A 58,972-nucleotide genomic window follows, 5' to 3' on the forward strand; every position below is an offset into this window, starting at 1 on the left:
AGAAATGCCACGGGGGCAAAACACGCCCCCAGCAGTTTGGCAGACACCCATCAGGCCAGGACACTGCTTCTCGGCAGCTTCTCTTTGCCTTCTGCCACACCGGCTCCTGCAAAGCCATGCTTTGGTTCAGTTTGAAACCCAGCCTGATGCATGGCGTTGCCTGGTGTCTTTGCCGTGCGGTTTGTTCAAGATACCCTGACAACTTGAATCCTCTCGCCGCATTTTCCGATCACTCTTCGTCCAAGCAGACCGAGGTCGAGCACTGTCCCATTAAGCACGGTGGAGCAATGCATTTATTATGTTACGTACCAGCAAATTGACCCCTTTTTTTCACTTTTCTTAGTTCGTGACTTTGCCCAGCATCTCTCCTTCATAGGAAAGAGAGAAAACAAGAAATAATCTTGCAGTTTTGATTACAGTTCTTTTTAGATGAGGAGACAGGTGGCATCTGCAGCACTGTGGAGTGATCCCAGCACTATCACAAGTACTGGGCTTAAAAATGTGACTTTTTCTAGGAAGTTTGTTCCAAGCCTGGCTGAAAAGGACGACGATAAAATGCATACAAATTGTCCTCTTCAACTTCTTTATTGCACGCTGTTCCACTGTTTTTATGCAGAAAAGTTTTCTGCAGGTTAAGGTTCTCTTGCGAAGCAGAGAGCATTCTTGGTCTGCCCAGCAATGCACGTACTCGACTATAAATACGAGAAATGTCTCATTAGCTTCAGGGAGGTGATCTGCTAGACCTGAGGTAGTCTAACCAAAGGAATACAGCTGTTGCAAAAGCTTAAAAATTGTGTTTTCCAATAATCACTGGCCACTGTGTATTAGGAGTCCTCCTTTTTATGTTGTTTTTCTAAGGAATTAAGTAATTCCTTATATGCCAATGTCGATATTTTTGTCCCTCACCAAAACTTTGGAATGAGCTGATCTCTTTTGGACAGACAAAGGGACAGAGGTCTTAAAGTTATTAATTTCCTATGAATTTGGGAAAAATAAATAGAAGGGCGGCAGCATGCCAGTATGTCTGTAGCATAGGCACAGCTGCATCATCTGAAACCAGAAAATTTACCTGGCATTATGGAATTGTTCACATTATTCCATCAGGAGCTATTCAGAATATTAATACCCCAATCATCAGGGAAATTTTGACTTGGAGTTTATATTTTACTAAACCTTGAGACACAGAGCCAGGAGAAACCAAGCTCCTAGAAATGTCTTTTTTTTTTTTTTTTTTTTTTAATGTTTGAAGTCCTTATGCATGTTTTTGATCCTCCTTTCAATTCAATTCCTGATTTTTTTAAACCAACATACTAAAGTTCCTAGCAGATTTTTTTTTTTTTTGGGGGGGGGGGGTGTCTTGCAATAGTTTAATTTTTCAGTCTTCTGGAAAGGTTTACATTTTACTTTTCTGATCACAGTGTAAATACCTCTGAAATTAAATAGTCATCATATAATTCAGTCCTGTCTGCGGAAACCTGACAAAAGAGCCTTTTCCTTTAACAGAAATAAGAGTGACTGTCATGCTGTAATAGCTTAAAATACATCGGAGATAATGTTTTTAAAGAATAAGAAGGATGTGTTCTAATGACCAGTGATGGCTCTAAAGTATTGCGAGAGCTCGGTTCAAAGCCCCTTGAAATGAGTAACAGTCCTTCTGCTGACATTATTAATCTTTGCATCGGGCTCATTAATGTATTGCAGATATTATATCCCTAGCTGCCAAAAAGCTGAAAAAATTAGAATGTAGTCATAAAAATAGACATCAAATACATTTCTCTTCTGGGAATTAATACAGAAGCGAAGTATTTCTACTACTATTCAGTAGTGCTTTATTACAGAGGTTTTCTTACTGTTTTTAAAGGAATTAACGGGGCAAGCAGTTCACCATCCAAGTGGTGGACTTGGCAGTGTTAGGTTAATGGTTGGACTGGGTGATCTTAAAGGTCTTTTCCAACCTAAACGATTCTAGGATTCTAGGATTCTGTGATCTCATCCAGAACTCTTGCCTCCAGAAGGGCCAGTAGCTAATGCCATGGAGACTGGGACGTGCTGGGATTGCTGTGACTGCTCACCCTGGCCCTGAGCGTCGGTGCTTTCCGGGATGTGCTGCGCTCATGGAGAGGAGGAAGGGCGGGAGGGGAAACGGAGATATTCAGGCAAGGCTTGCCCGCCTTCAGCTTCTCTGTGATTAATTACAGATCGATACTTCGTGCTCTCCGGCTTTTATAGCTCATTAACATCAAGCGGTGTCAAGATATAAATTTGTTATATTGCTGGCCAAGAACTAGAGGATGTCTAGAAGCGGACACCCGTAAACGTTCACCGGGGGATAGAAAGGAGACGCGGTTTCGTCGACCGATTTGAATCCTAGGTGGAAAAATAGTACTTCGGTTCTTTACCTGCGGATCTCAAAGTGCCGTACAGAAGGATGCGTGCGTGTGGGCATGTGCCTGCAGATCTGTGAGGGGAGGAGGGAGACCGGGACTGCCGCTTCGGTCCTGCCTGGAGCGGGAGGACGCCAGTCATACGGCAGCAGGCGCTTGGCTTTTCCCAGCCCCCGGGATCCTTTCCAGGTTGCCTACCCACCCGAGCACCCCTTCTCCACCGGGAACGTGTTATTAAATGCCCTCGGAGGGCGAGAATGCAACGTCAGCTCCCGGCGCCGGCTCCGGGGAGCCCCGGCTCTGTCTCTTTAAGAAAGGCAGCGAGTCGCGATGCTGCCGGTTGCGTTGCTAAACCCCCCGGAGTCCAGTTAAGAAACGGGCAGCTGTCTCTTTAAGTGTGATTTCCTTCTATTGTATGTGAATCGTGAGCAGGAAAAAGGAAATGAAACCGGAGAGCCGGGGCTGAGCCGCGGAGCCCTAACAGGAGCGGCGATGCCGAGCTCCCCGCTCGCTGCCCGCCCGCCCGGTTACGGAGCGCGGCCGGAGCCGCCCGGGCAGCCGGCCTGAGCGCCGCCGGGCCGGGGCAGCGGGGCAGCGGGGCAGCGGTGGCAGCCCAGGGAGCCCAGGGAGCCCAGGGAGCCCAGGGAGCCCAGGCAGCCCAGGGAGCCCAGGGAGCCCAGGCAGCCCAGGCAGCCCAGGCAGCCCAGGCAGCCCAGGGAGCCCAGGCAGCCCAGGGAGCCCAGGCAGCCCAGGGAGCCCAGGCAGCCCAGGGAGCCCAGGCAGCCCAGGGAGCCCAGGGAGCCCAGGCAGCCCAGGGAGCCCAGGCAGCCCAGGCAGCCCAGGGAGCCCAGGGAGCCCAGGGAGCCCAGGGAGCCCAGGCAGCCCAGGGAGCCCAGGCAGCCCAGGCAGCCCAGGGAGCCCAGGGAGCCCAGGGAGCCCAGGCAGCCCAGGCAGCCCAGGCAGCCCAGGCAGCCGCCTGCCGCCCCCCTGCCGAGCCGCGGCCGCGGCCCCGGGCGCTGCCCCGCCGGCCGGCGCGCAGGAGGAGCGCGGCGGCGATGGGAGGTCAGCCCGCGGGGCGGGCGGCGGCGGCGGCGGCGGCCGGAGCCCGGCGGCAGAGCCCCGGCCCCAGCCCGCCTTTCTCTCCCCCCCCCCCCTTTGGTGTTGCAGGAGGAAATCCTGTGAATGTCATTGGGGGGCGGAGGGGGAGCGCGGCTGGCGAGAAGGCTTCGAGAGCAGACAGCCTCTGCGGGGGCGGCGGGGGCAGATCCCACCACAGGAGCGCTACAAAGGAGCCAGCCCTGCCAATGTCATCGGCCATCGAGAGGAAAAGCCTCGATCCTTCCGAGTAAGTGCTCGCTATTCCCTCCCGCCTGCCCCCCACCCCCCCTCCCCGGCCACTCGTCCTCCCCACCGCCGCCCCCGGCATTGTGTGCCCGGCAGCCCCTTCCCGGCGGCGGGGAGGGGGCTCGCAGCAGCCCCCGCCGCTCCGTTCCCCCCCCGCTCCCCTCCCCGCCCCGCCGGGCCGCGCCGAGCCGCAGCGGGGGCCGCGGGCACCCAGCACCGGCGGCCGCGCTGCCCCGGCCCCCGCCTCCCCTGCTGCGGGCCCCGGCCCCGGGGGGCTGGCGGTGGGGTGCGGGCTCCTGAGAGCCCCCCGCGCTGCGGGGAAGAGCAGCCGGGAGCGGGCGGCGGGGGCTGAGAGGCTGCACACCCCCCCCTGCCCGGGGAAGGGCATTTTCCACCCCTTCATCCCAGCCGGGGGGGCCGGGCACGGCTCGGGGAGAGGGAGAGCATCCCGCTTTCCCGATCTGAAGGCGTTTCTCGTTCGGAGGGACCCTCTCCGCCCCGGCTCTGATCCGCCCGACTCGCTGCAGCCGGCTGTAGTGAGAGGTCAGAGCTGTTATCTGCGGGTGCCCAACTTCCACATTTTCATAATGCAACTTTCAAGAGCTTGTATAAACTGCTTTGGTGGGGGCAGGGTGTTCTGCAAAGGGCACGTAGGAAGGACTGATGGACGGGATGCAGAAGATGAGCATTTCCCCCCCTGGTTTCCCACTCGGGGAAGGGACGGGCTCCCGTGTCCCGCTCCAGGCTTGGGGCTGTGCTCCGCAGCTGCCCCGTCCCTCCTGCCCACAGGCATCCCGTTGGCGAGGCACGGGAACTCAGCGCAAACCCAGAGTCACTTCGGCCCTGTACGCGCTATTAACTGCAGTTATGCTTGTCTGGAATCATGATAAGAGAGAAGAAAAGAAAAAAAATTATAATATCTCTATTTTCAGATAACGCTTAAAACATCGCTCTTAGTAAACTTGAGTCATTCGTGGCTTGTTTCCTGTGAGATACTAAAAGTGCCATTGCTTGAAGCCCGGAGTGAACACATGGGAACTGCTTCTTTTGGGGATTAAATGATTCGTTCCGTGTCACAGATGCTGTTTTACATGTTACAATTTCTCTTATTTTATACCGCTTTTTAAGAAATGACCATCTGGGTATACGATGTCCAGGTTTCAACTGCAAAGTTCTAGTAATCTTTATTTATTTACCTACCTTGTGTTCTAGTGACTTAAGTGCTGGCTTAGAAAGCTGTGGACATCAAAAAGCTGATGCCTAAACCAGCAGTTCTGTTCTGCGTAAACATCCGCCAGGCTGTTCCGGAGTTCAGGGCTTTCAGAGGGACCTGGCTTGTGATTCCTGAATGCCCCTAAGATGAAATATTTTGGGGTACATCTGAAGTTTCAAATAATGGATAATAAAGGAGGATAATGGGCATTTCCTTCTGTTGGAAAGCTCTCAGAACTTGTCAGTGTGGAGCCCACACGTTAAGAAAGGGAGTATGGGGCCCGAAAGAATAAACTTGGAAAAAGTAGGGCCCAATCACATACCGAGTTCCTCATTATTTTAACGAAAACTCACAGGACGGAGAGCTGGTAGGAGCGGGATGTGATGACACAACGTGCAGGGTGCAGCAGTTTAAACTTAGAAGAGTGAAAACCAGAACAGAATACAATCAGATAATATCCTAGGGCTCAGCGTGCCTAAATAAAAACTGCAGAATCGGTTTCTCAGCACAGAAGTTTGTGACCGGTGGTCGTTTCTCCCTGCTGAAGACAGTAATTTTTGCCCAGGAAACTGCTGAGCCAGTAAATAAGCAGTAGTAATATGATTTTTTCCTGTTGCCTGCTGGAAAGTGGGAGCAGCCTGATCCTTCTGCATCAGCGTGGGTCTCCTCTGCCCCCCCAGCCCAGGGGAGGACAGAGCAGCGACAGAACCAGCGCTGAGGGGCTCCGTGCTAGAGCGAGAACCCAGTAACGTACGCAAAAATTTGGGGCTCCACGCTTACCACATATTGAGCGCCTCGCTCGTGATCCAGCGAAGCATAAAGGTGCAAACAGAGGCCTTCCTTGCCGCTAGCCACGGGTTTTAAATGAAGCAAGGGCTTAAAGGATTGATCCAATAGGATTTTTTTATTAACTTCCCTGGGGTTTGGATGAGGACCTCAGCGGCAGCACCAGGTCACTGCAAACCTTGCAGAACTGAGCTCAGGCACCTCGCTTTTAATTTTTTTGCCCCCCGCTTTTATTTTTTGGCAGAACTTGTAAAATTACACAAAAAGGCAAAGAAGAGAATTCCTTAAGACAGTAGCTTTGAAGAAAATTCTTCCTTTATCCCCAGGTATTACCAGCACCATCCTAGATTTCAGAGCTTTTTAAAAAGGGAAAAAAATACAACGCATGAATAGTCAGTGCTAATATCACAGTAAAGATTTGTGCCTCCCTTCACGCAGGGATGTGTAAATCCCAAATAATTGTTTGAGCTATGTTGGCATAGACCCATCCCAGGGGATTCATGTCCTTAGCTGAAGGCAAAACAAGAAGTCCTGCAGTAACATCAGGTAAAATTCTGCCTCTATTAAAAACAGCAGCAAAACTTAAACCAGTTGGGCAACAGCCGCCTCTGTAGTATTTATTCGTTTCATGCCCTTCAGAGAAATGACGTCCCCAGACTTAGTCTTCAAATTTACGTTTCCCAACGGAAAGTTGACTGCATGTAAAACCCCTCGGGTGCCTTTTCTAGTCCTTTAGCCCTTGGTGAGACAGAAATTCCCTTTGCTTCCAGCAGCACTAACAGTCAAAGCTTGCACGCTCCGGTTTACAATACGGGCTCATGTATTTTGGGGTTCAGGCACAGATGCTTTGTGGTACTGCCGAGGTTCTTCAGTAAGTTAGAGGTAAATCCAAAGGTGGTCTGTGTTCATTAGGTCACTTGGAGTTATTTATAGGTTAAATCTTAAAAATCTTCTTGGGAAAAAAAAAAAGAATTTTTTGATGGAAAGGAAGGCATTGCTATGTGTTGTGGACAAACCAGAATTATTTGAAAATGTGAAGAATATAGTAAGACTTCGGGCTTGTTCGCATCCCTCAGTCTGCACAGACATAACCAGCATTTCTGTGAAACGGTGAATCCGGGCAGCTTTTGGATTATACTTTTGAAAAAGGGCAATCTTTAATTATGGAAGAATCGTGTTATAGGAAAGGTATTTCTTTTACAAGAACTGCATGGATTGAGAAACATGACTGCGCAATTCATGTTCTGTCCGGTAGAAGAAAAATGATGTATCTACACAGACACCAAGGTACTAGTAAAGTAGTAGATGCCTCTACAGTAATGAATACACACGGGTGATACAGAGATTGTCATGTTTATGCATTATTCTTTGAAGAAAATAAGAAATTTTTTGCATATGCTTATTAACTCTACATTTTCAGCTGTTCTTTTTTTTCAAAGCAGAAGAAGAGTGAAGTCCTGCTCCCTCTGATGTCAAAAGTGGATAAATCTGGGAGAAAAAATGAGGGTTGAATCCCTGCTCTAACTTGACCAGCCTTGTGTTTTGTCTTTCCTTCTCCTCCTTCTCATGTGAATGCTTTCCGAGTACATTTTCCTTCTCCAATCATTCCTTCATTCCCTCAGGGAGCCTGTGGATGAAGTCCTCCAAATTCCCCCTTCGCTGCTGACATGCGGCGGCTGCCAGCAGAACATCGGGGACCGCTATTTCCTGAAAGCCATCGACCAGTATTGGCACGAAGACTGCCTCAGCTGCGACCTGTGCGGGTGCAGGCTCGGAGAGGTGGGGAGACGGTTGTATTACAAACTGGGCAGAAAGCTCTGCAGAAGGGACTATCTCAGGTACACAACCCGCTCGTCCTACCCTCGCTCCCCTTCTTTCTATCATTTCAGCTTTGCTTTGTCATTTGAATTAGTACGGCCAGCGAGCAAAGATCCATAAAGAATTCATTTTTGATTACTCTTAAACGTAAAGGCTGACAGCAGTCGCAGTTGTAACGCGGCACCGTTTGCAAGCTCGGGTTGACAGTGTGGGCTCATATATTTTGGGGGTTCACGCACAGATGCTTTATGGTACTGCTGGGCTTCTTCAGCAAGTTATAGGTAAATCCAGAGCTTATCTGTGTTGATTAGGTCACTTAGAGTTGCTTATAGGTAAATCTTAAAAATCGTGTTGGGGGAAAAAAGCATTTTTTAATGAAAATGAAAGCATTGCTACATGTTGTGGACTAAAGAGAATTACCTGAAAATGTGAAGAACATAGTAAGAACTCCTGGGGCCTTGGGGTTGTTGGCATCCATCAGCCTGCACAGACATAACCTGATAGCTCCGGGCGAACCGCGCAGCGTCAGCGTGGGATTCTGGCAAGTAGAAATTGGGAAAAGGTGATGAATTTCAGCAAGCTCCCCCTGAGCTGACAATGAACCGGTTCCCCTGAATGGTTTTAAGAAGTTCTGCGCTTCTCCAAGCATTGCCTTGGAGCTGAAAGGTATATAAAACCAGGTGCCAAGATCGGCGACTGATGAAATATCATTTAGTTCTCTCATTTAAGAACACGGTATCCAAGGTAACTGAATTCAGTTCATTTTCCTGATGCAGTGATATCGGCTGTAGAGGAGATGCTTGATCCCACTAGCCAGCAGGGCTGCTGTACCTGCTTGGTGTGCGAAGCCACTGCCTTTTATACGCCGATCGATTCCCTGTCTTTTTCTGCATCGCTGGTAAAGTTATCTGGGACACTTCAAGCAGAAAGATGCAATGTGCTCTATGTTTATTGCAAAGCTACAGCCAGTACAGGAAAGTTTGATTGCACTGATTTTTGGATCCAGTGGATTTTTAGCGTTCTTAAGCCTGGTCCTAAACAGACAAGAATTTACCTGGTTTGCTGAATCAGATCCTACAAATATACTCGGTACAGGCATCTTCATTAACAGCTCTCTGCCTCCCTGTTTTGCCAAAATTTTTAAGTAGAACAATTAAACTGAGATTAATATATTTCACAGAAATTGATAATAAAGGATCTTGATATTCTTTATATTCTACTCTACCCTTAATGGGTTTAGTGGTGGACTTGGTAGTGTTAGGTTAATGGTTGGACTGGATGATCTTAAAAGTCTTTTCCAACCTAAACGATTCTATGATTCTTGATTACAATTAAAGTGTATTGCTCTTCGCTGTGCTGGTTGTGTACCATTTCCTCTAATGGATCCCTAACGTTACAGGAGGTCTGTGGAACAGAATAGTGGCATTTGATATTTTTTCAGCTACCTTACTGCAGGCTAATTTACCTGCCAGGAAAAACTAAACCAAAATCTCAGTGCAGTTCCCAAGAACGGTGTCCCTGAGCTTTACCGATGGGAAGTTTGCTAAGCAGAAATAAGAGCTGAGTTCTGCTAATGGGGTGGCTTGTAAGTGCTCCACATACACAATGGTCCAGCAGTGATCCTGTGTCAGTTACACTTTCCAAATACTTTTCATCTCAAAACGGGAGAAATGGAAAGTATGGCAATACAATTAATGTATTTTCTTGCAGTGAAAGTCAACGTTTTTATTTATTTAGTAATGCAACATAGAATATCTTCCCTCATTAATGAAAAATTTGGCAACCTTTGTGTAGCCGTTATTACTTTTGCTGGGCAGAAGTAAACACTGACATCTCCTGGTAGATGCAAGAAATGACATCTGTTCCCCTTAAAGACCTCTCTTAAATTAGTGGGCATCCTTTTTCCAGTTCAGAAGGTGATGTGAAGCAGGCACAGCATATGTAAGAGAAGTGTAGGAGGTGGAAAAACTCTTTCCAGAATTAGTATGGAAACTTAGAAGTCAACCTCAATAGGTGTATACTTTGTGAACAAGTAAGAATAAAAAAGTATGTTTCTGCTTATTTATTAATGATTTGAATTACAAACTCTGTAGCTGGCAGGCTGTATGAAAGACTGGCGTTCACACATAGCTGAGTACGTCGCACTGCTCCAGGTGAATTCCCCTCTGCTGTGAGGGGAATACATATCTAGTGCATTCATTAGAGGCTCCTTTTAATAGACCATACCATCGTGATCTCAGCAGGGGTTTTCAATACGGGTGAAAGAGCAGTCCAGATCATAAAATTGTTTGGGCCAGCAGAAGTATCTAGAAGGTCTTAGCATGTATCCATCTGAAACCCAGCAGGAGTGGCTTCATGGATATAGAAATGTTTGGGTTTGAAAGAATCTCCAACATGGAGGCAAAGACAAGAGACAGGGGAGTCTTAGCCCATGGCTTGTGTCAACTCCTTTCTGTAAACTACAATAGCAACAGCTGAAGATAGGCAAAATTTATCAACAGAAAGGTAATTTCTATCAATCATGGAAGTGGAAGTATTAGCATGGCACAACTTTATGCTATGATCTGGGGAACCTTTGCTCCTCCTGGAGCTGCTCAGCAATTCAGGATAAGGTCACTGATCAGAAAAGTCAATTGTATGGGAAACAGGTGAGGAGCTTGGACTGTCTACTTCAATTTTTGGTGTTGCAAAGTTTAGATTTGCTTGGCATCTTTCCATGTGACCTGTATCTAACCTGGCAATACTGTGACTAACGGATCAAGGCGCTGATGTTGCGTTCCTGTTTTGATTTGGTTTTTCGCATCTCCCCAGCAAAGGAACTCTGCTTACTTCTCTGCTGTTGTTGTTTTAGGCTCTTTGGCCAAGATGGCCTCTGCGCCTCCTGCGACAAGCGAATCCGGGCTTACGAGATGACCATGCGGGTGAAGGACAAAGTGTATCACCTTGAATGCTTCAAATGTGCTGCCTGCCAGAAACATTTCTGTGTTGGGGACAGATACCTCCTCATCAACTCAGACATAGTATGTGAACAGGACATCTACGAGTGGACTAAGATAAATGGAATGATCTAGCAAAGACATGCCTCATAGTCTATAAAAGACATCTCATGGGTGACACCGATGCATAGCTGCAGTGAGGACATCATCACTTGAGCTATGGGCTTTGTCTAAAATGGGGGGAAAATACCAGAGAGTCGGGTCTTTGCAGGCAGTGCTACGTAGAATCTAAACTACACATAGGTGAAGAAGGGAGACCGAAGCAATAGTAGATAGACTGACTTCTGTTAACAAAGGCATATGGACAATAACTGACATCAGCCATGTAGGCGAGAGCTGGGGAACAAACACAACATGATGAGGAATTCTCCTAACTGGAAAAAGAGTAGGGACTTCTGTAAAGAGATGTTATGACTTTGTCACCTGCAGACTAGGATTGTGCAATTGAATTTTCTTTTCGTCTTGTTTTAGTTACTGAGTTTAGATGACAGCTCCTAATGTAGACATGAGGAAGAATACTGGAAGAAAAAGGCCATCACTTACGTGGTCATTCTATACGGCCTTACACTTTGGGTAGGAGAGAAAGCGGGAAGAGGGTGGGGGTTATTTTTGCATGGATTTTTTTTTTTTCTTTGAGAATGAACAGTGCATCCTCTCGTCCCAAACTCTTCTTTAAAAAAATCCTGCTGAATAGTTGTTTTCAGGCACTGCTGTTTCAAGATGAGATGTTCCACAGATCATTTCTATACAAATATAAATCTAAAGAGTTGTTCAACTATTTTATTAACTTAGAATATATCAATAAAATATTTGTTGTGTGTAGTAAGACTCTGCAGCTTTAATAAAAATAACAGAAGATTTGAGTGTTGTTATTTCTTTTTTTTGGAGTTGGGCTGGATTTTTTTGTTTGTATTATTTATTTTCTTTTTTGTAGCAGGGTTTCTATACTTTGTCTACGGCTGATGCCTGCTGGATCCACTTAAGGTTGCGTTTCAAAGCAGTAATGTGAGAACACTGAGGTCTCAGTAAGCCTTGTAGAGTTCTTCATGCTAAGGAGAAATTAGATAGTGTTGTAGGAGAAATCAGATAGTGGTGTGTGACACTGAGTCTCTTTGGTGTTTATGAGGATGTTTTGAGGCTGGTGGCCCATACAGAAATACATTTGGGTGTTACTTCACAATAAAGACAGAGCCTATCTGATCTCAGAGGAGACCATGTAAGATTAGGGTCTCCTAGAAAGATAGCTCATCCTGATTTTGCTCTGGATTATTGAATCCAGTATAATATCACCAGAGCCAATCAATCAGCTCTGGGGCCCTCAGCACAAGAAGGACATGGACCTGCTGGAGCGGGTCCAGAGGAGGGCCACAAAAATGATCCAAGGACTGGAGCACCTCTCCTATGAGGCCAGGCTGAGAGAGTTGGGGTTGTTCAGCCTGGAGAAGAGAAGGCTCTGGGGAGACCTTATTGCGGCCTACCAGTACTTAAAGGGGGCCTATAGAAAAGATGGGGACAATCTTTTTAACAAGGCCTGTTGTGACAGGACAAGGAGTAATGGTTTTAAACTAAAGGAGGGTAGATTTAGACTGGATATAAGGAAGAAATTTTTTACAATGAGGGTGGTCAAGCACTGGCACAGGTTGCCCGGAGAGGCAGTGGAGGCCCCATCCCTGGAAATGTTCAAGGCCAGGTTGGACGGGGCTCTGAGCACCCTGGTCTGGTTAAAGCTGTCCCTGCTCACTGCAGGGGTTGGGCTGGGTGGCCTCTAAAGGTCCCTTCCAACCCAAAGCATTCTACGATTCTATGAATACTTGCTAGTATTTAGAAAGAATTAAGTTCAGAGCCTTTCAAGAAAAGACTGTTGTCACTTGCTTCCTAAGCAAAAGGAAGTTTCTTAGCATTGTGGTACTACTAAGAGCCTGAGAAGTATGCCTGGTCAGGCAAAAGCGGACATTGGCTCTCTTACTCCCACAGAGACAAGTAGTGGGTGTTCAGGCAAGCAGGGAGTGACCTCCACATGAAGCCTTTCCAGCTTGCAGGAAGGTCCAATGAGCTTTGTGTGAGCTTGCCTTCAGACCCCTCTGCTTAACACCAACCCGTAGACCCATTCTCTGTGAGTTTGCCTAGTCCCTTTTTTTTTTGACTCTTTGGCCTCCATGAAGTCTCAAAGCAACAATTTTCACAGTTTAATTCTATGCTGTGTTTATTTCAAAACCTGTTGCCTGATAACTTCATTGGTTGACCACCATATTGTGAGAGATAATGAATAGCCATTTCCTATCACCTTTTTTTCCCACTATTGTTTACTTTAAAGACCTATATCATATTCCCTCCAACTTATTTTTTCTGAGATGAATAGTCCAAGTTCCTTCTTGCGTGAAAGCTGTTTCACATCTTTGATAATCTCTGTTTCTCATCTCTGTATGTTTTCTGGTTCTACATTATCCTTTTTGAGAGTGTCACTAGAACTGCATGTTGTGTTCAAATGTACTAAAAAAATAAAGCTTTTAACACACCTGAACGAGTCTGACAGTCCACTCAGAAGACAGTTGGCTTATCCATTCACCCCATCGGTACTAACATGTAAGGAAAGGCATCTAAGCATATGGATATCTATTTCTCTGACTATTTTCAATAAACTTGTCACCTAAAGGATCTCTCATCCAAGCGGCAGTACTGACCAATGACAATATTTTGCATTTTACAATGGATATTCCGAGACTGATTTTTTCTTTTCTTGCTTTTGTTGTCACAACTAGCGTTGGGGACAAAACCTTTAAATTTTACTACCTGTGAAGTTGGAAACTATGCAGAGGACATAATGAGATCATGCTTGAAAAGTATAGGTTGAAGGCTCTGTGATTTAGCTCTTCTCAAGTGATATGCTGACCTCTGGAGGCCATAGGTAGCTGGTATAATTTTAATTCTTAGCCTAAAATGTATCCCTGCCAGCACAGGCAAGAAAGCTACGTACCCAAGGAAACCATAGCTATCATCTCTCTTCACCCTCAGTGGCTCCTTGCAAATATTCTGACCAGCTAGAAATGAAGTCGCAGTGTCCCTGTTAGTTTCCACAGCTTGGTGGATGTAACCAGGATGCTAATGCAGGGTGGAGGTGCCCGACCGTTCTTCAGGTCGGTGCGTGGGATCACATACGGTGAGCTGCGCATCACCAGACAAGGTAGTACCAACAGCTTCGTGGCAGATGCCTTTAAAGCCTTCCAGGCCATCGTGCCCTGCCATGTCATTGCAATGTCCCTCTCAGAGCCCCTCTTCTTTCGCCCCCTCTCCCCAGAAACCCACACCTTGATAGCACTATTGTATGAGCAAGGCAGAGTAGTGCTTACGGCTTCATGAACATCTACTAATTCATGGCAAGAAAATTTTGCAGATGATGGCACTCAGCTATAAAGCTGATTTTTCGGTAGTCACACGCTAATGACGGAGATGAACGGGTATCAAAGGGGGTGTCGTACACTGGGGAGACTGGGACTCCGCTCCATCCCACGGCACTGCCAGCTGAAGGGTCTCTGACCGAAGACCACGCGTTTCAGATCACAAATACCCGTCTGCCGATAGGCCTGACTGCGAGGGGCAGTGGGAGACAAAATGAGCTTCCCTTGGAGAAAGTAAACCACAATATTGACTTTTCAGAATTGCTATGAAGAGGTTTGGAGCCACATCCTGATCTCATACAGCACGATGGTGTAACTGACTCTAAAATAACTGCAATCACAGAGTTACACCAGCATAACGATAGCATCGATGTGGTCAGAATCGACGGGTATCATTGCAGGTAAGAGTTTTGACACTTGTTCCCTAAGCCCTTTCCAGTGTAATTTTTTAGCCATACTCAGGCATGCTGCAGAGCTGATTTCCATGATTCCAGATCACAGGGAGGCTTGACTGAAAATTTAGCGTAAGGGACCTCGTTAACATCTGGGTTGAGATGAGGTAAGAGTGTCAATAGTTCAGGGAGGCTTTGTGGTTTTGCACTAATGAGAGCAAGATCTGTGTTTTGTTCCCACCTCAGAAAGTTATTTCCTGTGTGACTTTTGGCAAGGTGGTTAAATAGTCTGCTCCTCTGTTGCCCACTTGTAAAATGGAGATACTATCACTTATTCTGTAAAATATCATTTAAAACTTCCTAATGGAAATACACTCATTATTTTGCGTAAGGTATCATTTACACGGGAAAATACCTTTCAAAACCTAAACGAATATATTTGTAAAGGAAGGATGTGGCAGGGTCCACAGTGGATATTCTTATTTTGTTATAAGACCACCAGTTTTATCTAGCGTACGTAACTTCAGACAGGGCTTAAGCTGAACTGGAAGACGACAACTTGTGCCAGAAGAAGAGCCTCCACTTGAGCAGTAGCTTTACTCTGCTTGTGCAATCACACCAGTCTGTTGGTGGAATTTTCCCTGCCAGACTCCTGATTCTTTCTCTCTGGATCCAGGAGGAGAGAGAACAGATTTCTCTTGGAATTAGTGTAACCAACGCTTCACCTCCATCCTCATCTCAAGTATGTAAGGACTCTCTCCTGAAATCACAAGAAAATAAAATGTTCCAAAAACAATGGCAAAAATAAAAGCAAAGGTGATTTCTAGGCATAGGCAAAAAGCACAATAATCTGAATATGACTTCATCAGCTGATATTCAAATGCATTGTCCTTTATATGTTTTCAATATCAGCAGTATTTTAAAAGGCATATCACCCTTCAAGATTTCCCTTCTTTGTCCCCATTATTCAATGTCATGGTAGGAAGATGAGAGCATTACCATCGATATCACTTTTTTAATTCCATGCCCTTGAATAAGGCCAATAAGATCCCCGCATAATAGAGTTTTCAGCGGAGAGAGTAAATGGGAATTGGTTGTTAATTCAATCCAGGATACAGAAGCTGTCTCTCCCATCTCTTTTTCTCAAGGTAATACTGTGCCTCCAATTGTCATTATACCCAAGAATCAAATTATTTGAATTCTGGACACATCAGCACAAAACTGAAGACTCCCTGCCAATTTCATAGCCTGCTTGGAAGAGAACATCAGAGAGCATCACTCATTTATACGACTGCCAGCCTGAGACTGTAAATTCAGAAAACAAGAAGGCCTCAGGTGCTGCACTTTAACATGTCTTTCTGCTCCTGAATCACCCCCCCCTTACCACCCCTATCACATACAAGGTAACATTTTATCTCTGAAAGGCAAAGCTTTCAAGCACCTGCCAGGGCGAGCATAGACTCTGTGTGGCCTGGATGTGAATCGAAAATGAGACTATTAAGTATATTAATTGATAACAGTCACTTGTGACTTTGAGGGAGATGCATGACACTTGGAAAAATAATCTATAAAGATTGTTGTTGCTCTAAAAAGACAGTGCAGCATCAGCTTATTTCACTTGCAGCAGGTTCATCTCTTTTATAGAGCATACTGCACTGCAGGCAAAGGGAATTTTAATGGACACTGGAAAAAATGATCTATTCCTCTGCCCCGCGACAAAAAAGGAGCCATGAAAAGACATAGAACAGAGAGATTGAGATATGATATCAGAAAACATTTAAGGATCTATAATTAAATTAAGATTCAGAAGTCTGTCAATGAGATGAAGATTAAACTGGCAGAAAGTTGAACCTTGTTTGAAGCAACTTGCTCCCTCCTGCTGTGGGTTGTTTTGTACCAGGCTAATGAGAAGGCACGTCTCTGAAAGGTTCCTAATAAACCAGCAGATCTCTGATGGTTAATTAATAAACATATTTTGCAGGAGTATACCGTGTTCCATTTCACGCTTTTCAAGTGCCTTGCAAGCGTTAATGCATTAATGCGTGACTCTTCCCTTTTTTAAGCTACAAGCCCCACTCCATAGGTGGGGAAACTGAGGCACAAAATGAACATGACCTGCATAAAAATCACATCGTAACTCAGCCAAACTTCTACGAGAGCAGAAGTTAGATCTCGGCTTGAGCGTGACCATTCCACCACGGACCATTTGGCAAGAGCTGACGAAGCGGGTTTGGGGACCGCATGGCCTGAGCCGTCCGACAGTGGGGATCGCAGATACACTCTGAACGCTGGAGAGCGGCCTCAAATAGCATTTCATATGGATACTTTCCATGAATTAGGTCTGACAGTGATATGCATCCCTCCCTGCATGACAGACAATCCGGCATATAAAGCTCAGCTGTGTTTGCGGGATCAGGAGTTAACGGTCTACGGGGCGGTAAAAACCCATGAACTTCGGCTAAAATAAGCGCAATTGATAGATTATACAGAGCGCGAGCCACCATTTCGCTCTCTGTAGCAATACTCAAGCAATGCTTGAAGCACCCTTAAGCCCCCTTATCTGTGTTCTTCGCCGATAGCAAAGGGATGATCAAAAACCTCCTGTGAAACTGTTTCTCTATTAACAATTTAGTTCTCAAATGTTTACTTTTTGGGGGGTGAAAAACAGATCACGCATGAAAAACCCATTTAAGATTTTCAGGGAAGAGGTTTTCTGTTTTTTAATGAAAAGTTGGAATACACATTTTGCTGAATGCTTCCTATTCATCTCTGCTCTCTCTCTGGCCTATTCCGGTTATATTTAGACATCGGCATAATGCAGCGAAGCCTGCAACCAACTGCAAGAAGTTTGATTTCTGTGGAGGTGCTGGAATGGGGGAGCAAGGAGGGATGCTGTGACAGTAGTGACTGGGGAGTGAAAAGCAGCCCTTGTTCTGCAGTGCTGAGAGAGGAATAACCTTTTAAAGCCATGACTTCTGACTTTTTTAGACCCCTGATTCTGGGCTGGGATTAGGGCTTTGGTTTTCTTCTCTCCTCAGATATGTGTCTTGCATCTCCTATCAGATAACTTTACCAATGTATTTCACAACACCTGCAAACTGGTTTTGAGATACAGACAATCTGTACCTTTACTTATTTACATTTATTTTAAAGAGACAATCACAATAAAACTGAAATTCTTCTACAATAAGACACATAGTCTTCAGTCTGACGATATCCCGAAGCATCTTGACAGCTACCCAAAAGAGTGCTTACCTATCACGTTGATATCTCATTAAAAGACCTGCAATCATCAACCTAAGGATGCTCTACAACACCAGGAAATCCTCAGTCGGCTCATAAGACAACGCTCCATCACAACGTGGTTATGGGTTTTTTTGCAGTTGGTAGGTGCAAGCGAGCGCCGAACGAGCTGTGCTGCAGTCACCCTGGAATTCTTGGAGCTGGACCAGCAGCGAGTTCGACCCAACACGCACGAGAAGCGTGTTGTTCAGCTGATAAGGAAACTGAGAACGTGCGTCAGCAAATACAGTTTGTTTATCCCGTAATAACTGGTTTTGAGTAGTACAAGCAAAAAGAGGCCGGGTCTGCACTAGACAGATAAGAGCTCTGACCGAAAGGACGACCAAAGGTCGCACCAGACCTCCTGAAAACTTCAAAAGAGAAGCCTTCGGTGGGAATGGATGACTAAGGGAATTGCAAAGGGCTTCTGGAGTCTTTTATCTTTGTGCTACCTCTTCAAATCCAGCTCAACACTTCAGTCATTTATTGTCACCATCGTCTGATGAATGTAGGCTGGGCTCAGCCTTGCTCCGACTGCACAGGTGTTTGTAAGCCAAAATACCCCACCGCTGCGGCCGTGGCTAACTGGCCGCCTCATTAACAATCTCAGCTAATAACTTGAAGGAAGTGTGTGGAGCTGAAAAGTAAGCTGCTATCTGTTTTCTCCAGATGTTTTTTTCAGATCAGGAAAGACTCAATAGCAGCAGAATTTTCTCTAGGGGTGCCCTGTTATTCTCCATGTTCCCTCAGGTAAAGAAAGACCTTCTGAGCTCCCCCAAAAAACAACCAGGGTTCCAGCACTTTCCACAAGATCACGAAATATTCCTCCAATCCTTGCTTTCAGCAGGGTCTTTCACACATCCCTTAGGCCGTGAATCGTGCCATTGCATCAGGAATCACACACAGTGAAAATGCTGTAAGCACACGAAATTATAAATATTCCTGAGGCTTTATTACTGCCTTTTTGACGAAGTTAAGTTTGAAGTAAGCAATCTTGGTCTCCTGTGAACTTTGTCAGTGCTATTCTCTGTCAGTATTAATCCAACACACACAACTGTCTATGTACAAAACCTGAAAGCAGGTATTAGCGTTGCTGGATACTGATTATCCACTGCATTGAGTTTCTCTTCTACACTATCTGCTTAATTTAATGTGTTAGCTCTTGGACGCAAGAGTCATGCCTTTCTATGCTATTCACGCTCTGTAAAGTAAGTAAACTTTATTTTCGATACTTTCACAGGTTAATGTTTACTATTGTAGCAGTATTTCATAGTTGATTTATGTGAAAGAGGATGATATGAAAGGAAAGCCAACTCTGAGCGAAGCAACCCTGGGAAAGAATAAAAGTTGGGTACGCCAGTTTGTGTCAACACGGAATCTTTCATCTGAAGAAAAAAGCCCAGGCTATTAAAATTGCTCTCTAAGAGGGATTCCAAACTCTGCAAACATACGTAAATATTTTAGAACTGTTTTGGAGCTAAGAATCTGAGATAAAAAGATTCACTAATAAAAAAAGACAAGCCTGAAATCACAAAGCAGCTTGACTCAGAGCTGTGCCGTGCAAGATAGGGGAGGACCAGAGGTGGCTTTTTGACAACCTTAGGCAACCGATGTAGACAAGAGCCTCCATGTTGGGCCATCTGACAATTCCAGGCAGACCAACCACAGTTCTGTTGCCACAGTTGCTCCTTCCCCAGCTCATCTCCGCAGCAGGACCCGCAGGGGTCAGGGGCACCAGGACAGGAGGCTCAGATTCAGCTCGCAACCTTCTGCACTGAGACACCTGCCTGGATTCCCGCACGTGGCGTACTTTGTAGGGTGCAGAAGGATGAAAGCTGGGAGTAGATTCCGGCTACGGTTGCTTTGAGTATTCCACTGTGACCACTAAACAAAGTCCACGGGTTGAATTCTTGGTGATTCCTTTGACTTCATTTGACCTTGGAGCTGTCAAGGCTAATTTACCATCGTGTGAGAGAGATTCAAGAGGGGTGTCGTTGGCTGTGTTTACATGGCTGTAACGAGGAAGGGATTATTTTTTAGACCGTTGTTTCATTCTGTGAGAAGGCAGGCTGAAGCTGTACTCTGACAGATATCCCATTTGTTACTGAAATGTCCGACAAGCTCCTATGTAATATTTAGTTTATTCACATACACATTTCACTGATGTGCTGGCTCTGATCCCTTTAGCTACCCCCGTTACCTTTCAAATCTCATCTGAGATTCACTCCTGTGAAGCCTGAAAACATGATTTGCTTATCAGCTCACATGTAGATTCCCCCACCTTTCAAAGGACTGCTGAACTCTCTTCATGTTTATGCGATTCACTGGAGTCACTGTGTGATCATACAGCTCCCGTTTTCAACTTTCTTACCTTAATCCTTCCATGCTCTTTATTACAGCCAACTCATCGTGTTCTGGTTAATTGTAGATGATCAGATTTCCAAGCAAAGGTCATTGCCCAGTTGTTCCTACGAAGCCCTGGCTTTATTGCATCTTTGCTACAGTAAAGAACAAACCCAATAATAACAGTATAACACCACCACAAATTTTCTGGACCTCAGCTTCTTTCTTACCACCAATTCCCCAAGCTGTCTACTCCCCTCAAAGTCTCAGTTTTGCCCCTTTATTATCGTCCATTTAGAGCACTACGAAGCTGATCTTGTGAAATGTAGCCCAGCCCCTGACCAGAAATCTTTGTGCATTAGGTAAATTTCAAGAGACGCTCAGCACCCGGTGGTAAAGATCCCTAGTGTGGCGTTTCATTAGATTTTCAATAAGCACAAATAAATGAAGGATGCTAAAAGCCTCATCATCTTTCAAAGACTAAACATAGGATGCACGAAGCAATCTGAGAAATTTTCAGCCTGAGGAATGCCTCTGATATATTTAGCCATTTGGGCTCTAATAGTGGGGGCAACAGAAGAAAAACTAGGCTCCATTATTAAAATGGAAAAGAACTTTTACGTCTAGACTGAGCTGGAAAAAAGCCACGATAACTTACCTGGGTCCACAGTTTGTGCACCTGTCAGTTATTTGATGGAGAATGCAAAGCCTGGTCTGAGTAAAACATTTAAATGCTACAATTTTAAGCGAGTTTTATGTTTGCTTTCGGTTTTTTGGGTTTTGGTTGGTTGGTTGGTTTTTGCGAATTTTTTGTTCAGCTTCAGGAACAGATATTTCTCTTTTACTACGTGTTCTTTGCAGTTGTTAGGATATCCATTTGGAAAGTAAGATGACAGCTGTTCGATGCACGCTTAAGGACCCCCTAGCCTAACCAGCGTGGCTTATTATTTTTTACGCCTAACTCCTACAGAACTACAGGCCACCACTGCCTAAGCCCCCCAGTAACGTCGGTCCTGGCTACATTCACCCAAGCTGCAGTCACACCTGTGACCGCCGGAGAGACTGCCCGTTACCTGGCAGCCCCTCTCGGAAAAGAAACAAAGATCGAGAAGCTTTGAGAGCTGTGGATGCGGAGCTATCCTCATCCACTCACTGCGGCGTTAGCGACGGTGGGCATTCAAATGTCAACCCACTTTCCAGTTTACGCTAACAGACTTGTTTTGGAAGGGCAGTAGGTAGGAACGGGTACGTAATTGCTGCAGTTCAGACCACCAGCAGTACTTTACAAAACTGTAGCAACCTTGCAACCACGTGCCCACCCTGAACATACGCACACGCCGGTTCCTGTCACCGATATTACCTGCCAAACCCGCAGTCTCGTGGCAAAGTCCTTTCCCTACTGTCTCACCTTTCCATGCACTGTTACAGATCTTGAGAAATCATTCAGCTATTTTTCTGTAGCTCGGCACATAATTTCTGTGATGATTCCCCACTCTTCAATCCCCTAATTTCCCTGGTGGTGTGAAGATTTGAGGGTATTTATGCTCACTGGCCATTTTGTGCAGGTACAGTTAAAAATTTAAGAGCAATTATGAACTTTTGAAAGGCGATGTTACAAATTGCCCCTTTCAGGAATGGAAGATGATCATTGTGATACGTGACTATCGACTTGATAACTTCGTAAATTGTTATGTGTTTTCTGCTTCCTTAGCAAAATCATGAAGACACCTTTCTAATTCTTTTTCTATTTCCTTCTGTTACAGTTTCTACTTTGCTAGTATATCTTGATTATTTGGCTTCCTCTTCACCCACGGAATTATTTTAATTTTTATTTCAAAAATTCCAGAAGTAGTTTAATTGTTCAGGGTAATACATGCTTTACATTATACATAACACGTAACATATACAGGAAGCATATGACATATGAATACTTTTTAGTCTGTCTGCTCTTGGTTTTCTAATTTTTTTCAGTCTGTATGATGTTTCATACTGCTCTGACAGGCACATGTTATTTAATGCTGTGGGCTGTCACTCAGAATGCAAAGGAAAATTCAGGCCATGACATGGCGTTATACCAATAATAGAGAGATTTAAACACTAAAATAGGAGCAAACAGCAAATGAAAAAGAAAGGTGAAGAAGGGATTTGAGAAAGAAAGAAATACAGTGCAGTTTGTACAATTTTATGAAATATTTAACTTGGCTGTTTGAGGGACAAAATCTTCCCCGAACTACACATGCATTACGTGGAAGTCATTGTCTCATGTCAATTTTCGTGGAATTACATCAAATCAAATGGAGCACAAGAGGAGCAGAGGAAGATGGATTCAGCTGTTGAAAAAACATGAAAGAGTTCAAGTGGGCTTTCAGAATGAAAACTGAAAATGTCACAAAGGAAAAGAAGTCCCCTCAAGACAATATTAGAAAAATTAAACAGTAGATTTTCATTATTTGCAAAAAAAAAAAAAAAGGTGACAATTGACAACCAATGCAAGCCTTAGAACTATGCAAGTACTAGAGGCAATACTATCCAGGCTCTGGATCTACCTTTCGGCAAAACCTGACAGAAACAAAGAATTATGTAGCTCCTCTTAGCTCTGCATCCTTAGATTTTCATGGACCACAAAACCAAGAACAAACACAACACAAGTAATAGCATTTTAGTAACCTTTTAAATATACTTTTACTACTGTATTTTCTGCTCTACAGGGAACTTTACAATTATACAAATTACAAAGGACAAAAATCTCCCCAACAGCTAGCAAAAATGCAGTCATATAACCGCTAGCTTGTTCCTTTTCAGTTCTTATTTGAGCGGTGTTGCTAGGACAATCAACTGTTTCAATAACATACAACTGGTATCTGAAAAAGGAGAGAGAAAAAAGGATTACTAGTGAAAAATCATGCAGTAGAGACAATTCCTTCTTTCAAATAAGAATATTTAACTCACTAAAAGAGGGGCATAAAAAGAATAGTTTCTATTTTTTTCCACGGCTGTCACATACTGTCTGATTTTTTTCTATATAAAATGTGATCTATTTATCTACCTCAGAGGATGCTTGTGAAGCTTAATTTATTGTTTGTGAAGCACTTTGGCATTCTTAGTTTTACAGGACTATAGCATTATAAATTAATTATTTTTGTGACTATATCACCTGTAGTTACTTTTGCTGAGCAAACATTTTGCTTGTTGAGCATGAAATGTTTCACCTGCAACATCTCGGGTCTGACACACTTCCACTCGAGAGTTTTGTGTGCTGATGGCCGGAAGCTGGTGGGTCTGTGGTCTGTGGCTCAGGAGAGGACGTGGCCAGGGGTTTGGGTTCCAGAGGTTCTAGCAGCGGCAACGCTTAGCGAGGCAGCAGTGCCTGGACACTGGCCTTCTTCACACAGACCTGGGAACTTGGCAGCACAAGACCTCAGGTTTGCAAAAATTTCCACATTCCTCTTGCAAAGCCAGGACTCGGAATCATAGAATCCTAGAATCGTTTAGGTTGGGAAAGACCTCTAAGATCATCCAGTCCAACCATTCACCTAACACTACCAAGTCCACCACTAAACCACTTAAGGGGAGAGTAATAATTAATTCCATGTTTCCTGGCTTGGTGGCTGGATTCTTTTTTAATGAAAGTAAAACTAGGAATCATTAAAGTTGGAAAGGACTTCTAAGATCCGCCTCGAAGGTGTCAAAAGAAATCAGTTCTAGAGACAGCATTCTGGAAAAGATGTTCTTCTGAAATGACTTAAAACAAAATGAAAATACGCTTTCTCTGAAAACATATTTCTTTCCAGCAAAATGTGGAAGAAACTTTAAAAAAAATCTGGTATTTGCATATACCTTCAAGATGCAACACGTCTTTTTGTTTTAATGATATTCATCTCAGTAAGTGCACCATTACCTTTTTAATTTCAGTCCTGGTGGATTCTAATCATCCATTAGAATCAGCCTATAGAGGCTGATTATGGAAGCAGGTTTGTATTTGTCTCGTCAGTGCTATTCTAACATTAAATCTTAGAATCATAGAATCGTTTAGGTTGGAAAAGCCCTTTAAGATCATCCGGTCCAACCATTGACCTACGCTACCAAATCCAATTCTTGTTCCTTTGGTAAACAGAAAACTACAAAGCAATTGCGAGCAATGTGACATTGGAAGCAGTCGGTGCCCGCATCTTCCACGATGTCCATGGTCTGACCCTGCCAGCACGTATCCACGCGAAGGTTCAGCGGTCCACGGACTCCTGCTGAACACTTTTCCGTTTCAGGAAAGCAAATGAAGCAGCTTGATCTCTTAGCGCTCTCCGAAAGCCAAGCACGGCTTTGCGTGCAGGCGTAAGGCCCGGACTGCCTGAAACGTTGGCAAGATGGGCTCCAGCCGCTCGCCCAGCCACAGGAGCCCGACGCCGGCGGCGATGCCTCAGGGGAGCGGGGACACCGGCGGCGGGCGCAGGGCGAGGCCTCTGCCGTCCCGCAGCGCAGGCCCAAGGCCCGTCAGCGTCGGAGGCCGCGCTCCCCAGGCCCGGGCCACCTCTCCCGGTGCGCGGCCTCCACCTCACGGCCTCCGCCTCAGACAAGCGTGCCTACGGGCCACGTTTAGCCGCCGAGATGGCACCGGGGGCGGCAGCTGGCCGTCTGCCCCGGCCCCCCCGGGGGGGGGGGGGGCTTCCTTCCGCGGGGGCGGCGTGCGGGACGCGGCCACCCCCGGGGCCCGGCGCGGGGCCGAGGCGGGGCGCGGCCGGGGGCTGAGGGGTCGCCGCCCTCGGGAGGAGGCGGGCGGGCGGCGGCCGGCAGGGGGCGCTGCGCCCCCCACCCCCGCCCCGGCGGCTGACAACGGAGCGGCGCGAGGGGCGGGCGCGTCGCCGGCAGCGGGCGGCGGAGCCGCGGGACGTCTCGCAAGATGGCGGCGCCCCTGGACATGGAGCCGCCAGCCCTCAGCCTGGAGCTGCTGCCGACCGACCCGCTGCTGCTCATCCTCAGCTTCCTCGACTACCGGGATCTGATGAGGTACGGGCCGGGTCCGCGGCTCCGCCTGAGCCGCGCCGCCGGCGGGGGAGGGCCGAGCCCAGGCTCGGGGGGCGGCAGCGCCGGGCCGCGGGCGGAGGGGCGGGGCGGGGGAGCGGGCCCCCTCCCGCGGCGGGGCCGAGGGGGCAGGCGGGAGGCCCGGCGTGGGCTCGCCGGGTGAGCGGGGCCGGCTGCGGGGCTCAGCGGGGCGGCGCGGGGGGGAGCAGGCGGCCGAAGCCGGCGGGAGGCGGGGTGAGGGGCGGCGGGGGAGGCAGCCGGCAGCGCCGGGACCTGCCGGCAGCGCCGCTTCGGCGAGTGCTGGGGGCGCGGGTGGCCGTGGCGGCGGCAGGGCGGGGGGCTGCGGGGGGCTGCGGGGGGCCCGGCGGGCAGGGCGCTCCCCAGCGCTCCCCGCCCGCTGCGGAAAGGCTTGGGCTGTTCTGGAGGAGCTGCTGCCTGGAGGGCGTCTGCTAAAGCACCCCTCCTTCCCAGAACCAGTCGTGTTCTTCGGGATTTGTGGCTGTTTCGGTTTGGTTTTTTTGGGTTGTTTTTTTTTTTTTTTTTTTTAAGCAAAAGGGAATTTTCTCTGTTTTTCCCTCCCCTGTTACATCTCGGTTTTGTTTGTAGCTAAATTGCAATTCGGAGATGAACCAACAACTGTATTTGTGAAATCGGTAATTCTCTGAAACTCCTGCGTACCTATGGGCAAACAAAGGGTGGTCTTGTTGCCAGCGAATATATTCGATTATTTGAACGAGCTGTTGTTCGAGGAAACCCAAATGAAATGAAATAGGACGACTTTTCAGGCAGAAAACCATGCGTGAAAGTTGCAAGCTCCTCTTGGACACTTTACTAGATGGCTGAAGAGTTAGGAGTCATCGCATGAAGATGAGAGTATGTTTTTAGCTAAAACGTTACCAGTAAAGTACAAGCATTGATAGTGATTGAAATCACAGTATTTAATCAAAGAGGGAGGAAAGGTATGAATAAAATAGAATATTATCAAAAAGGTTATTGTTTGGTCTGTGTCCCGTCCCCACCCCACCCCCCCGCCCAAATAAATATTAGGAAAGCTAAAGACATCAAGAAGAATTCTGTTAGGACAACCCCAAAAAAGGGATTAAGCATTAGCAAAAATGATAACACTTGTAACAAGTCCAGTACAGGTGATTTAGTAGTAGTTGCTAATGGCGTTGCAAAGGCACTGCCTGTTTTTGTCATGTATTTGACAAAATGAGATGGGTTTTGCTGTGCAAGGACAATTAAATACTGTGCAGTTTTCTTGTTTATAAGGTCAGTAATGGCAGTTTCACGTAACTGGCTGTTTGTAGTACTCGCAGCAATAATTGAGGAAATCTCTAGCTTGCTTACATTTGCTTTAGTGACATGTATATCCTCTGACTGTTACAAACATGCAGTTTCCCTAGCGTTCCACAGGTTGGTTAGCCTGGTCATGGCCCGTCAATAATGGAAAAGCTGACAGGTGACCAAATACTGATGTAATTCATGAGACTAGTTTTAATTGCATTTTTGATGATGTTGGATGCCACAGTGACGTCTTTCCAACCAGAAATTACAAGCTGCATTGATAAACGCTAATATAATAGATTTCTGCAAGGACTTTGACTTTGGGATATTTCTGTGTGTCATTCCCCCCTGCCCCCCCCCCCCCCCCCCAAAAATCACTATTTCATGAAGTCATGGGTTTGAAGTGAATGCATTTATGTCTTTGTCTCATTATGGGGGAAGGGTAATGACAGGGCATACAGGAGAATCACTCTACTTTGTTGAGGTTGGTTTTGAAATACTAATACAATTCTAGTTTAAAGTGCTTATAATGGATATTGGGGAGTAAAAAAAAAAAAGATTGAATTGAACAGGTAAATATGAGTAATTCTGTAGTCTCAGTGCAAGATGTTTTCTCCGCCCCTGGACTTTCACTGATTTTACTTGTCAAAGACAAGATTGAGAGGCATCTTTATTTCATATGTAACTATGTCCATTTACACTGTTGGTCTGTCTGTCTTACCAATTTCTGAACGACACTGAAAAAAACCCCAAAAAGCAGTAACTGGAAGCTTAAGTTTGGTAACTTCTTTCGGGATATTTAGATGTTAATCACAGCCATTAAAACACACGTTAACTGTTAGAATATGCTACCAGAGGAATTGATGTTGCCACATCTGAATTGGTGGTATCTTTTGGGGGGGGGGGGGTTCTTCGAAGCCTAACTGATAATTCAGCTCAAACACAGAAAGCAAAAAAGATTTATTGTCTGGTGTTCAGATTAGATTGAATGAGGCAGTAATTTCTTTTAAATTCTGTGAATCTTTGAATAACACAGTCATTCCCCATGTTACTATTGCTCTGCACGTTGCTGATGCTTTGCCACACGTTCTTATTCATATAAATACACTGAAACGTCTTGCTGTCGGTACCAGTTGTACATTCCAGAAAAGCTTTATAACTGTAAAAGTAAATATGGGAACAGACTGTATTTGATGGCACCTCCATCGCTGCTTTTAAAGAGCAAGTTAGCAGGCATCGGGAATATAAGTTAGCTTTTGGTATCTTCTTGCATCAAGCCAGGATCAACTTAAATGATTTCTGAGGACAGTTTTAGACCTATATCCTACATTTTTTTTTAATACTGCATTTGCAATAATGCTGCGTAGTTCAAGACACGATTCTTTTAACTTCCTGAAGCAGCAATGTTACCTGTAGTGCAATGGCAAGCGCTTATATATGGTCTTCATTAGAGTCAGCTTGCAGTATTTATTTCCAGGTCTATCATCCTTTGTATTTTTCCTGTGACCACCTTTGTTTCTGGTCATGAAGTTTGTTATTTAAACAACTTAAAGTGGAAAGTAACTTTGTAATGCTCAAACTGTATAGTTTCCGTAGCTTACTGGGTGAGCTTTCGGTAATATGGCAACAGTGGAAAAGATAAGGTAGAGACTGACAATCCAGATAAGAAAGTGATTAAAATCATAATAACTAGCCTGCGCTACTGGAATGCTTACTGCTGACGGAGAGGAGTCATGCTGGAATCTTTCAGACAATGTTTACCATGGCATAGGTCTACAGGATGACCTGCTTTACAAAATTACTTAATTGCTGACAGTTCTTGAAGCGTGTAGAAAAGTAGTTCATGACTTGCACAGCTGTAATGAAGACTTTTAACCATTGTAAGCACAAGTCTGAAAAGGACAGCTAACTAACTTTCAAACTCTGCATTTATTTCATGAGAATGCAATGTGTAATATACTGATTGGTATTTATCCCTGTTTATTTTACTATTCTTTTGCAATCAAATTTAATGATTTTATATTTACAGTTGCTGCTATTTAAGTCGAAGATTAAATCAGCTATCAAGCCATGATCCGTTGTGGAAAAGACAATGCAAGAAATACTGGCTTATTTCAGAGTAAGTGGTGTTGTTTTAAGCCTTTTTTCTGTGAAAATGAGTCTTATGTTATTGTGCTGTCTGTTTATGTCCACATTACTTCTAGTAACTCTAAGACTGAATTGGTATTTACCAGTTTCAAACTGATGAAAGGTTAGAGGTATCAAAAATGTTAATTTCCTAAAAAAGTTTCATGAATATAGAAGTGTTAAAAAGTTTTATGGATGAGTAGAGAAGAGGTGCCCTGTTAATGCCTGCATGGGTAGAGAAGAGGTGCCCTGTTAATGCCTAGGCTGAAGGAGAAGCTGCAGCTTGGCCTTATCGGACACCAGATATTCTGCGGAGGAAAGTAACATTCTGAGTGCTGTAATTATGAGGGGTACAACTGGATGGTTGTGTCAATGGTAGCCATGATTGGAATCACAGAATAATTGAGGTTGGCAGGGACCTTTTGAGATCCTGTAGTCCAGCTCCCCTCCTCACACAGGGTCACTTAGAGCAGGCTGTCCAGGACCGTGTCCAGTGTCCTGTCAGTGGGCACTGCTGAGAACAGTCTGTCTCCGTCTTTAGTCCTTCCCATCAGGTAGTTGTAGGCATTGATAAGATCCCCCTGAGCCTTCTCCAGGCAGAAGAGTTCCAGTTCTCTCAGCCCCTCCTCATGTGGAAGATGCTCCAGTCCCATAATAATCTTTGAGGCCCTGCACTGGATTTGTTCCAGTACGCCCGTATCCTTCTTGTAATGGGAAGCCTAGGACTGGACACAGTACTCAGATGTGGCCTCACCGGTGCTGACTAGAGAGGAGGGATCACCTCCCTTGACCTGCTGGCAACACTCTTCCTGTTGGGGCTTAGGATACTGTTGGTCTCTTTTGCTGCGAGGGTGCGTTGCTGGCTCATCATCAGCGTGGTGTCTACCGAGACCCCCAGGTTCTTCTCGGCAGAGCTGCTTTCCAGCTGGGTGGCCCCCAGTGTGTACTGGTGTCTGAGGTTATTCCTCCCCAGGTGCAGGATTTTGCATTTCCTCTTGCTGAATATGAGATTCTTCTCTGCCTGTTGAGGTCTCTTTGAATGGCTACAAAACCATCTGCCATATAAACTACTCCTCACAGTTCTGTAGCATCTGCAAACTTGCAGAGCGTGTACTCTGTCCCATCATCTGTGTCATTAATGAAGATATTAAATAGTATTGGCCCCAGTAAGCCACCACAAGTGACTTTCCTCCAACTGATCATCCTTTGGATCCTGAACATCCTCAGCCTGGTTGTTCAGCCAATTTTCAGTCCACCTCACTATCTACTTATGAAACACATACTTTGTCAGCTTACTATGATGATATTAACAGAGACAGTGTTGAAGGCTTCACTAAATTAAAGATGAACAACATCTGCTGCTCTCCCCTTGTCCATCAAGCGAGTCACCTCATTGTAGAAGGCTATCAGGTTGGTCAAGCATTGTTTCATAAATCTGTGCTGACTGCTCCTGATCACCTTCTTGTTTTTCATGTGTTTGGAAATGCTTCCCAGGAGGATTTTCTCCATCATTTTCCCAGGGAAGTCACCTTGGGCTGTGTAAAAAGTTTTACACATGTGGTTCTTGAGGTGGTGGTGTGTGTGGTTTTTGTTTTTGGTTTTTTTTTTTTTAAAGTTCACTTTCTATTCTTGCTTGTATTGAACTCAGGATGCCTGTTAAGTGGAAGCTAGCTTCCACTTAATATAAAGGTATCAATCCACATCTTTGCTAAAAAAGCATGTTTTTCTCAAGAGCTGAGAAAGCTAGTGGAGTTGACTGAAGTGAATTAGCAACCTGTTTTGTTACTACTTATCCCCTCTTTGTGTCCTGTTTACCGGACAGTATCTTTTTTTTAGATTGTAAATTGTGAGACTTAGTAACTACTTATGACTTCAGTGATCAGTTCCATATGTTTTTTTCTGTTATTCAGGTGGTCCTTGTATTACACCAATAGCCTAAGATGGGGGAGCAGCTAATGATAAGGAGTTAATACATTATGCATAAGTGGGTGGAGGGGCTAATTTAGGAAAACATTTCCAAACTTATAGTTTGTAATCTGTATTATATCATATGGACTGTGTTAAAAATTAACAGCAAGTAAAGTTGAATCCACAAAGATAAATATACCATGCATATTCTAATTATATGCAGCTTATGAAGATGCAACACAACTTGTAAAATTTTGCCTTGAGATTCTCTGCATAAAAATCCTAAGCGATATTCTTACTAGAATCCAGGCTAGGAAGGAAAATCTGGTTGGGGGCAGGGAAGGAAGGTAAGGAAATGGGAAGTGCAAACTGAGTACCTCATGCTTTAGAAGAGGAACTTGGTGTGTGTATGGGGGAAGTTGAGGGCATTATGGGGCTTTACTAAGGAGAATTGGCTCTGGGGTTGGTTTCTGAGATGCTGGCTTCTCCATAGCCAAGAAAAACTGAATAATGAAGGCTGTAGGTAATTTCTACAAATAACATTTGGAGGGTGAAAATGCGCTGAAACCTCTCTCGCCCGCTGAGACATAATTCACTTCAGGTTTTTTTTCTTTTACCTCCTTGGTTTGACATTAGTTTGTCTAACTTCCCAGAATAAACTTAATCTACTTCCCCCCCGCCCCCAACCCTTCTTCAAGAAGTAAGCTGCTTCTCGCCTTTTTAGAGCTGAAGAGAACTTAAAGGTGATGTCAAGATTTCTCATTTGTTACATTTTCATTTAGGTGTATGAAGCTGTACTAAGTCTTTTAGATTCAGCATGCTGATTGGAGTTTGAGGAGTTGGAATATATCCTAACACAAAGATGCAAGGGCTGCTACAGTTTGGAGGCAAGCGTCCTTCTTCAGATGTTAGTCAGCACTTTTTGGGCAGCCTGTCTTCCCATAGCCTGCTGTTGTGCCTGTGAGGAGAACTGAATATACAGTAATTCCTTAAGAACCTGACTTCCCACTTAAGAACTTTAAGTGCACAGAGTTCTCATTTAACTCTCTGGTTTACTCCTTAATCCTTCTTATTGGGTAAATAAAGGAGTTTGTGACTAATGCAGTAGATCAAAAAATGTGATTTTTTTTTTTTTTTTTTTGAAGGCCTTCTCTGTATATATGTGAAATGTGATCTCAATTAACTATTCACTGGTTCTAAGATTTAATAATAGACAGCACTCTGTTTAAAGGAACACTGTTTCTAAATTTTCCTCTAACTACCCCAAGTGTTTCCTAATTCTGTTCCAAGTTGCTATTGAATAGATGCTGGAATTAATTGAGTTTGTGTAGCTTCATGTGGCTCAAAGTGTTCCTGGCTTAATATTATGCATAGTGTTTCTGTTAAATAACAAATATTCACTTTGTGGTTTTAGAAGTCAAGCTTTTTAGGCTGGTATTTGAACTTACTTTCTTCATGTCCACTTAGAGAGGAAAAAAGTCAACGAAATCAGAGCTGGAAAGCCATCTTCATCAGTACCTACTCTGACCTAGGAAGATACATCCGGTACTATGCTACATTGAAAAAAGCCTGGGATGACCTAGAGAAATACTTAGGACAGCGGTGTCCTCGGATGATTGGGTCTTTGAAAGGTATGGTGTAATACCTACTTTCTCTAGTAGGTTGGCTGACGTAACGTTGTCTGCTCTTAAGCTTCATACTGCTTTCATCCTAGGTGTGTGCCTCAATTACTGGAGTCCTGAAAGTCAAGTAGATGTGCTTTCCTTTCCCCCTCCAGTAAAAAAGTAAATCGGATCACATGTATAGTCCTTGCCCAGTTATTAGTGATCCATAGATTCTCTGAAGATTTCTTTTCAGAGAAGAAATCAAGGTTTTTTTTTCTAGTGACCAGTCTATCTTCTTTATCTCTGGATAATCAAGAAATGAATGCACTTTCACTGCTTTTGTCTTTGGTTGCTAAGACTGATTTTTTTTTTTTCCTGTTTCTTTATTATTATTTTTTAGTTTAATAATCCTATTACTTCAAGGACCTGGGGCCTGTTGGTGTAATTTTATGTGTGAGATTTTCTTAAGACCTAATTAAAACACTTTCACATGAAAACAGGAATTTTAAACTAAAGCCAAACAAAAAGGAAGTATTTCTTCTCTTTTCTGTAGGTCTTACTGTGTTCCTCTAATGAAGGTAAATTAGTGGCTGAACAAGAATTTTTACTTCTCTTTTTTTTTTTTTTTGTCCTTTTCCTCAAGATTCTGTTTTCAAATTAATTTTGTGTTTTAATACTTGAAGTACTTCCAGTCTTCTGGTTCATAAATCTTACATAGCAAGACATACAGCAAGTTTGGGCTTTTCTGAGACAGGGACAAAATAGCTCTTACATTTTCAACTGTACTTCAGTCTTCTGTATGAAATTGACTGTTTGACCAAGATGTTTGGTTTAATATGATCTGTGAAATTTAGAGAAATCTATAGACAATAATCTCTTTTCTGTGTAAATCTTGCATGTTTCTTGGCTTGCTGGATAGTGCTGGATTCTTAAGTTTTGCTAAGTATTTGTGAATAACAGAACATGGTTAGAACTCAATACTTACTGTTTTCTTTAAAAATTTTTTGGTTTGTTACTTCTGAGTGTTAGTGAATGAATGCCTTTCTAGCAAAAGGCCAAAAGGGTTATATGTAGCCTAAACTCTTGTGTAACACAGGCCATAGTACTTGATGGAGATATCTGTGCCTTGATTTCTGTAACTTTCGTGCTGCTCTATCAAAAACACAGACTTCACTCAGGTATACAGAACCACTGAACTGTCAGTCAAATACTTTGTTAATCAAATGGAAAGTATCTGTGTTGAAAGTATTGAAATGAACAGATTTTACCAGAGTTCTACTTTCAAAATCCTCCCAAGAAATTTGGTGCAATGAAGCTTCTCTTTGTCTGCAGAAAGACAAAAAAAAAATTAAAATTATCAATTTCCACACTTGTATAGTGATGGCAGGTTTTAACAGGAGCTCTTCCATAACTTAGACCTTTTTAATACCATTTCTACAAGATCTAGTTTCAATGAATTGTCAAATTATGCCCTATAAATGAAACTGATAATGAATATTAAAAGAGTTTAAAAAAAAAAATCACCCAAAAAACCTTGATTGGAATAGATACATAGGCCACCCAGTTGATCTTTGGTAGAAGTGAGGGTGTGGAAACCCCCTGAAGTGCGTGTGGAGGTATACGAAAATCACCTTATTACAACTTATTTATTGCTTCAAATTCCAGGTGAGTGGTAGCTGCAGCCAACATTTCTTTGTTACTGATTGGACTGGAAACTGAAAGAAGCAACCTTTAGAATGGTGAAAGAGTAAAATCAATATTGCCCAAAAGTTTTAACTGGGACTCAGTCAGCTAATGACAACATTGGGGGAAAAAGGTTCATTTCACTTTATGAATACTTTCTGTTTAAGTCAGGCCTGTTGAGATTTCGCTGGGTGGAGATTGGTGCTGTATTAAGTAATCAGTTAATGTAGTCGGCTTCCTTTCAAATTTATGTAGCGTTCGTTCTGTGCCACCTAGCATACAAATAGGTCACCAGATACTGGCTTGAGTCCGTGTTCATTTGATCAAGGCACTTACAAATTCCACACTTTGTATTTGAAATACTTGATTTTTAGTGATTCTGGCTACTAGCACGAATTTAGTCAGTGGAAGATTTTTGAGACCATGCTAGTAGACAGCTGTGTCCCAAAGTTGGACTGAATTTATCTTGGTTTTGTATTTCTGTTAGTTCACTTTCTCTGAATTATAAGTGGCAAAATACTTTGAAATGTATATTCCTTTTGTGATAACATAAAAAAAAAAAATCCATAATGCTAAGGTTGCTGGAGCTACTTAAACCCTTGGGCCATTGAAAACATGCTGTTATGTCTAGAATGTAGCTAGTTTTTGCCTTATTTCTAGCCACGCAGCTCTGATGAAATGATGTGAAATAAGATTTTAAAGAAAAGGTCTTAACACAAATTCTAATACTCACCTTTGTCAGGAACAGCATACTGGGCACTTGGGGACAGAATAGTGAAGCAGCATTAAATTTGAGAGTTTCCTACGAGCAGCAGTTCTTGATTTCCCCCTCCAAAACTGCCACTTAATACTGTTTCTTTTTGTACACAGAGAGTGTGCGGGAGGAAGATCTAGATGCTGTGGAAGCACAAATAGGTTGCAAACTCCCTGATGACTATCGATGTTCATTTCGTATTCATAACGGACAGAAGCTAGTTGTTCCTGGGTAAGGAGCAAAAACTACGTACCAAGTTATTGATTCCTTTTGTATTTCCTGGAGAGTTTATTTATTAAAAAGATAAAATGTCTGCTGAACAGGATAGATGGAGCATTTAAATGTATTGTAACTGAGTGACTGCTTGAATTGACGCTTCTAGAATTGTCTGTCTTCTAGTCTCAGAAGTAACTGAAAACACAGTGTAGGTTTCTGATTGCTCAAATTACTCTTACACTTCAATCCTTTTTCCTAGTGAGAGCTTTTTTCTTTTTTTTTTGTAATAAATAAAACTTCCAATTGGTAGACTTTTAATCACACCACTGCAAGTTGCTCCCCTGAAGTTTTGCTTTCTATTACATAAGTGAATTAGCCTCCTGGACTCTACAGGTTTCATTATTTAATAACTTTTTTCTTTAAAATGGTTGGGGAATAACTTTAAAACCAGGTAGTCCTTTTAAGTAGAATCAAAATGTCAGTTCTGCAAATCAAGTTTTCTTAGTAGAAGATTTTACAATTTTATGCAGTTTCAGCAATTAAAAATCTCCTTTTACGTCAAGGTTAGAAGGCAGATGACTAAACATAGTTTCCTATCTTCCAGCTATAGAAGAAGTTGGCAGGTGAGCGCTTGAAGTGCCGCAAACATTAGCAAAAGATGGAAAACTAGGGCAAATCATTGCAGTGGCTGTAGGGGCAATGCATTCAGCGTTGCTCTACCAAAACCTTCACTAGTAAAGAAGGTGCAGGTTCCTCCAATTCTAGTCTTGTATGTACGGAAAACAGTTTTATGCAACCATAATGATGACTTCTAATTCTGTTTCTTTTCCAGGAGAGACTTTTTTTAGAGAGGAGATAGGTGCTCTAGTTCTGTAGACTTCAAATGGAGCTCTGCAGCTTGTGCGCTTCCTGCTCTTCCCACTACTTTTTCACTCCCACGCAGCCTGTACTGTGATGACGTGCCTGTGGAAGGGCTGTAGGAGCAGACGTGTGCCTTTGGGCATGCCTTTCAGCCCGAGCAACTGCCAGTGGGCTGTGGTCCGATGCTGCGCCCTGAAAGCGAGGGCCTGAGCCTTACGCGCAGGTTGACAAACCTTGTTGGCGGAGCACTGACTGGGGGACTAGTTAGGTCTGACGTGGGACCCCGGAGCAAGAAAGGCTGCCGCACTGCGAGTGGAAGGTGTGGCATTACTGCTGGGGACAGGCTTGCTTTCTCGTGGGAGGTGAATACTGGAAAGATCAGGTGTAGGTCGTGGAAGTCTATGCAGCAAGTTGTTGGCATCTTAGGCCAAAAATGGAGGAGGTTCAGGACTAGTTGCCATTGTTAGATGCTTCAGGTTTCTGTGTTTGGATGTTAGCATCGCTTTTTAAACTGTAGAACGTGCTAATTCCAGGCAAGGCTATGTAAGGAAAAAGAGGAGTGGAACCTGTTGCTTAGCGCGGGAGCAGCTTATATCATGCTGACATGTGGCAGCTTGCGCCTGAGTCACTGCTTTCATAACACCAGTAAAAGCTTAGCAGATGCAAGAGTTTACACCTGAGAACATAAGTGAAAGGCAAATTAGAAGGGAGTATGGGTGGGAAGGCATGCGTTACAGGTTTGTGTGCTCCTATTGCTCAGCGCACTGCTGTAGTGTGTGCCCTTGTAGTTGATTACTTTGATCATGTTATCCCTTTTTATCATTCGTCCATTGTCTGCCCCTTTATTACACTGAGTGTAGGTTGCTTGTTTGTTTTTATTTTCACCCTAGTTCTCATCTAGCCCAACGTTCATATCAAGTTAACTTTAGCTTCCAATGCTCACCTCCATTCCTAATCTGTTGCATATTTCAGATTAGCACAACTTTTTTCCAAATGTGTATATTCTTTTCTTATGTATAGAGAGGCTCCTTTTACTGTCTCCAACGTCACTTCCTTATTGTCAAAAACAAAGAAATAAAAAATCCCATCCTTTGCTGTGATGCTTACAAAAAGCTAAAGGAAAAAATTTAGAAGACATTTGATGGTCTTGCTGTGTCATGCTGATGAATATTGCCTCATTCTTTCCTTGGATGTCTGTCTGCTTGTGTCTGTCTGCCTTAGTTTTTATACTGAGATTATAATCTCTCTGACTGAATCATTATTTTCCTTGTTTACTTCTCAACCTTTTCTCCAAAGCATAGAGCACCTTGCTCACTGTAGTTTTGATCAATGACTGTTACTATAGCAGCTTGGTATTCCAATTGAAAAGTCCTGGATGCTTCGGTAATATTGAAATGAACTTGCAAAAAACTTGAGATGCGGAGCACTGGTTATTATTATATTATGTTACTATAGGAAGTTGCATCACTTGTGAATGGCTTCTTTGAAGTAGTTGCAGACACGATGGGAATTGCCAACACAGTTTAAAACGGTGCTTTGGGATGCAGAGGACATACAAAGAAGTGTTTACCTTAGAGCCATCAAGCTTCCCTTTGTGAAGGTTGATGCTGTGAGTTAATAACCTAGTTCAGTACCTGGGTATTAGAGTTGGACTTCATCTAGGTCTAACAGGCATCTAGAGCACTGATGGAGTCAATGCTTAGAAAAGATTGAAAATTGTCTTTGCCTTGTGAGTGGTATCTTCTGTTTATCTTTCCTTTTTTTGTTGTCTGTTAAGTTTGATGGGAAGCATGGCACTGTCGAACCACTACCGCTCTGAAGACTTGTTGGATATCGACACAGCGGCTGGAGGTTTTCAGCAGAGGCTAGGTCTGAAACAATGCCTTCCTCTTACTTTTTGCATTCATACTGGCCTGAGTCAATACATGGCCCTGGAGAGCGTGGAGGGACGAAATAAATACGAGATCTTCTATCAATGTCCAGTAAGGAAGATATGTTTATACTTGTGAATGTACTTTTCTAATGATTGCTGGTGTCCCTTTGCATGTTATCAGATACCTGAAATATTTTACATAGCATAAAGTAAATACTAAGAGATCATATTAGTTTATTACTTGCCCCGAGTTGCCATCTGGTTTTCATCAAAGCCCAGAAGTGGAATGGTTAGAAAGTGAAAGCAATTTACATGAAGTTGTTAATGGCTGTAGCAATTTCTGTAGGTTCATGAGAGTGGACAACATTCATCCTTATTGGAAGGTATTCGTTTAATCTGTTCAAACTATGGCAGGTATATATTCTTGTCCCTGTTTCTGTAAGAAGGAAAAGCTTCTCCATTGTGGAAGAGCAGCACCTGTATATGTCTCCTCCCCCAGTATGTTAAATGTAACCTTACTACAGTAAATGGTACCCTCTGGTTTGTAAGCAAAACTTACTCTGCAGTGAAAGAACAAATTGCTCTCAAACAGCTCCTTTGTAGAACATTATTAAGTATTTTCCACAATTCTTACAGCTGTAGTATTTTAAGATAGGCATATTGTTGCTAGTGAAGCTTATGGGTGTTATACCTAATAAGATTTTAGTCCTCTCCTTACCCATGCCCTGACAACCTCCCCACTCCAAAAAGAAAGCAGGGCGAGTAGAGGGTGTTTCCTGTAAAAAAGATGGGGCTCTTCATCTTGCTGTGGAGTTCCTGGATGTTTGTTTTCAAAGCACGTAGCAATGAGATATCTAGGGAATGCCTTGATAATGGATCACTTGAAGGATGTTAAGATCCCCCTTTGTATTATGCCGAGTATTTAAACCTTCTGGATAATGCTTGGGAACTTGGAAGGTTACTTACACACTTATATTTTGCTGCTTGTTTCAGGGGAGAATATGGTAGTGCAGGAGCTGGGATTGTTTAGCCTGGAGAAAAGAAGGCTCAGGGGAATCTTATCAATGTTTATAAATACCTGGTAGCAGGGCAAAAAGAAGTCAGAGCTAGACTCTTCTCAGTGATGCCTGCCCAGTGACAGAAGAAGAGGCAGCGAGCACAAGTCGAAACACGGGAAACTTCATCTGAACGTACACAAAAATGTTTTTACTGTGGGTGTGGTTGAACACTGGAACAAGTTATGCAGAGAGGTTGTGTAGTCGCTGTCCTTGGAGAGAGTCAAAACCCAGCTGAACACGATCCTGGGCAACCTGCTGTAGCTGGCCCTGCCTCAGGCTGAGGGATTGGACTGGTGATCTCCAGAGGTCTCTTCCAAGCTCAGCTGTTCTGTGCTTCTGTTCTAAGGCAGTATTTTTGGGGGCCGTGTTCCTTGAATGATGCATTAAATCTGATTTGGTATGCATGAGCCTTAGCTGAATGTTCAAGCTGTATATTCAGTGATCACATGAGCACTCATGGGGACAGGCATGTGTGTTTTATATATTTGAATATCTGACTGGGAGTATAATGATGTATTAAGCAACCAGATTTTAGGTTTAGTGAATATAGGGAAGGTGTTCCCTATGTTATATTTCAGGTGCTGAATTTTAACCTTGGAAGTCTAATGCTCTCCTAATACATCCATAACCTTCTTTCCCTTTTAGGACCAAATGGCTCGCAATCCATCTGCTATTGATATGTTCATTACAGGTAACACTTTAGATAAAATATTCTGCAAAATGTTTTAATTGCACTGTTCAGAAAATGCATGGCAGTATGTCTTGAACAAAGCAAACGTTCCAAATTTTCTGTGCTACTCATAAGACACTAACCTACTTTAAAACATCTGCGGTCACTTGAAAAGAGATGCAAGTTTTCTGTATTAAAGCTTGTCCTTCTGTGTGTCTTGTATACAGATCATTCAGTGTACTAACCTGTCTAACAAGATGAGCAAAACCTTTAAGTTAGCCCTCATGAGCGTGATGTAAGCTGTTACTAAACACAACACCCAAGTGGACAGAAAGATTTTTTTTTTTAACCCCCAGTAGTTTTTGCAGCCACGTTAGAAGTTGAAAATATTTTGCATCCCTTTATGAAATCTAATTGACTATAAACATAGCTGCAGAAGAAAACCTTTCTGGCTTTTTTATTTGCCTGATTGCTTCGTTCAAAGAATAAAGGAGGGAAGGGGGAAACTGCGTAACTGTTGTTTGGTTATGTAGTAATCTGTCGTGATCATCTGTCTGACACGTACATTCACTGGAATAGTCTTTTGATTATTTCTTTTTGTTAATCCACTGGAATCTGGTAATTGTGGCTATGTCTAAATTAATTCCTTTCACTCAATGGGAAAGCGGATGTGTAATAAATAGCACCAAAATTAATATTAAAATTCAGCCTTGCATATTTCTTAGGGAATATGTATTAAGATTACAGTGAGAAACCATGTTAGGCAATGCTATGCCATTAGTGGTTTGGATTGAAGGTAGTCAAACTCTTAGCCATGGTAATTTTAGGAAATCTTTCTATGTACTGATTGACTGTATGAACTGATTTCAGTGTGAAGTAGTCAGCCTGATATCTGTTTTACAAAGGTCATTGCGAATGCACTGTGTGCTTTAGAAACATCATAGGAAAGATACAGCAAAAGCTCAAGAGTTTGGTTACTTGTCTCCACCTGAGGATGATGGAATGCTTTAAAGCTACTCTATGGTGCATTGGTATTGCTGCTCAAGGTTGCCGCTTTTATGGAATTGAGCCAATGGTGAGGTGGTCTGACATCATATTTAAATGTATTCCACTTGGCTGAAAGGGTTAATCTTGGCTTATTGTAGAGTGGAGGGGAAGTTTCATAGTCAGCATTTATCTTGTCATTTTCAAAGTGCAGGGTAAATTGGTCCACTTGCTCCATTCGGAGTTACTTTATACAAGGTTTGCATTTTGTGGATTAGTGGTAGAAAGGAGAATAATAAACTTGGGGTTCCTCAGACTTCCAAAAGATCAAAGGACAGTACACATAGCTCTTGCTCAAAGGAAGAAGCGGTAAGTACACTTAATCTAACAGGAGTGGTAGTACTTGATAACACGTCAGTGAAGACGAGGATAATGCTTTCTTAGTATTTCAGCTTAAATCCAGTTTTGTATCGGTAATATTGACAAATAGCTGAAGTACTCTGTACTTTTCTATTGAACTCCATATTGCAATGCCTGGAAAATTTATGGCTGAGAAATTCTTGTATAGAGAGCCGGTATCTCTTGTATGAAAGTCTCTTCTTCGAGAGTTAAATGTGACAGCTTGACTGCCTACTTAGCAATCAAGCTGTTCCTAAATAATAGCTGTAGGTGTATGAAAAGCTGTTCTCAGACAATGGCTGTAGGTGTATGAAAAAACCAAGTTCTTTGGAATGACATACAGCTTTAGTCTTCGGGGGTTTTTAGCAGGAGTGTGGAGTATGTCTGTGACTGATCCCTGTTTTAAAGGAGAGGGAAATTCTGCAACTTGCTAGCATGTTTCTTAGAAACTCAGTTATATGGAAACCTGCATATCAAAACAAAGTCCATAAATCCACCAGTGGGCTTGCATGGCTCTTGTAGACTAGTTGGAAATAGCTGTATAAGTAGTATAGGCAACTGTACTTGTCGTCTTTCCCAGTCATAGCAGAAGTCATGAGTAGGAAACGAGATGGTGAGAGACACCAGCATTTGAAGACCATGATTATAAAGTAAAATACTTAACTAAGAGTTTCTTTGTTTGCTGTGTCATTTCTGGAGTATGCATCCTTAACTCTCAGTTCTTGTTTGGTTTCTCAAAATGATCTTTGTTGGTAGAATGGACTGGAATATTGACTGACTCATCTAAGTAAGTCTGAGAGTTTATTATAAAAATATTCAAAGCTTTAAACTGTTTCCTTGAAGTGTTTATTGTAATGTGCTTAGTGGTAAATTTGCCTGCCCTTTTGAATACTTTTCTTCTTTGGCATCTAGGTACATCTTACTTGGAATGGTTTACATCCTATGTAAACAAAGTTGTAACTGGTGGTTATCCTATCATCAGAGACCAGATTTTCAGGTATTGTGACTGGAATTTATAACCTCACTGCAAGGTTGTGATGCTTCTTTTACAATGCTGACCTCTTTTCAAGTAGTTATGGGTATCTGATAAAAAAGCTGATGGCAGAAAGAGGAGAAAGGATGTGAAACTTATTGCAGATAAAGCTGTAAAACAGAATGCTTAAAGAAACTTTTTTTTTTTTTTTACCAGAAGCTTTGGAGTTTGTAACTTTGCATTAACGGGGCTGGAATTTTGCACTATATATGTAACTGATCTGAAGCATAGCTAACAGCATAATATTTATTCTGCTTGCCATTGCTGTGCTGCTGCTGCAGGACTGTGCTGAGTTATTAAAAAAGCAATTGTTTCAGTGAACTGGTCTCTACAATAACACTGTTGAATATGTAAATAAACAGGACTTTTCTGTGCTTGAATCTTCATGCACTTTTCTTCTAAATCATAGAATCATAGAATAGAATTGTTTAGGTTGGAAAAGACCTTTAGGATCATCAAGTCCAACCACTGACCTAACACTACCAAGTCCACCACTAAACCAGTTAAGGGGAGAGTAATAATTAATTTCATGTTTCCTGGCTTGGTGGCTGGATTACTTTTTAATGAAAGTAAAACTAGGAATCATTAATGTTGGAAAGGACCTCTAAGATCATCAGTCCAACCATCAACCCAACACCACCATGTCTACTAAACCATGGCCCAAAGTGCCACATCTACCCTTTTTTTGAACACCTCCAGGGATGGGGACCACCAGCTCTCTGTGCAGCCTGTTCCAGTGCTTGACCACTCTTTCAGTAAAGAAATTTTTCCTAATATCCAATCTAAACCTCCCCTAACGCAACTTGAGTCCATTTCCTCTTGTCCTATCCTAAATATAAGCCTTAATTCTGTCAAACTGAGATGTTATAGGACCAAGTTCCTGATCTGTAAATTAATTTGCTGTAGGAGTTGCTAGTTTTTGTTTTTTAAATAGCATAATGACACATCCTTATTAAACAAGTGTGCCTTCATTGACTTCAGATCAAATTATACACCCAGCTTAATACAAGCATTAATGGAGGTACAGAGAGATCTGTAGATGTATGAGTTTGGGTGATGGGGAAGTATACATTGTGAAGGCACTGCACACATCCTTTATTTAAATGCCAAATGGCACGTTAAAAATTACTTTTAACCTAGCACCACGGTGCTCTTGTAACATGATTACTTAATTACTACTGTGTTTAGCTTTCTGTATTGACTGTACAGAGCTATTTGCAGAGTAAATGTTTTCCTTTCTGTAGGTATGTGCATGATAAAGAATGTGTTGCTACCACAGGAGATATTACTGTTTCTGTGTCCACGTCTTTTCTACCTGAACTCAGTTCTGTGCATCCGCCACATTATTTCTTCACTTACAGAATCAGGTAAAAATGACAGCTGAATTAACTCTTACAACACAGGAAAGACCTATGTAATATTCAAAGGATCAATTGTTGCAAACTTATGCACAGCATTTGTAAACATACTAAAATGAATAGGATGTGCTCAACATGCTGTTCTTTTTAATAAAAAAATACTGAATCATTACCTGGTCAGGTACACAGAGTACCAGTCAAGTTGATAATTGGTAAAGTACAGCGATGGGTGGGGGAAGGAAGTTACGAGTAACTCTTGTGATTTAGAAAGGGGTAAATAACAATAGGTAGTGAAGCAGATGCATGGAGATGGATCCCAACAACTGATTTGGTATACTTTACCTTAGGGGTTTTTTTTTTTTGCCCAGTCTACCTGGAGAGAGATCCCAAGGATACTAAAGCATTTCTTAAAATGTATGAAAGTAGTTTACATAACCATTAAGTCTGCTGTTTGGCTTCTAGAATTGAAATGTCCAAAGATGCTCTTCCTGAGAAGGCCTGTCAGCTGGACAGTCGATACTGGAAAATAACAAATGCCAAAGGTGATGTAGAAGAAGTTCAGGGTCCTGGAGTAGTTGGTAAGTAAAAGATTGCTTTTACAAACCCAACAGAGAGAGTCTTTTTGTATCTCATGTACCTGTTACGAAAGTTACGTTATTAGCCATTCATCGTGGTGACAGAGGGTAGCAGTTGTATGGGTTGTAGCGAAATCATTTTGTCGCTTGAATGAAAGAGATGTGTATCCATCTGCTTTGTCTCTAAAATTGTTTTGCAAGGGATGGCTGAACATCTTGATAGTTAAATGCTCTTCAGACAGTTGTTTTTTTTTTAACATTGATAGTTGCTGAGAATCATTTATGCATCCACTGGAATAGAAAATTACCTGCCTGAATATGTTCTGGAGTACAAGTGCTTTAGCAAATTGCTACACTGTAGTTCTACTTCAGTCCTTACTATTGTGATCTAATATTTTACCAACAGGGGAGTTTCCAATTATCAGTCCGGGGAGAGTCTATGAATATACCAGCTGTACTACATTTTCCACAACATCTGGATATATGGAGGGGCATTACACCTTCCATTGCCTCTACTACAAGGAAAAATTCTTTAATGTCACAATTCCCAGATTTCATATGGTGTGTCCAACATTCAAGGTGTCTACGGCGCGAATGGTAAGCAGAGATGCAGTCGTGCTTGTGCTAGTTTTTTTTCCTCTGACCTCCTGTTTTCAGAGAACACTTGGATTAATTTTAATAGGACAGTGTAACTGTGTGTTTAAGCTCCAGTGTCATGTCATATGGTTGGACTGGGTGATCTTTTCCAACCTAAACGATTCTATGATTCTATATCACTTTTCAGTTTTGATTCTTTTCTTGAAAATTGCTCTCTTTTTCAGAACTTTCTCAAAAAAAAAAAAAAAAAGAAAAAAGAAGTCTAAAAGTATCAGTCTGTCTGAGACTTTGGCAGTTTCCCATTATATGAATTGTTTTCAGCTTCTGGAATGTTTATCGATAAGAAAACACTTCTGAAATGTTTGTTGATAAGAAAACACTTCTGGTGCAAAAATTACAGTACTGAATAGTATTCAGATTGGTAACTCCATACAAAACATGGTCCAATTAAGACTACGTCTAGCAACTGTAGTAACCTTTGTAGGCAGTTTGTGCATTGGTAAAGCCATGTGTCCTTATTGCTTTGGCATGTAACGCAGCCGTTTCATTCGAGACCCTCAGCCCTAGCTTTCATAGGATGCCATAGTACATGGCTATGGGTCTTCCTCCTCAAGTCCTCACCTCTGTCTGGTATCAAGGTCAAACCTGGTTGCACTGGTGAGATCAGGGGCCCTGTGGGTTCTTGACAAAGGTAGAATGTGACCATTCTGTTGTCCTGTGTCTGACCACAAATGCCCCTTGGGATGCACAGACATACATGTGTGTACGTATGTCTATTCAGGGCATATTTCAGAGGTATATCTGATTATGCAGACTACAGCAGTGCTGAGTTTTGCTTGTTTTGTTCTAAGGAGCCATCTTATTTCTGAATTTGTACCTAGAAGCATGGCATGGCATTGCATTAGCTGTTTGGATTTCAAAGGTCTTTTAAATATTCCATCTTGGTATGACCACACTGTTGTCTGTTTTAGCCATAATAGCATATCTACTTTCTTCAACAAGAAAAGTTTCAGTTAATGACACTTTAAAAATGATAGCGGTCCATCTGATGTTCATTAGTCCTCACTGAACGTGCATTCCATAAAGTTACTTAATGACTTCAGAAATCAGTACGATATTTAGCTTACTATTAATTAGAATGTAGTTTTAGTTTGGAGGCTGCAGGTGAGTTGTATTATTTCTCCTTTTGCTTTGGCATATTTCAAGAAGAATGCTTTATTTATTTTATTGCTGGCATAGCCCTTATTTAGTGACTAATTCGGATAGAACTTGAAAATTTTTGTGCGAGCATCGAGTCTTTCCTCTGGAGCAGACATCTACTTGGACACTTTCTCACGTTTTTCAAGGGATTTGAGTCACTCTCGTTGGCAGTAGCTCTAACAGTAAGTGCCAGCAGATGTCGTGCTTCTAACAGAAAATGGCATCTCTTAACTCTTGCTCACGTTTATGGGAGTTGTCACCTTCTTCTGTTCAGTTGACTGTAAAAATAATTGCTTTCTCTTTTGCTCTACCTGTGTTTTAGAGGTAGTAATGACCCTTTGGTTTTAAACTACTTTTGTTAAAAGACAACATAAGCCACCAAGAAAATGGGTACAGCGAAGATACTGAATTGTGGCTTTACATACGTATGAAATAATGAAGGCTAATGGATATTTACTGAGTTAAAGGTTAAGTAGTTTGGCAAAATCATCTCTACTGCAAATTAAACTTTGTAATTGTAAGGAGCTGGTTTTAGGGCGTGGAGCACAATGTCTGGTTCGGCTAATTGATGCAATAATGCAGACTTCAGATTTTTCTAGGCAACTGTTAGTGCTTTCTTGTAACTAGCTGGAATAGAAGTTTTTAATTAAATATGGATGTGTTTTGTATTAGGAAACAAATCATAATGAATATGCAGTGGATGAAGACGAAGATTCCACAGACACTGATGACTATGAAGATCGACGTAGAGTGTTGGACATTTCTGCACCTTCTGGACAGTGCCCACGTCATACCTGATGGGATTTTTTTCCAAACAAAATAAACTGTTTTCAGAAGCTGAACTCTTTGGGGCTAGTGCATAAGAGTATTTCTGACTATTGTAAATGAAATTTTTGTTGCACATCAGGGCAACTAGCATGAACGTTGGTGCCAGTTCTAATATTCATCAGAGTATAACTTTTGTTTTTTCCTGGTTTGGAAGTGGGGAGGGAGCTTTGGGGGGGGGGGGGGGGGCAGGGGGAGGGACAGAGAGGACAAGAAAGGTGTTGGGGCTTTGTTCGCTTTTTTCCCAAAGTGTGAAACAGCTTGATAGTCGGAGGTAATCATATCTTACATTTTTAAACTATTGCCTATTTATGATCATATTGCAAATATGGTGTGGGGAATTGTTTTTATACAAGCATTTAAAATTAGCAATAGACAAGATGGCAAAAAAAGGTGTATACTATTGTCCTTTCTCATGAGTTTCTACTCTTGATAACTCCAGCTAAGAATGAAACTTGCAGTTTGGTCTGTGTATCCCGTTTGGGTGAGATCAGGTGCTCTTATGTGCTTTGGGTTTTTTTATTAACATAGAAGTACCAGAAAATTCTGGTCATCGAATGCAAAAATTAGGAATGAAACTGGCCTTATTTTTAGACAATCTGTCTTTCAGCTTAATTTTATGTTAAGTGACTGGGTAATGCCTTTTGGAATGTAGTGTACATGCATAATCTGTCACTCGGTAACCAAGAAATTTCTCAGTGACTACGAAGTATGAATTTGTAAATATGTTTTGAGTTTTTTCTTTATATGATGTTTGCTGTTCAGACTTTGTCATAGGTGACAAATTTATGTTGAAGTATCATGTTTCCCTAAATCCTCTATGGATTTTTGTAACTACGCCTGAATAAAAAAATTAAAAAAAAAAAAAGGGGAGCCTGACACAACACCAGATGACTAGAAACTTTATATGTAAAGAAGCATCTGTTTGCTTTATCACTTTTCTTTTGTTTCCGTTGTCATCAATAAACAGCTTAACTGCCTTTTTTGCTCTGAAGTGCTACACGGGACTCTTCTTGCCAAGACTTGAGCAATAATTGTGTGGCTGCGTTGCTGTAGTCAGGTCCTCTTTTTGACATCCAAAGTTAGTAGCTCCTCTGAGGAAAACCAGTATATTGTGGATCCAACTCAATGTTTCCACTACTGAGTAGTTACCGCTCATACAGAAAGCCTATTTTTTTCACAAGTCATAGTATTATGTAGTATCTTTCTACTATCATAGTATCTTTCTCTAGTGCTGTGCAACATTTGGATCCTCCACAGTGGTGCAAGGTAGAAAAACAAATACTGAGTATGATCCCTGCAACAATCGTTCAGGTGAAACATCTAGAGAAGCAAAACAAATTGCGTTGTCCCTCACAGAAGTCTGAACAGCAGTGTGAATTGCTGGAGTGGTTTAAAAATGTTTCCATGTTGTGGATTCCTCAGTACTGATTGTGAAGGGGCAGTGTGATGTTTGCGGCATAATGCTTTTTCTTCACAGAAATTTCATCATCTGTAAAAACAATTTAGTGGAACTAGAACTTACTCCAGTGCTGTAAGGCTGTTGTGTGTTTTTAAGGACAGATAATTCTCATGGTCAGAGGTTTGTTTGGTACTTTACCGGGATCTGTATGTTCTAGTTAGGTGATACCAGCTGAAGGTCATAAGCCTCTACAGAAACACTCCCAACTCTTGGTGATTTTACTCTTCTCAGGGAGTGGTTCTCCCTTGGGTTGTTAAAGAGGACATGTGATTATTGTTACTGTAGATGAAGCCAAGATTGTGTACAAGGCTATCCCGTCAGCTTCCGAGCACTGTGATGCGACGGTGCGAGGCCTCTGATCCAAGCACAGCTGGTGGTCACAGGACCCCTGCAAACCCTGCGTGTATGAAGCGAGAAGGTAACCGAGCAGGGGGAGTGACACGTCGCTGTTACTGTACCAAACGCGTGTGCATTTGTAACAGGAAAAGAGTTAATTGCATTGCTTCAGGCAGCTATTTTTTCACATGGCATATTGCCTAAAGTTACCAGATGCAGTGTTACTGCAACAACTGTAACTCTTCATTATGTGCATTTGAAGTAGGGCTTATGCCAGTGGTTGTCCTCACCCCACCCAAAACTCTGAAGCTTATGCCAGATTGGTACGAAAAGGGAAGCGGGCGAGTCCATTGAAGAAAACAAGGGATCGGTTATGTTTGCCAGCACTGCTGGACTGTAGAAGTTTTCACTGAGAAGGCAGGAGAGAATTGACTCAAGATCCTTCTTCAGAAGACAGCACTTGGCCAGTGCTCTGACTGATTCAGCAAGCAGGGGTTAGGTCGGTGGCCTGGAGACTGCCAATACAGTGCACCCAACGCTAAATGCTTCTTGTGGTTGTTACAAGCCGTGCAATATGCACGCAGAGATTATAACATACAACATCTGTACGTCCTTCCCTTTGGCCACCATCCTTCAGGTTCCGCCTGAAGTTCTCTCAGCTTCTCCTGACTCGGATCCTGACTGATACTGATGCTTGGTTAGCACTTCTCCTGTCAAGGTAAAATAAGCCTCGTTGAACACCTATGAATTCAGCATATAGTTAAAAACCTGGCACATCCAATGCCAGTATGTAAGTAATCTAGTCCTTTTTGTCTGTGGAAAAGGCCTACGCGGACGGTCTCTTTGTAATTGCACTGTAGGATTCCTTCAGCATTTCTGTGGGTTTTTGCTGACTGGATGGTTTAATGGAGAAAACTTTTTGGCCACTGTTTCCCTGCTATGTCTGCACCATGTGAGAGAAAAACAAGTAGTGTGCCAGCCAGTGAGGGGAAAAAAAAAACCAACCAAAACCACACACCACCCAAAAGTTGCTGTGCAAGTAATTCTGGTGTTGGATTTTTTTTTTCCCCCTCCTGTCATTGTTTAAAGTAATTTCTGATCATCTGTGCGAAGAATGTAAGGTGAAAAATTCAGGCCAAGTTGGAAATCCATTTATCTGTGACAATACGGATAAATGTATCCTCTGCAGGAGGAACTGTTCTCAGATTTTGGGAAGGGAAAACAGGTAAATGTTCAGCTATGGCTGAAGTTAAGCTCCTTGTTCCCCTTTCCTCTTTGCGAATTTTTCTAAGTGAATTAATAAATTAAGAGCGGTTTTTATACCAAGTCTTAATTGAGTGGATTCTTTTTAAGTTGCATACAATAACGCACAAGCATCTTACTCTTACATCCGCTTTGTGTTTGTTTATGGCTTAAACAGAGGTAAAATCTTAAGACATTCCTAAGGTCATATGCTGAGCTGACTCATGATCATGTTAACTACTGTAACATACCCAACAATCTGGTTTAAGTTCTGAGTGGTTTAGAGTTTATTTTAGGCTTCACAAATGAATTGGCCTTTGTGATACAGTAACAAAAATAAATCCAGAACACTTTTTGTAAATATGACTGGTAGCTACAGGTACTTCATATTGTACTCAAGTCGGTGCTCAATTTTTTTATTCTAAACAGCATTGATCTAAATCTTTTAATATAACAGAAAAAAACACTTTTGGTGTCTTTAACTATGTTTCTGTTGCTCTCCTTCAATGTTTTTTCTAAGCTGCGAAGGTTTAGATCTATATTCAGCTATCTCTGGAGGAAGCTGCCACTTCTCCATTTCTGGTTGTTTCCCTTTGTGTGTTCTGAAACTCTTCATAATCTTCCTCAGCCCTATCTCTTAATTTTTACCATTTATTTAACCACAAGTGGGGATGCACAACAGGCACGGCCGCATCATGCTTTACGAAGAAAGCGTTTGAGGGCGATGAGCGTGTGATTGCAGTCCAGCTAATCCTTTTCCAGCTCATTTCCAGCTAATCCTTTTCTTCTGCCCTTCCCTGAAGAAGCGGGGGGACACAGGGCACGGTGGCTCTGGAGCCTCCCACCGCCTTTTGGAAGCCAGTCTCTGCGTGCAGAAGGCGAGCGCGGTGGGCGCAAAGCGCAGGTTTAGCTGCTGGGATAAAAATTACGCGTAGGACAGCTGCGCTGAATGGAGGGTGCGAAGAACCTCTCCTTTCCTCCATCAAGCCCCATGAAAAACATCATTAGAGCTGGTGCTGCGCAGCGCTATAGATGTGCATGCGCTGGCGTGTGTGTGTGTATACAGGAGAGATGCATTCGTAGATGTTTTTGCGGCCTGTTTAAGCCTTGTGCAGATGCGGATCGCTCACCTTCCGGCAGGACCGCTGGTCCCCCCGGGCCTGGCTCCCCCCCGGGCCTGGCTCCCCCCCGGACCTGGCTCCCCCCAGGACCTGGCTCCCCCCCGGGCCTGGCTCCCCCCAGGGCCTGGCTCCCCCCCGAGCCTGGCTCCCCCGGGCCTGGTTCCCCCCCGGGCCTGGTTCCCCCCCGGGCCTGGCTCCCCCCAGGGCCTGGCTCCCCCCAGGACCTGGCTCCCCCCCGGGCCTGGCTCCCCCCAGGGCCTGGCTCCCCCCCGGGCCTGGCTCCCCCCCGGGCCTGGCTCCCCCCCCGGGCCTGGTTCCCCCCCGGACCTGGCTCCCCCCGGGCCTGGCTCCCCCCAGGACCTGGCTCCCCCCAGGACCTGGCTCCCCCCCGGGCCTGGCTCCCCCCCCGGGCCTGGTTCCCCCCCGGACCTGGCTCCCCCCGGGCCTGGCTCCCCCCAGGACCTGACTCCCCCCCGGACCTGGTTCCCCCCCGGACCTGGTTCCGCCCCGGACCTGGCTCCCCCCAGGACCTGGCTCCCCCCAGGACCTGGCTCCCCCCCGGGCCTGGCTCCCCCCGGACCTGGCTCCCCTCCGGACCTGGCTCCCCCGGGCCTGGCTCCCCCTCGGACCTGCCTTCTCCCGGGCCTGGCTCCCCCCAGGACCTGGCTCCCCCCCGGACCTGGCTCCCCCGGGCCTGGCTCCCCCTCGGACCTGCCTTCTCCCGGGCCTGGCTCCCCCCAGGACCTGGCTCCCCCCCGGACCTGGCTCCCCCCCGGACCTGGCTCCCCCCCGGACCTGGCTCCCCCGGGCCTGGTTCCCCCCCGGGCCTGCCTTCCCCCCGGGCCTGCCTTCCCGTACCCAGGGGGGCCGGGGCTCTCGGTTGCGCTCGCCTGGCCGGGCCGCAGCCAGGCCGTGGGCCCAGCCCGCCGCTCCGCCCCCGGGGGGTGGCCCAGCCGATAGAGGCAGCGCCACCGCCGCCTCCTCCCTCGGCAGACGGTGCGGCGCCGGTCAGCAGCGGCTGCGCGGGGCAGGTGAGGGGCTGCTGCGGCGGAGGAGGCCTTGCCCGGGCCTTGCCGCCGGGTGAGGGGGGCGGAGGGTGCCCGGCCGCCCCCCGCCGCCTCGTCAGGGCTCAGGGGAGCGGGGGAAGCCCCTCGTGTGGCCGGGAGCCGGGTGGGTGCTGAGGCGGAGCGGTGCTGGGGGAGAAGCGCAGCGGGCAGGTGCTCGGCGGTGCGCCAGGGACAGGCGACATAAGGGCTTTTCTAGGAATTCGGTTGCGCAGGGGAAGGGTTTGGGTGTTAATTTACGTTTATGCCATCGTAACCGGGTCGGCTGGGGCTTTTTTTCCTTTTTCCCATCGCCGGCCCGCCGCCGAGGCCCGAGCCGGAGGGGCGCAGCGGCGGCACCGCAGTGCGCTGGGCGGGGCGGGCGGCGGCCCCGGGGCGCTGGGCCGGGGCTCGGGCCGCCCCCGCGGGGAAGCGGGGAGCCGGGGCCGCCTGCGGGGGGAGACCCCCGCGGGGGAGAAACCCCCCCGGAGCGACGGCTCGATCGCAGCGGCCGAGCGCGGGGCATGGCAGATAGCGGCCGGGGCGTGCTGCAGCTAACAGAAAAAAAGATGGGAAGGAGCCAGGTTGCATCTGGCAGGTGGCTGCTGGCTACGGGATGGCAAAGGCAGGGGTGCAGGCCTGAGCAGCTGCCGCAATGCCCCAGGCCCCGCAGGAGTGGGGCTCGTGGTCCTGGTTACCCTTTTCTTGCTGCTTTCTGCTGCGAGGTTATGGTGAAGGCAGCAGCCTGGTCTTGGGCGTGTGCTCTCCCAGGTGGGACTGCAGAGAAATTCTTTGTTCCACCGCCAAGGCAATAAGCCTTTCTTGCTGTTGCAATTGCTATTTCTTGTTATTTCTTGCTATTGGCATCGGTCGGATGCTTCAGTTAAAACAGCGATTTCGAAAAGTCAGTTTAGGACATGTTTTCTGCTTTGTTTCTTTTAAGCCGCATTGTGAATTGCTGTATCGCTGTCTATGACGTGTTGCGGTTTTTCTTTAAGCTAAAATTTTCCTCTTGTGTCATGTCTTTGTAGTTCAGGAGTACAGAAAAAAATCACTCGTTTTCACAAAAATAGATTGGTTGAATTCCTACTGTCAAAGCCATTATGCTGGCTATGATTTTTTTATTAATCTGCCTTACGCTTACTCTGGTCATGCTTTGGTTTTGCTAAAAGGCAAAACTGTTTTACTCTGCTGACACCATTGGGTGACTGAAGGCTCCTGGAAGATGGAGACATTCCCAGGGAGATTTTTGTTGCTGTCCAGAATGGCTCCTGCTTTAACCACCAGACTAACAGCGCTCCTGCAGATTCACGTCACTGTGGGATGAGCCTCCGGTCTTGGAAGGCTTCTCACAAAGTTGCTTACCCCAGAAAATCATCTCATCCTGCATATTATGGTTTTGTTTTTCTGTTTTCCTGCTCAACAGTAGGTCATACAGACAGGAAAAAAAGTTAGCGTGCTTTTTTGGTTGGGTGGGGTTTGGGGGTTTTGGGGTTTTTTTTTTTTGGCAGTAGAAAAGTTAACGAGACTTAAGGTTGAGAAGGATTTCAGTATTGTTTTACTACGAAACCGTCTTTTCAAGTCCGCAGTCAGTCTTCTGGGAGGGAAAAAAACTCCACCCCAATGTGATTATGGTGTGCCACACTAGACTCTTACCTGCACGTAGAAATAGCTTCAAGCAGTATAAACAGAGTCAAGAGCAGCAATGTGACTGTTTTACTGCAGTCTTATCATAAGTGAAACTTGTTATCTGAATGCCTTTAATTCTTTGGGACTTCCAATCCCATTTGGGCTTTGAAGATAAATGTGAAATCATGCCCTCCCAGCACAAGTATGGTCCCTTTCCCCCTCTCTCCCCGCCAGTGCCTGCTTGATACCTAGTCTGAATAGCCTCCCGTCTGCAAGAGCAGAGATTTTTTTAGTGGTAGATATTACTGTTTGTAGTTCAGACTCTGTGTGCAGGAGTCTATCTAATAAATCCTGCTTTGGAGCTGCCTACGTTAAAAACAGTCCTGATCTTCCTATCTGGCTTCTGGATTACAGTAATCGTGGAGGACTCGAGCCATTGCTGCAGTCACTCGGTGGGTTATTGCACGTGTCCGTACCTCAGTGAGAGGGAGAAATTTTGGGAGAGGAGAGGCAAAAGCCCCCTTAGTGCAGGCAAATCTCTTGCAGCCCCGTGAGAGAGAAGAAAGGAGCACAGTCTGGCTCTAGGGTTATTGGGGAATTGCTGTAAAAGAAAAAGCATTCCAGACCTGAATGGCCTCTCTTCTTGTTAGGTGCATTTGTAGCTGTAAGAAAGAGAGAGAACTCTTGAATGGTGTCATCAGAGGAGACCCATCTACAGCCTGTCACAGCTCAAATCTCCGTCCTCAGAGTAAAAATCCTGTTCTCAGAATAAAAATCCTCTCTCGGAAAGTGCAAAGTTACTTTTCTCTCTCCTCTTTCACTGGTTTTCCTGGCCAATGCTTTCAGTTCCATACTGAATCAAGCCTTGAAACCTCAATACCTCGCCATGTGTTTTGCTAGTTCATGTAGGTTTTAAGTAGAACACGTGTAACATTCGTTTATGCCTTCAAATTAGGAAAGAAGCATGGGCAAGATGAACTGCATCCTGTTAACGACCTGCATTGTTCTGGTTGCTTTTTGTAGTTGTGGTGAGTACAAGGGAGGTACTTCCCTGATGTAATACTATGACAGGGGCTGAGGAAATCATGGAAAAAATGTCGGGGAAGGAAAAATAACAAAAAAGGCCTGGATTATTTAATACCACTTTGGGGAATGGCAGTAACCACTGAAGTAGGGCTTAGTTTATGTTGCTGATTGTCTTTGGTCAGAAGAGCAAGTGCCCATCACGTTTGGGCAGAATGCAGTGCTGCTTAATTTGGCAACACACTGTTGTGTTTTGCTGCTAGATTGGGTTCCTGTCGTGTAAATTGGAAACTAGGTGTATAGCACAAGAGAGAAATGAGGTAAAGTAAAAAAGAGGATAGAATAAAATTCTGTTAAAAGTGTTTCTTGTCTGTCCTTTTGGAAAAGGCAATTTTTAATAGTAGATGAAAGAAGCAAGCATTTAATATATTTATTCTGCAGGGACGTAAAGGTAAGTGTTTTTAAAGATGACATTCGTGCTTCAAAATCTTCCTTTCAAAATGCCAGTCTCAATTTGTACACTGACAAAAGCTTGTAAGTTGTAGCTTGAGTCTAATAACCAGGCATATGTTTTGGGACAGTAACTGAAAGTGGTGATTCCTTTTTTTTTTTTTTTTTTCTTTTTAATGCTGCTACTGTTTCAGTACTCAATATTCAATAAAGATAAACCTCTGTCTTCTTAGGTTATACCCTAAGGTGTTACCACTGTGAGAACAGCCCTTCCTTGTGCAAGACCAATAATACTTGCTTAGCAACTGAAGATACTTGCTTGCAGGTGAAATTTGGTATGTATTCTGTCCTACAGACCTAAAATAAACACAGGTACAGCAGTTTTCATTGCCTATATGCTTCTAATCTGGCCTTAGCATGCATTTCTTAGCCTCGCTCAAAAGAAGGTTGTGAATACTTTTGAAGGTCATGCTTATAGTAAATTGATACGTTTTGACTTCCAAGCAACTGATAATGATGATTTAGATAGCTGATTTATACTTGTATATCCAGATTTAAAAGAAAAAACAACAAAAAACCAGCAAAAACCCTAACACCTAAGGGAGCTGGAAAAGAAAAAGGAGACAGCAGTGACTTTAAGATACAAAACCTTTGCCTTGAACTTGTTACACTTCAAAAACAGATAAAGCATGTGTAACCCACAAAATAAACCTGCAGATGAAGACTCAGTCGTTTATGAATTGGCACTATTAAAATAAATTATCTTATCCTGAGGGTGAAGTCACCTGAATCTCAGGAAGATGGTCAGGGGTGTTCAGGGCACAGAGTTGCTGTTCTAGTTGTTAAATGACATTTAAGTAACTCTCTTGCTATGAGTGACAGGAGTTTAATTGGAAAAACAGAAGCACCGAGTGAACTGAAATAATCTCCTGCTTTCTCAGCTGGTTCCCTCTGCCCTAGAAAGACTGTGGGGCTGGCTTTGGACAGTGGGAACCAGGATGGGAGCGGACTGCTCTGTCCCTGGGGATGGTCCCTGCTAAAGCTCATGACTTGGCACGGGGGAAGGAAAGCTTCTAATGCCACTGGGCCGGGATGCTGCTCTGTGCTGCTTGCATCCTAAGGAATTTTCTCTTTTGCTATTTCCCTTGAGCCTAAATCTTCATGAGCACAAACTGTAGGCTTTCTAGTGTGTAGCCTACAGCAGTTGTCCATTGTCAGAGTCGGGAGTCGAGTACTTGAGGTGTCAAGCTAGGGAAGATGGAAGACAAGTTGTTTGATCTGTGGTGTCCAGGGGACTGAGCGAAAAAAGGGGAGGACACTTCTATAGTCAAGCATTGGAACAGGCTGCCCAGAGAGGTGCTGGAGTCATCATCCCTGGAAGCGTTCAAAAAATGGGCAGACGTGGCACACTGGGACATGGTTTAGTCTAGTCTACCCTTGATTGGTTTAGTGTGGACTTGGTAGTGTAGGTTAATGGGTGGACTGGATGATCTTGAAGGTCTTTTCCAACCTAAACAATTCTAGGATTATAGCTTTGTCTTCAGCACGGCGCTTCTTGGAATGAAGCTGGTCAGATCCGACGGGACTTGTCTTCAGCACAAAAACTAGCTTGAGTTACTGGGCTCACTCTGAGCTTTGTGGAGGGAGAACGCCCGTGCTGCAGGACAATGCTGAGCTAGATGGTGATGCACTGTCTGTCTCTGTCAGGAGCCACAGAGCCAGTATCGCTCAAGCTTCACCCTATATCTCCCAGTGGGTCATTTGGGCTGAACTGGAAGCACTGGTTAGCTTGAGCTAGAAATCTTTCTAAACCCGTGGCTGAAAGCTACAAGAGTGTGCTGTGGAGGCAGGGCTGTGGCTTGCTACCAAATTCCTAGTGAAGACAAGTTTGGAAACTTGTCAACACTTGAAAAGAAGCTAAAAAAGCAAGTATGTGGCAATCTAGGCAGTAATTCTCTCACTGTACTAAAAATGGTATTACTTTCAATATTCTCTTAATCTGGGTTTTTTTGTTTGTTTTTTTTTTTTTTTAGGTAAATTGAGAACTTCCTCCTGCTGGAAGACATCCCAGTGCACTATAAATGATATTGCTGAATTCTTCCAGTTGGATAATTTTGAATTCTTTTGCTGCCAACACAACTTGTGCAATAAAAGCGCAATTACTGGGGTTAACAAAGCAGCCTTCAGTATTGCCTCTGTAATGACCATGCTGTGGATGCTTCTGTAATAATCCTGATTTGTATGCTGTACTTTCAAGCTGAAATTGTACAAAATCGTTAACTCTTTTTCTGAATTGTACTTCTCGCATTTTCAGTTTCTAACTGTGCGCTAAAACATTACCTTTTAATTTTAAATTCTGTTTCTTAAGGTTCCATCTGTTAAATCACTGTCTCTGTCATGGGAAGGAGACATATATTGTTGCCAGTTATAAGAAATTCAGGCATTTTGACCTGCCATATTCATGGGGAAAATAACTTGTTATGAAGTAGTGAGAAGAGAACCTGGGCAAAATTCAGCGGGTGATGTGAAAGGAAAGGAATATTGTAGGTTTTATGCTGGAAAACTATCATTTCTTACCGTCCCATAAATTGTAATTAATTTTGCTTGGGATTTCTGGCTTTGGGTTGTTTGGGGTTTTTTTGGTTTTGTGGGTGTGGGGGGTTTTTTTGATGATACCTTGTCATATACCAAGCAGTGAATTTACCCTCAGCACAAGAAGCGTTGGATCATAAATATAAACTTGCTGCAGTCTTCATAATGATAATATGGAAATACTTAATTTCAAGTGATGTAGATTCTGTTCCCATCACTGTAACATTTTTTTTTCTTTATACAAACGAATCATATAACCTTGTAAGTACCATGATTTTGGGAGAAAGCATCTACATTTCTTAAACCAAAACCAAAGTAATGGTGTAAGTGAGAAACACTTTTCCCTCTTTTTATATTTCTGTGAGCATGCAGACAACGTGTGCTAGCTTCTTTATTTTTTTCCTTATACTTTATACATGTCTAGGATTTTAACTAAGCATGTGCTTTGCACTAAGTGTTTCTTGGTATACTCAAAATCGTTTATAAAATGCTAAGGGATTGAAATGGCACATCTGGTTTATTTTCCCACAGGTAGCTTTTGGGTTTTGTTGGGAACAGTGACATGTAAACTTAACCCTTCAAGCGTCCACCTAAGAGTGTTAAACAAAACCTTGCAGACTTATATATAGACTTTTATGCAACTCTATAAATGCCAATACAAAATATATGTGTATTTATATAGCATGAATAAAAACTGCTTGGTTTGTACGTTTGAGAGGTCTGAAGCTGAAATATTCTGTACATTGCCTCAGTGGTGGAGACAGACCTTTGATACTTCTCTGGTACTGGATTCTCTCAGTCTGATACAATGTCAAATTCTCTTTTTTTTTTTTTTTTTTTTTCCTCTTCTGGAGCTCTTGGCATGTTCCTGCAAGAGTCATGGTCCATTGCCAATGGCCTGTTCTCTTTCTGAGGACCCATGCTTGTGCTATGCGGGGTGCCTGTGACACCAGTTCACCCAGTCATAACAAGGGTGTTACTCCAGATCCGTGATGTATTCTGCAATGTATCTTTTAGTTAAACTTATCTCAGCTATGAAAGTATCCTGGGATCTCCGATCACTCGAAATGTGGAAGTCATCCTGAGTTTGATTAATAAAAATGTCAAAAAGGAAAACGTGGAAAGTGTGGTTATTTATTGGCGTGCTATTTACAGCTGGGTATAACTCTAGTTCGTTTCTGTGTGAGATGCGTCGACGCTTCCCATCCCATCCAGAGACTCTCAACAAGTTGCAAGTAGGCTTCTCTCATTTCTGTCCTGGAGATGGGTGCTACGTGTAGTTGGTTAGTTTTGGCAGGGAGCTGTTCGATAGGACAAGGGGAAATGGTTTTAAACTAAAAGAGGGTAGATGCAGACTAGGTATAAGGAAGAGATTTTTTTACAATGGGGGTAGTGAAACCCTGGAACAGGTTGCCCAGAGAGGTGGTAGGTGCCCCATCCCTGGAAATGTTCAAGGTCAGGTTGGACGGGGCTCTGAGCAGCCTGCTCTCGTTGAAGGTGTCCCTGCTCATGGCAGGGGGGTTGGGCTGGATGACCTTTGGAGGTCCCTTCCAACCCAAACTATTCTGTGCTTGAAAATGAGGAGAGTTAGTGATCTTTCTCTAGGTGAGCTAACAACAGTGTGGCACTGTGGGGAAGCAGTAGAATATGTGGTCCCTCAATCTCTTCTACTTGAGAATTGTCTCATTAGAGATACAAATATGCCATGATTTGGGGGAAGAAAAGAGTTCTCCCTGCATGAGTGCTTTAACAGCTGAAGCATGGCATGTAATATGCTTACCGTGATTGCTCTCAGAGCAATCCTGTCTGCAGTTTTCCGCTATCGCATGTTTTTATTCTCCTACGTACTGACTAGATTTCTTTGTGGAAGTATTGGTTGTTTCTTCTCCACAGTCGTCTTTTCCCCCCGCCCAGCTCCGCTTAGTTCTTAGCTTCAGCTAACTTCTAATATCTGTTTCAGGAGGGAAAATGGTTACATGTGATACACCCCAAGTTGTAAATGATCTTAACAGAAACTGTTGGCTTGAAGTGTGTGGCCAAGTTGAATAGAAAGCATTTTAGTAGATATTTGTGAAGCCAGACAACTGGAAAAC

At 43.9% G+C, this 58,972-nt stretch overlaps 3 protein-coding genes across 6 annotated transcripts; all 3 read left to right on the plus strand.

The window, feature by feature from the left end:
• Positions 1–3,642: 3,642 nt before the first annotated feature.
• LMO2 (LIM domain only 2) lies at positions 3,643–11,404 on the plus strand. The gene is made up of 3 exons (XM_075712236.1): positions 3,643–3,729; positions 7,350–7,565; positions 10,397–11,404. The coding sequence occupies exons 1-3, from the start codon at positions 3,689–3,691 to the stop codon at positions 10,614–10,616; spliced, it is 477 nt and encodes a 158-aa protein (XP_075568351.1). The 5' UTR covers positions 3,643–3,688; the 3' UTR covers positions 10,617–11,404.
• A 13,419-nt stretch (positions 11,405–24,823) lies between these two features.
• On the plus strand, positions 24,824–46,078 carry FBXO3 (F-box protein 3). Its single transcript, XM_075712601.1, has 11 exons — positions 24,824–24,954; positions 28,286–28,375; positions 31,759–31,922; positions 34,449–34,563; positions 37,187–37,391; positions 38,986–39,031; positions 41,306–41,390; positions 42,671–42,793; positions 43,247–43,362; positions 43,766–43,956; positions 45,829–46,078. Exons 1-11 carry the CDS (start codon positions 24,848–24,850, stop codon positions 45,952–45,954), a joined length of 1,368 nt encoding a protein of 455 aa, XP_075568716.1. The 5' UTR covers positions 24,824–24,847; the 3' UTR covers positions 45,955–46,078.
• Positions 46,079–51,140: 5,062 nt separating this feature from the next.
• Positions 51,141–57,594, plus strand: LOC104024173 (CD59 molecule (CD59 blood group)). Of its 4 annotated transcripts, XM_075712867.1 has the most exons (5): positions 51,864–52,635; positions 53,229–53,266; positions 53,770–53,842; positions 54,521–54,622; positions 56,321–57,594. In XM_075712867.1, the coding sequence occupies exons 1-5, from the start codon at positions 52,509–52,511 to the stop codon at positions 56,512–56,514; spliced, it is 534 nt and encodes a 177-aa protein (XP_075568982.1). In that variant the 5' UTR covers positions 51,864–52,508; the 3' UTR covers positions 56,515–57,594. The 4 variants fall into 4 exon arrangements, with proteins under 4 accessions (XP_075568985.1, XP_075568986.1, XP_075568982.1 ...); XM_075712870.1 differs by lacking the exons at positions 51,864–52,635; positions 53,229–53,266 and adding an exon at positions 51,141–51,173; XM_075712871.1 differs by lacking the exons at positions 51,864–52,635; positions 53,229–53,266 and adding an exon at positions 51,294–51,312.
• Positions 57,595–58,972: the final 1,378 nt, after the last annotated feature.

The sequence above is a fragment of the Pelecanus crispus genome, chromosome 6 (genome assembly GCF_030463565.1).
Source record: "Pelecanus crispus isolate bPelCri1 chromosome 6, bPelCri1.pri, whole genome shotgun sequence".
Classification (NCBI taxonomy): Eukaryota; Metazoa; Chordata; class Aves; order Pelecaniformes; family Pelecanidae; genus Pelecanus; species Pelecanus crispus.

Bases quoted from the DNA above. Each gene is read 5' to 3' on its own strand.
- FBXO3 (XM_075712601.1), top strand. From the start codon at position 24,848: ATGGCGGCGCCCCTGGACATGGAGCCGCCAGCCCTCAGCCTGGAGCTG. The intron at 24,955-28,285 runs GTACGGGCCGGG...TTATATTTACAG, and splicing joins GACTACCGGGATCTGATGAG to TTGCTGCTATTTAAGTCGAA. The intron at 43,957-45,828 runs GTAAGCAGAGAT...GTTTTGTATTAG, and splicing joins AGGTGTCTACGGCGCGAATG to GAAACAAATCATAATGAATA.
- LOC104024173 (XM_075712867.1), top strand. From the start codon at position 52,509: ATGAGCCTCCGGTCTTGGAAGGCTTCTCACAAAGTTGCTTACCCCAGA. The intron at 53,267-53,769 runs GTGGGTTATTGC...CCTTCAAATTAG, and splicing joins GCCATTGCTGCAGTCACTCG to GAAAGAAGCATGGGCAAGAT. The intron at 54,623-56,320 runs GTATGTATTCTG...TTTTTTTTTTAG, and splicing joins TTGCTTGCAGGTGAAATTTG to GTAAATTGAGAACTTCCTCC.
- LMO2 (XM_075712236.1), top strand. From the start codon at position 3,689: ATGTCATCGGCCATCGAGAGGAAAAGCCTCGATCCTTCCGA. The intron at 3,730-7,349 runs GTAAGTGCTCGC...TCATTCCCTCAG, and splicing joins AAAAGCCTCGATCCTTCCGA to GGAGCCTGTGGATGAAGTCC. The intron at 7,566-10,396 runs GTACACAACCCG...TTGTTGTTTTAG, and splicing joins TGCAGAAGGGACTATCTCAG to GCTCTTTGGCCAAGATGGCC.